The sequence below is a fragment of the Apodemus sylvaticus genome, chromosome 16, assembly GCF_947179515.1.
Source record: "Apodemus sylvaticus chromosome 16, mApoSyl1.1, whole genome shotgun sequence".
Lineage (NCBI taxonomy): Eukaryota > Metazoa > Chordata > Mammalia > Rodentia > Muridae > Apodemus > Apodemus sylvaticus.
In genome coordinates this window covers 79,190,846-79,262,934 of record NC_067487.1, presented here as the reverse complement: position 1 = coordinate 79,262,934, position 72,089 = coordinate 79,190,846, and positions in this window count along the sequence as shown.

The window sequence follows — 72,089 nt, the reverse complement described above, 5'->3', positions numbered from 1 at the left end:
CTTTCATAATGCATGGTGGACATTATTCTGCCTTCAGTCATAAGTTATGTATAAAATTGTGAAGCAATTCTTCTAGTTTATTATTGACCACAGAATATTGGTTGTAAAAGCCCCCAAACAGTATGTGGTGATAACACAAACATTTTTGTTTGAATCATAGATGGGTTATCATAATCAATACAATGTAAATGCAGGTATAGTGTATTATTTAAGGAATATTCATCCTCCGCAGGTATTGGTGAGGATGTGGAGAAAGAGGAACACTCCTCCACTGCTGGTGGGAATGCAAGTTGATACAGCCACTCTGGAAATCAGTCTGGTGGTTCCTCAGAAAACTGAACATGACACTCCCAGAGGACCCTGCTATACCACTCCTGGGCATATACCCAGAGGATTCCCCAGCATGCAATAAGGACACATGCTCCACTATGTTCATAGCAGCCTTATTTATCAGAATATTCTGATCAAAAATTCTCATGAGATAGGATGAGCTATGCTCCTTATAATCAGCTTCAGCCAGAAGCTGAAAAGAACCCAGATGCCCCTCAATGGATGAATGGATACAGAAAATGTGGTATCTTTACACAATGGAATACTACTCAGCAACTGAAAACAATGAATTCATGAAATTCTTAGGCAAATGGTTGGAACTGGAAAATATCCTAAGTGATGTAACCCCATCACAAAAGGACACATATGGAGTGTAGTCACTAATGAGTGGATATTAGCCCAGAAGCTCTGAATACCCAAGACACAACTCACATAGCAAATCATTCCCAAGAAGAAGGAAGGAGAGGGCCCTGGTCCAAGAAAGGCTTGATGCAGCAATTTAGGAGATTACCAGGACAGAGAAGTGGGAAGGGGTTGATTGGGGAATGGGTGGAGGGACATATGGGGAGGGGAGAACCAGGAAAGGGGAAATCATTTGGAATTTAAACAAAGAATATAGAAAATAATAAATAAAAATTAAAAAAACACAGAGAACAAGACTTACATTTTGTATATGCACAGTTTAAAAGCATTTATAATGTTAGGATTGGCTTTACTTGGTCAAAGATTCTCATGATATATGATGAGCTCCTATCAACATCCTAAAAATTCTTTCAGAAAATAAGTACTAAAAGGAAGCAAAACTACAGAGCTAGAAAATGAAAATGCACAGACTCTTTGCTAAAGGTGGTCTGCAAAACCTGCAAACCACTCTTCTGGGCACTGGCTTGGATGGCAGTTCATGAAGAACTTGGTATAAGAGACAGCTAGACATTCTTCAACAGGACCACTCTGGGATAAGCATTGTACTATTTCTGTTTCATGTCAATAAATAGGTAAAACAATTTAGATGCTCAAGTTCATTTAACTTTTGTCTCTATTCTTTTTTTGTCATGTGTACAAATAAATCCATGTATGACACATATCCCACAATGCCACCTTGGATTTCTGATATGTAAGTATTATTGAATATCTTTATTTAATATATTAACTTGATGCAATGATCAAGAATTTAAAAAAAAAACTTCACTTCCCTGAATTCATAACAAAAATCCTGCTTAACCATTTTGGGATACAAATTTGAATTCACTCTAAAAGTTTCCACATTGAGAGTTCCAAGATAGTTCATCTTGAAGTTTGTCTTGCTATGTAAGAATATGCTTCCTTGGGTAGGCATCCTTTCTCAGATATAATAGAAACCCTCTGTATTACATTTATTCTTTTCCTTTTGTTCTGGCTCTAGCAATGTGAAGAACAGATGGCCATCTTCTGTCAGTACTTCACTTTTTTTTTTCTGAGAAAAAGTAAACTTCCACCATGCCTCAGTAGTTAATGTAAAACTCCTTCTTGGGCCAGAAGTTGGGGCACACTGAAGTTACTTGATATCTTCACTTCTGCTCTTCTCTTAAAACTTATGAAACAATATTAAAATAGATAACTTCATTTTCTTTGAAATTAACCAAATACCAAAGTGAGAAAATGTAGGTAATTGGGTAGATCTCTTAATTTTAACAAATTTTTTTTCTTTTATATTTGGGTTATGGTATAGAGCGACATACCTATAAATTAGATGATTAACTAGAATAATCACTATCAACATTTGTAAATTTTCTTGCCATCAGGTGATCAATCCAAAAGTCCCAGATACAATGGTTTTCTTCAGTTCTGGTTCATTTTTAAGATGAGAATATTGTATTTGGAGTTTGGTGAATGAAATTGTGAATTAAATAATATGGTCAAGAAATGACATACATTGATGGCTGCAAAACACAACAAACTATTCAGGAACAATAAAATGCTTCTTTTTAGAAACATTGTAGAGAATTGGGATACAGTGGGATAAGAAGTGAGTAACCAGCTACTCATTTCAATTTTGAATGTTAGAAATATTTGCTTGGGGTAACGTGGCACCAAAATTGAGGTATGAACAATAACAATAACATAGCCATAAGGAATGTGGGAAAATCAAACTGCTAGAAAGGACATAAGAGTGAGCAATGACTGGATGGCTAGGGACCATCTTTGCACATAAGAGGTTGACTCTTAGTGAAAGGAGAGGATATGGTAGTAAGGGTGATAGGGAAGGACCATTGACAAGCACTGGTGTTGGACATTAAAATGTTATTTGGCATAGATTAGGAAGCTATTATACTCTCTCTCTCTCTCTCTCTCTCTCTCTCTCTCTCTCTCTCTCTCTCTCTCTCCTCTGTGTGTGTGTGTGTGTGTGTGTTTGTATATGTTCAAAAGCTGACATTTTTAGGTTTAACTAGATTACCTAGGATTTTTTTTATCAACAAGGAAACAAAACATGTCTAGAGACAAAACTCACATATATGAAATCATTTTTAGAAACAAAGGCTTTGAGGGTTAATTATATCTGTGCTGAAATTTTGGTGTATGCACTTTCTAGTACTATGATCTTGATCATAAATAGTAATAAATGCAGAAATAGTTATGAAAATTGAGAAATATTATTAGAGAAAAATATTAGAAATTTAAAAAGAACATGTGGGATAACGTATTGTTCATTGATATTAACTTGGAGGGGAAAATTGAAGTTTACTTTTTTGTTTTTTCCTAAAGTTTGATGCACTTAGATATTATTTTCCATTTAAACCTCTGGTATCAGCCCACACTTCAGATTTTAAAATGGAGAAACAAAAACATGATTGATTTAATAAAGAAGTATTCTACAAGTTTTTCAAACATAATAATATATTGTTCCTTGCAAAGCTAACTATAGACTCTCTCTCTCATATATATATGTATATATATAGTATTATATAGTACAAATACTAGACATGTTAAAGTGTTTTATTTTATGTGATTTTTGTTTTAAAAGTCCAAAAGTCAGTAATTGTCTACTTTTTCAAATAATGCAACTGCATAAATAAAAGGTTTTATACTCTAAATATCATTTCTAATATTTTATGTACTGAAGTTGTCTCTTACATCTTTTGTTAATACAGAGCTGATGAGACAACAACCTGAAAAGAAAGGTAAATGTTATATTGCTTTGTATCTTAGTAGTTACACTTTTAATCATAATCTATTAATTTTGAAACAACTACTTGTATTGATGATGTAATTCTAAATGAGAGTAGCCTATGGGTTCTATATATTTAGTCATTCTCATTCAACTCATTTAATATGATCAACTTATGAATATGAATGAGACCATGAGAAAGTCAACAGTAGAAATTGTTTAATGTCTAATGTATATTCCTTTCATTTGAAGTAGAAAATGATTTTGATGGACTAACTGGGAATTTCTGAATGAAGGTAAGGAATCAACATTCCCCAAATAAGCAAGAAGTAATTCTGGTTGGAAGCACCATAGTGTCCCAAAATCTGAGGAGGGAAATAATTTTATATTTACTTTAGAAAAACAGTATTTTTCTCTGTTGGCCAACATTACATTGAAACAGCAATTTGATTTTAATGGATGCATATCTTGCCATTCTGTCATGAATGATTTGAACAACTTGACATCCTGTATGTGATCTTGTGTTGCTTTTTGTTTGTAGAAGACACAATTATTTTTCATTGATCTAAACACACTGACTTACTGAAGTATGAGCCTGCATTCAGGATTATCTCCTCTTCCTCAGAAAAGTCTGTGATAATTCTTTGAGTTAAGCAGGTATCATGCCTAAGATCCCAGCACTTAATAAATGCTCTAGTAATGCCTATCTCATGTTCATTTGTCTTATAAAATATTTTCAATGCTTTCCAATATCCTGGGAAAGAGCAGGCAAACATTTCTACTTGGCTAGCAGAGTTGTATATGCAAGGTCCCCCACCTGTTTAGACATCAGCTAGTGGTCACCAGCTTCTGTGGTATCGGAGTTTGAAGAATGGCAGAGGTACTGGGTGATGGCCATCTACAACAAGCTATTTTATTTTGTAATCTAAACAACTAAGTCCCCAAAATGTGTAATTTCATTTCTAGATGTATATAAATTCTTCTGCAATAAATGAAATACAAGTATATCAAAAATACTCTGACATGCTAGATGACTTTTTGTTAATTCATATCATAAAAAATGAGGAGTAGTTGAAATATGGTTATTTCACTTGCTGTAATGTAACTGACAATACAAAGTACATTAAAGATTTTATTTTTCCTTCATTTTTGAGACACTGTTTCAAACAGCTCTGACTGGCCTGGAAGTTGCATTGTAGATGAGTTCGGGCTTAAACTCACAAAAATGGCTTCCTTCTAACATCTACGTGTACTACTATGCCTGGCCTGAATATTTTTAAGATTTACTAAATCTTTATTATGAATAATTTTAGATAAAAATATAATGCATCAAAATCAGGTACGATGTCTATATATTTCAGAAGCATACCTTAGAGACAAAGGCAGACAATACCTCAGAGCCTTGAGAACCCAAAGGAAGAGCTAGGGGAAGGACTGAAGGAGCTGAAGGGGATTGAAATCCCACAGGAAGAATGATATCAACGAACCACTCAGAGACTAACCACCAACCAAAGAATACACATGGAGTGATCCATGGATCTGCCATCAATAGAAGGGGAGGCCCTTGGTTCTGTGGAGGTTTGATGCCCCACCACTGGGGAATGCCAGAGTGGTGAGGCGCGAGTGGGTGAGTGGGAGGAGGAGCACCCTTATTGGGGCAAACAGTATAGGGGAGAGGTGGATGGGATGAGGGCTTTGTGGAGGGATAGCACAGAAGGGGGATATTATTTAAAATGTAAACAAATAGAATGATTTTTATAAAAGGGCCTGGAGAAAAGGTTTCCAAGCAAATGATCCCCCAAAATAATCCGGCGTAGTCATTCTAATATTCAACAAAATAGACTTTCATCTAATACTTATTAAATGAGATGGGGAAGGACACTTCATATTCATCAAAAGAAAAATCTTCAGAGATGAAGTCTCAATTCTGAACATATATGCCCAAATGCATGGGCACCCACATTCAAAAAAGAAATTCTACTGAAGCTCAAAACACACATAGAACCTCACACAATAATAGTGGGAAACTTCAACACCCCACGACCACCAATGGAAAGATAATTAAAACAGCTGTGAAGATTCACGCGGGAATTACACTTTCACTATTAAATGTATCGTTATACACTTATCCACTACCAAAAAATTAATTTACACACACACACACACACACACACACACACACACACACACGGAGAACATGAAGATCCTCTCTATTTTAAGTTGGGTGACAGTACCTAATATTACACATTCTAAGCACATCCATATTCCTGAAAATTTTGTGAATTTCATTTTGTTAGAATTTTTCACTACCAAACAGGGGAAGGGGAGATGGGTTATGAGACTTTCTGGGGGGGACCAGGAAAGGGGACATTTGAAATGTAAATGAAGAATATAGCTAATAAAATAAGTAAAAAAAAAAAACCAAGATTTTTCACTACCATTTATCTTTTGACAAAAAAGGAATCTTGGTTTATTTTCTTGCTATAGTGAATAATTCTATAGGAATAAAAATATCCTTATGTGTTCTCTGGTTATATTTCCTGGAATGGAATAGCTGGGTTAATTGTAGTACTGTTTTATATATATATATTTTAAGAAAACTCCAAAGTGATTTCTAAAATATGAATGAAAATGAATTGATAATATTTATTTAAGTTCATACACAATGAAACTTCTAAAAGAAAATGCGAAGACTTCAAGACCATAGGGTAGGGAAGAACTTTCTAGATAGCACAGAAACTAAGCCCAAGTATTAGCAGATGTTACTAGGTAGAAAAAAAGTTTCTGCACAGCAAAGAAAAATATAATCAGAATAAAGAGAGAAATACCAAAGGAGAGAACATTTTTCTTAGCTATACTCCTAAAAAAAGGCTGATGCATAATTTATAAACAATTACAGAATTTAAGTACTATGTAAACAATGCTGCCAGTCTACAAATGGGCAAATTAATTGAATAGACAGCTTCAAAATAAGAATCACAAAAGGGTAATAATCCTTGTTAAAGGTTCTCAATATCATTAGTCATGGATCAATGCAAATTAAAACTAGTTTGAGAAACTACTGTACCCTAGATCAAAAAAAAAAATCTCACAAGTATTGAAGAAGGTATAAAAAGAAAGGAACCCTAATTCACTATGCGATTACTAAGCCAAATTCTTTTACTCACATACTACTGTGACTCAGTTATCAGTAATTTAATATTCTCTTTGATAACATACTAATAAATTAATGATATAACTAACATTAATAGGTTTTGTATTGAGTATTAGAAGCTAGTGCTGCTTATACTATATGACTTATATCATCTGTAAGCGTTATTATCATTCCTGTTTGTCTAAGATGAAGCCAGGAGCCACTGAATTCAAGGATATTTTCTTTACCCCACAATAAGGTAGGAAAAATGCCTCTCTGCCCTCCCTTGACTGCAAGCACAAATTCTTGGTCTGCTGACACTATTTGCATAGCAACATGTGACGTGTTCATGGTGCTGTTGAGCTTGATTCCAGAAGGCAGGGTTCATATAGAGAATGCTTGAACTTCCTTAAACCATATTGAATCTAACTACGGATGCTCCTTCCAGAAAAGTCTAGAAAAACTATTTGTAAAATTCACGAAGACATTAATTATCTGAAAACCAGTCAATGTGAGTCTGTCACTCACAACTCAGCACAAGTCCATCGAACCTCTCTATCTTTAACCTTCTACTTCATCCTAATGGCCATGAAAAAGGGTTGTGTGAAAATTCAGAGAATAGGAAAGAGAAGCAAAGAAATGACTCCACTATGTTTGCGAGCTTGAAGCACTATATGCTGTATTCTAGAGTATCTGGAGTCTCTAGCTAATTGTCAGTCCCCCATTCTTCTGGTGAGCTAGTGGCTAGCTTGCCATCTCTTCTTCTCACTGTTCTCCCTACCACTGTGGAAAATCCTACTGTTTGTTTACAATCCATAGTTTAAAAGAGACTGAACTAAAATTGGCTGCTTCTGGGACATCCCTGCCAATGGATAGGATCCAAATTGGCTCTGCCATGAGAGGCAGCTATGCCCACATAAGGATATTTTGGCTTTGTGCTTCTGTCTTCTTGTTGCCAAGCAGACAATCATCCAGAATAGGAAAATCCAGCCAGGGCAAATGTTTACAGCAAGACTGGTCAGCTGGTTGAAACACTAGTCTGACGGAAAGGCTATCTGAACATGAGGTTTAGCTTCTCCTCATGAGAAGCACCTAGCAACACTGGGGAAAAAAAGTCAGTCATTTTAGCCTCTTATCTCGTATTTAATGACAATGACCATAGTACATATATTTCTTTATATATATATATATATATATATATATATATATATATATATATATATATATATATATATATATAAAAAGTGAGAGATGGAAACCATCACATAATTTTCTGGGCTCTAGAAAAACATTCTCCTTCAGGTATTTTTCAGGAACTCACACATTACCTGAAGATAGGAGGACAGGGTGTGTATACAAAAGTCACACATACAAAGCATATGTGTTAACTTGAGATACATACAGTATTTATGTAAAGATGTCTTTCTCTAGACATTGCAGCATAGCTTCTAGCTAAGCCACAACTTTTATAACAGGAAAGCAAATCAGACTCATCGACGTTGGCTGTTTCAGTGAAGGAGCCAGGCAGATGGGGAAGAAGCACAGACAAATTGCTTTGGCTCTGGTTTCCTTCCCTTATAACAACACAGATATTTTTAGTTTCTTTTTCTTCATGCGTTGTGCATGTTTCTGCCTCATATAGAAAATCACGTTGCACGTTGTCCTCATCATGGTTGCCTCCCTTCGCCATTGGGCTTCCTTTAGCATTTCATTTACCTTTAAGATTTCTGAGATCTAAAAGTATCACTGCAAAGTTCGTTTCTCAAACTTGGATGATGGACATATAGAAAAGATTCAGCATTGTGGAAGCATTTCTTGGTGGAAAGGAAATTTTATAATCAGGATCTAAAAACAGAGAAATGCTGCTAGTTAAAGGTAAATATGTAAACTCAATAGACTTTTAGAAACCCCAGTTCCATGATTAAGAATAAACATTTTCTATGACAGGTTTTGTGTCAATACTATGAATTTATCATGATGTACTGTTCACATGAGCTCCCTATAAGTTAACTACTTTGTTCTTACCATCTTGAACTTGCATATAAATACTAACAGGTGCTGCTTTCCCACTGAGGATCTGGTTAAGATAGTTATAGTGTCAGGCTGGAATGGCATAAGTACCATACTAATTTCACCAAGTATGCCAGCAGTCTCTCTAGCTACAATTATTCAGTAGGATTGATCTCTGACCAAATAATTAGAGCTATATGATTCAAACTATAGAGAATTTAAAATTATTACTCGTAGGAAATATATGACTAACCAAGTGTTTTCAGTCTTAAGTATTTACTTAAAATCTGTGTCCCTATAAATGCTTACTTGTTAGTGCTTATGAAATCATTGTATGAAGGAGATCAAAGGGGCAAGCAATGCAGTCTCTGTCAGTAGTGTCTGAATATGGAGAGTGGGCTATCTATATCCAATGGGGTGTAGGTCAGCAGAGAAGAGCAGCCAATGACTTACATGGGAACAGAATATAACAATCAGTGAAATGTACTAAGTAAAAGAGAACAACAAATCAAAGCAAACATTGTTTCATTAAATTTACATGATACTGCTAAATTTACATGATCTTTTCTTAATCTCAATAGATCAGCTGTAATTTAATGCAGTTGCAAAGAACATGATGTACCTTGTTGGAGTCATGATAAAGAAAGTGGGAATCTTTGATTTGTTTAGAAGTAGAGCCTCATGTAATACAGGCTGACTTGAAATATTGAGCGTGTACCTGAGGATGACCTTAAACTTTTGACATGTCTTCCTTCTCTATATTCCAAGGACTTGAATGATAAGCTAAAATATCCTACTTTGCTTTGTTGAGAAATCTTCAAAAAGGATGTTGATGAGAATTGCACACATATATACATGCTGCACACACACACACACACACAAACAGACACACATACACCCACACATTAACCTTAATATTATTATCTGTAAACTAATTAAATGTAATGTTTATTTTATGTTCCAACTTAGTCAAACTTTTCTGGTTATATTTTAGAAATATTGGAGAATGCTTGTGTGAAACCCATCTTCCTCCCTAAGTTTTTAGACTATCCCCCTTTTAACAAGAATTTTTTTGGGGGGACAGGGTTTCTCTGGGTAGACCTGGCTGTCCTGGAACTCACTCTGTAGACCAGGCTGGCCTCGAACTCAGGAATCCACCTGCCTCAGCCTCCCAAGTGCTGGGATTAAAGGCGTGCACCCCTACTGCCCGACTTAACAAGAAATTTTAAAAGTGTTTTATTCAGAAAGTTAATTTCCTGAAGATATCACCCAAAAGTTTACACAAAGCATTTGAGGTTCATTCTTTTCAAAAACATTAAATTATATTTCAGTTGTACTGAGAGAGATAGAATGTTGTGTAGAACATTTGCATGCACCTTCAACTCCCCAATATTGCTATTAATTTTTTGTTAACTTATTTACTTTACATTTCAACCTCAGTTTTGCCTCCTCCCTCTCTTCCAGACCTTCCCTCTCCCCTCCCCTCCTCCCATCTATCCTTCTTCAGAAAGAGGGGCAGCTTCCCATGGCTATCAACCCACCTTGGTATATTAAATTGCAGTAAGACTAGGTACATCTTCTCCTATTGAGGTGAGGAAAGGGAGCAATCACAGTTAGACCCTGTTCTCAATGTTAGGAGTTCCACATGAAGACCTAGCTGCACAACTGTTACATACAAGTAGGGTCCTAGGCCAGCCCCATACATGTTTGTTAGTTGGTGATTTAGTCTCTGGGAGAAGCTATATGCCCAGGTTAGTTGATTCTGTGTTTTCTTGTGGTGTCTTTGAGCCCTCTGGCTACTACAATTCTTTCTCCACCTCTTCTTCAGGATTCCTCATGCTCTGTCTAAAGTTTTGCTGTGGGTCTTTGCATCTATTTCCATCAGTTCCTGCATACAGTCTCTCTGATGGCAGATATACTAGGATCCTTCCTGTAAGTATAGAAGAATTTCATTAATAGTGTCAGGAGTGGGCTCTCTCAATGCAGTTTTAATTGCCGATTTTCGCATTATCTAGGTTGTTCTGCAGCTAGTATAACCTTTCTTGAATATTCTTTCCCACAAAGCTCTGAGGGCTACTTCTTCTTTCAGGTGATGCTGATCTGAACTCCTCCGAGAGGATATTGCTGAATTTTCAAAGAAAATTCTCTGCTCCCATGGTTTTTATTCCTTATGGTGATCTGAATTAGAATGGCTTCTGTAGGCTCCTAGTCTATTTGAATGTTTGGTTCTCATTGGTGGAACAGTGTGGGAAGGATTAGGAGGTCTGACCTGGTAGGAGATATGTTACTGGGGGACTGACTGAGAGAGTTCAGAAGCCTGTTTCATTCATTTCACTTGTGATTCAAGGCAAAGGCTTTTAGCTACTGTTCCAGCGCCCTGGCTGCCTGCCTGCTCTCATGTTTTCCACAGTGACAGTCATGGACTTACCCTTAGAAACTGAAAAACACAAAGAAAGTCTTTCTTTAACAATTTGTTTTGGTCATGGTGTCTTATCACAGCAATAGAAAAGTAACTCAACATTCCTTTATATATTTCTTTCATTTATGTTAATGTGTATTCATTCATGTACATGTGTCTTCTAGTCTCTAGGTATATATTAATATATTTCTTAATAGAATATACGCCTCTTATACACACATGAATACAAATAAATATACAGATAAGCATATTCCAATATTATGGCAGTATTTAACATTTTGTGATTAATCAATACATGTTTCTATGTGGCTACTTTAAGAAGCCCAGTATCCCTGATTTTTCTATAATTTCTATATCATGAAGTAGATTTCAGCATCCACCATACACTATTACTCCTGGGATTATGGTGAAGTTTTGTTGGGTCCCTGAGCATGGGAGTAGAAAAGTCTCAGACCCTATCAGTATAACCCAAATCTTGCAAATTTTACCTCCTGAAATACTGCTTGTTTATGCTCCAAATAACTGTAGATTTATTTACTAACCTTAAATTTCCAGTTGCTCAATATTGGCTTTGGACACCTCATCAAGCACTTTTAACATCCTATTTTTACAATTGAATCAGACCTCCCAATGTGCAAAGAATAATATAGAACTAATGTGCAGTAAACTATGGCCTAAATAATGAGGCTTCCCTCAAACTTAATCTTCCTCCCTCTCAGGAAGTAGCTTAAGCTCTGGAAAAATCTTGCTCATTACATAACCTGACAAAATAATATAATATAGTTTTAATAGCTACAGTTAATACAGTAAACATATGGTTTCTTCAATGATTACTAATTTTTACATTTCTCACTACTAATTATGGTATTAAATTGTTCACTCCTTAATTTGTTCTGTCATAAGTTTTTATTTATTTTATCCTGAACGGTTACAGAGCTGAGACTTCTGCACTTCTCACATTAGCTTAGCATCATTGATATAAAGCTGCAATGTGTTGCGATGGTTTATTATCGTATTATTTTTGGTGATTTAATTTTCCTGTAAAGATTGCCTCAATTTAGCCTTTCCAGATGTAAAATAGCTTCAATGGATATTTTAAAATCTTACCAAGACTTTTTTTATATCATTTCAGCACCATTATGATAAGTGTCAGTGTCAAATGTAAAACTTTGCCAACAGAACAAAGGATAATTTCCCCAAATTGGAAGCATGGACACCATGGTAATATAGCTGCCTACAGGATGAGACCGAAGAGTGCAGGAAGTATTTGGAATGAAATGAGTAGCCATTTGTTATTTTAAAATGTGTAAATATATATGAAGTATCTCTGTACTTAGCAAGGAAAGTTTTATAGGGAACACAATAGCTGTCTACTTTCTTTAGGCTATAACGTTGTATATATTCAATACTTTCAACTTGGTGAAATGATGAAATTGTCCACATACAATTTATCTGTCACTTCCTATATTTATTTATTGTGTGATGAGAAGCATTATGATTTATCATGCTAAAGAATTTTGAAAATGGTAAGGTGGTACTGCTATCTCACACACCCATGCACTTAAGCTATAAGTGCATCTGCTCTTTAACGCATACCTCAGACTCCTTGCACAAACTCTCCTGGGTCTCCCTTCTCATGGCTCTTGGTAATTACCTTGCTACTTTTTGCTTCCACAGTTTAGTTGTTTTAGCTTCTCTTTACAAATAAGGTTATAAATTAATTGTCTTTCCTTATATGACTTATTTAATTAGTAAGAATAACATCACTCAGATTCATTCATGTTTCATGTGACAAGGTGTCCTTGTTTTTAAAAAAAAATAAGCACCATTCACATACTTAAAGCGAATATGTGTGAGGTTAAATATAGATAAGATTAAATAGTTTATATAAATAATAAAAATGTCACAATTCCTATTCTCCTTTGTTCCTTGTTTGGCATGTATAATGTTTCTATATTTTCACTATAGTGAAAATGTTATAATGATCAAAGCAATGAAAATGCATCATTAAGACATTCATGATTTTTTAAATTTTTTGGCATTTATTACACTGATGAATAGATCTCGGAAACTTGAAAAAAGAAGAGATTTTTACTTTAATCCACTTAAATAAATAATACAGAGGAGGGATTGCCAAGAAGTAGTAACTACAGAGTTATGACACTTTTTTGTTTTTTGTTTGTTGTTTGTTTTTCTGAGACAGGGTTTCTCTGTATAGCCCTGGCTATGCTGTAACTCACTGTGTAGACCAGGCTGGCCTTGAACTCAAAAATCCACCTGCCTCTGCTTTCCAAGTGCTGGGATTACAGGTATGCACCACCACTGCCCAGATTGAGTTCTGACTTTTATTATTATATTTTCCATCTCTTTTTGGTTGATTATTTTTTGACTTCTTTTTTTTATTCGATAGCTTTTTTATTTACATTTCAAGTGATTTCCCCTTTTCTGGCTTCCCACTCCCCAAAATTCCCATAAGCCCTCTTCCCTCCCCCTACTCCCCCATCCACCCCTTCCCACTTCCCTGTTTTGGTATTGCCCTATACTATTACACTGAGTCTTTCCATAACCAGGGGCCATTCCTCCGTTCTTCTTGGACATCATTTGATGTGTGGATTATGTTTTGGGTATTCCGATTTTCTAGGCTAATATCCACTCATTGGTGAGTGCAAATTGGTACAACCACGCTGGAAATCAGTCTGGCGGTTCCTCAGAAAACTGGGCACATCACTTCCTGAGGACCCTGCTATACCACTCCTGGGCATATACCCAGAGGATTCCCCATCATGTAATAAGGATATATGCTCCACTATGTTCATAGCAGCCCTATTTATAATAGCCAGAGGCTGGAAAGAACCCAGGTGTCCCTCAACAGAAGAGTGGATGCAAAAAATGTGGTACATTTACACAATGGAGTACTATTCAGCCATTAGAAACAATGAATTCATGAAATTCTTAGGCAAATGGATGGAGCTGGAGAACATCAGACTAAGTGAGGTAACCCAGTCTCAGAAGATCAATCACAGTATGGTTGATTATTTAAGTGTTTCGGTGCAAGAACAGTGTGGTTTGTGTCTATCGCCCCAGTACTCAGTAAGCAGATTCAGGAAATATCAGAAAGTCAGTGGCCAGTCTGGCTTGCATGGAGATGTCCAGGTCAGTCGGTGCTGTGACAAGAACAGCACCACAAACCACAACTCTCCTTTAAGTTCTGTCGCATTCTCCAGGAGTTTTAGCTGGCTCTAGGCTTGTATTGGTTGGGAGACATTATATTGCTGCTTTAATTGTATTGGTGATTATCTGTTTAAATCAGTGGTTCTCAATATTCCCAATGCTGTGACCCTTTAATTCAGTCCCTCACAATGTTGTGACCCCCTCAAAATATAAATATTTGTTAATTCATAACTGTAATTTTGCTATTGTTACAAATAGTAATGTAAATATTTTATATACAGGATAAATAATATGAGGCTTTCAAAGGAATGAGACACAGTTTGAGAAGCGCTGGTCCAAATTATGTTTTTCTTCAAGTATAAATTTGTTACATCATGTGTTTCTAGAAATTCGTTCATTTAAAGTTTTCAATTTAGTGCAATAGAGATTTTTAAAACATGCCTTTAAGATTTTATGAATTTTATTAGTATCTATTGTAATCTCTCACTTTTCATTTCTAATTTAATTAATTTTGGTATTCTCCCTTTTGTTTTTGGTTATAATTGCTTGGGAACTGTCAATATTGTTGATCTTTTCAAAGAATCAACTTTCTGGGGTTTTATTTAATTTATTCTTTGTACTTTCAGTTTTGTTTAATGAATTTCTGCCCTGATTCTGATTGTTACTTTCCATTTGCTGCTTTGAGGACTGGTTTTCCCAAAGCCTTAAGGTCAGTCATTAATTGATTAAGTGTCAATCTCAAAATTTGGATGTTGGCATTTAGAGCTGTAAACTTCCCTTACTATCTTTATTGTATTCTAAGTATTTTCTTCTTTGTTAAGTTCTACAAATAAAAAAATCTTGATTTCTTCATTGACTCAATTGTCATTTAGTAGTATGTTAGTTAGTTTCCATGAATTTAATGCTTTCTGTCGTATCTACAGCATTTTATAGCTAGCTATATTCTACTGAAAACATGTAGAATACTGGAAATCATCTAAATTTCCCTACATTATTTGAGAATTGTTTTATTTCTTAATATGTGTTTGGTTTGAAGAAGCTTCCTGGACTTTTATATAAGAACTCTTTTGAAAATGATAGCTTTGTAGTACAAGCTAAATCCAGGCAGTGTGACATAGTCATGCTTCTTCTTTTTCAATTACATAGAGCATTAAAAGTACTTGTGGTGTCTTGGAAATTCACAAGTTCTTTGTCTGTTTTCATGAAAAGATGTTATCACTTTTGCTGCTATGTTTAGTTAACATATTTTTAAAATATCTTGTTCTGTTTATACTTTCTTTAAGCAGAGTGACTAATTAAAAAGAAAATAAACAATTGATTGATACCAGGAAAGCAATACATTTGTAAAGTAAAATATCGATAGTGAACTAGTGTTCAATTTAAAAAAATGTCATTTGCAGATGAAAAATTCAATGGCTTGGAAAAATGAAAACAAAACAAAACAACAACAACAACAAAACTGCAACTGAGGAATTCTTCTAGAAAAGCAGATTAGTCTGGGGATACTATGGTATGTCATTTTAAATGATCCAATCAGATAATCAGAAAGATACTGAAAAAATCAGAATGAAAATTAATGAAGGAAGGGTACCTGGCTGCTATGATGTCACCAGGAATAACCCTCTGTAGTCCATTTGCTCTCTAGGTTTCTGTCCTGATTTCGGTTCCTAGCATGGCTTCCCTCTATCATTGACTGTGACTAGGGCATGAAAGACCACATAAATCTTTTCCTCCCCAAATTGATTTTGGCAGTGGTCTTTATTAGAGCAATAGAAAGCAAAACAAAACAAACAACAAAAAATATATTGAGGCAGACATGATTTTGTTTTCTGACCGTTTTTCTACTTAGTAAATGTTGCATATATAGTTAATAGAATATCAATCATAAACCAAAATATACCAGCTTTTTAAATTATTTGGACTAAACAAATTTTAGTGGGCATTTATTTCATTTTATTCTTAAATGTTTCTATTTGCTCTTCTCTCATATACTACATTCCCACTGTAGTTTTACCTGCCTACTCTTCCCAGTTCCTCCCTAGCACCTCCCACAATTCAGTATTCCTCTGTTTCAATTCAGAAAAGGGAAGGCATCCCAGGAATATCAACAAAACATGGCATGTCGAGTTGTAGTAAGACTAGACACCTCTACGCAGATTAACCCTGAATGTGGCAACCCAGTAGGACAAGGATCCAAGCATACAAAAGAGACAGAGACTACCCCTCTTTCTACTGTTAGGAGTCCCACAAAAAGACCAAGTTAAGCACTGTAACATACATGCAAAGGACCTAGGTCAGACCCAGGCAGGCTCCCTGATTGTGAGTTAAGTCTCTGTGGGCCCCTATGAGCTTATGTTACTTGATTATGAGGACTTTCTTGTGGTGTTCTTGACTTCTCTGGCTCCCACAATCCTCTCTTCCCCTCTTCTGCAGAATTTCTCAAATTCCTCCTAAGGTTTAGATGTAATGCTCTGCAATTATTCCTTAGTTGCTGTACTTAGTAGGCTCCAGTCTATGAGCATATCATTAGGAATCATTTCTATTGACTTGTTTTTGCAGGTCATGCAGAACTTATCCTAGGCTCCGGGTTATCCAGTTTCTGAATCCTCACCCTCCATGTAGTGTCAGGGCTCCCCTAGAGGTATGGGCTTCAAGCTGAACCATACATTGCTAGGCCACTATCACAATCACTGTACCAGTTTTACCTGAGCACATTAAATTGTGGGCCAAACATTTTGTGGCTTAGTTGATGTCCAAATCTCTCCACTTGAAATATTTTTTGGTTTCAGGAGATCGTTGGTTCAGACCCATTGAATCCTCCATTAGGACTCTTAGCTACAGTCACCCTTATTAGAGTCCAGGGAATTGCCACTGAACTGGCTTTTTATCTTGCCTCCAAATAGCTTCCAATGCCAGTTATCTCTCCCAGTATTCCATATTCTTCACTACCTGATTCTTCCTGTGCCCATTTCCAACCCACCACTGTGGACTCACTGTATCTACTGTTTCCTCTCTTTAGGAAATATGCCCGTGTCCTATCCTCTCTTTCCACATTGAGCTCTCCTTGTTTCTTAACTTCTTTGGGGCTGTGGATCGTATCATGCTTATCCTTTACTTAACAGCTAATATACATTTATAAGTGAGTACATACAATGTTTGTCTTTCTTGGTCTGGGTTACCTCATTCAGGATAGCTTTTATCTAGTTCCATCCATTTGTTTGCAATTTTGATGACCGTTTTTTAATTCAGAGCAGTAGTCCACTGTGTAAATATACCACACTCCCGTTTATCCAGTCTTTGGTCGAGGGACATCTAGGGGTTTCTAGTTTCTGGCTATTATGAATAAAGCTGCCATGAACATAGTGGATCAAGTGTCCTTTTGGTAGAATGAGGTATCCTTTGAGTATATGCCCAGGAGTGTTATAGCTCAGTCTTTAGATAGAACTATGCCCAATTTTCTGAGAAAGTACCATACTGGCTTCCAAAGTGATTCTATGAATTTTCACCCCACTAGCAAAGAAATAGAGTTTTGCTTGTTCCACTTCTGTTTTTGATTTTAGATATTCTGGCAGGTGTAAGATGGAATCTCAGAGTTGTTTTGGTTTGCATTTAACTGATGGTAAAGGATGCTGAACTTTTCTTTAAGTGCTTCTTGGCCTTTTGAGATTCCTCAATTGAAAATTCTGTTTAGCTCAGTATTTATTTATTCATTTATTTATTTATTTATTTATTTATTTATTTATTTATTTATTTATTTAATAGTTCCTTTATTTACATTTCAAATGTTTTCCCTTTCCAGGTCTCCCCCATCACATTCTCCCTACCCCTGCCTCTATGAGGGTGTGCCTCTACCCACTTACCCACTCCTGTCTTTCTACCCTGGCATTCCCCTATACTGGATGAATGGGATTATTTCAATATTCTTATTTCTGATCAAGTTTGTTTTGTGACAAATTATATGGTCAGTTTTGGAGAAGGTACCATGAGGTACTGATAAGAAGGTATATTCTTCTGATTTAGGATGAAATGTGCATAGATATCTGTTAAATCCATTTGGTCCCTAACTTCTGTTAGTTTTACTGAGTCTCTGTTTAGTTTGTATTTCCATGATCTGTCCATTGATGAGAGTGAGATGTTGAAGTCTCCCACTATTATCATGTGAGGTGCCATGTGTGCTTTGAGCTTTAGTTAAATTTGTTTCATGAATGCTGGTGCTCGTGTATTTAAAGAATAGATTTCAGAATTGAGAGTTCTTCTTGATAGATGTTTGCTGTGATGAGTATGAAGTATCATTGCTTATCCTTTTTGATAACTTTTTGTTGAAAGTCAATTTTATCCAATATTGGAATGTCTGTTCAAGCTTGTTTCTTGGTACCATTTGCATGTAAAATTATTTTCGAGCCTTTTACTCTGAGGTAGCGTTTGTCTTTGACACAAAGGTGCATTTCCTGTATATAGCAAAATTCTGGGTCCTGTTTACATATCCAGTTTGTTAGTCTAAGTTTTTTCATTGGGTAATTTATTACATTGATGTGCAGAGATATTAAGGAATAGTGATTGTTGCTTCCTGTTATTTTTGATGTTATTTTTGTTTGTGTGGCTATCTTCTTTTTGGTTTGTTGAAAGATGATTACGTTCTTGCCTTTTCTAGGATGTAGTTTCCCTCCTTGTTTTGGCATTTTCCATGTATTATCCGTTGTAGTGCTGGATTTGTGGAAAGATATTGTATAAGTTTAGTTTTGTCATGGAATATCAAATATTCCAATAGCTTTCTCCATCTATGGTAATTGAGAGTTCTGCTGTGTATAGTGGTCTGGGCTGGCATTTGTGTTCTCTTAGGGTCTGTATACATCTGCCAATGATCTTCTAGCTTTCATAGTCTCTGGTGAGAAGTCTTATGTAATTCTGATAGGTCTGCCTTTATATGTGACCTTTTTTACTTACTGATTTTAATATTCTTTCTTTGTTTTGTGAATTGAGTGTTTTGACTGTTATGTAGCAGGAGAAATTTCTTTTCTGGTTCAATATATTTGGAGTTCTGTAGGCTTCTTGTATGTTCATGGACATCTCTTTCTTTAGGTTAGGGAAGCTTTCTTCTATAATTTTTTGAAGATATTTCCTGACCCTTTAAATTGAGAGTCTTCACTCTCTTCTGTAACTATTATCCTAAGGGTTGGGCTTCTAATTGTGTCTTGGGTTTCCTGAATGTTTTGGGTCAGGAGCTTTTTGCATTTTGCATTTTCTTTGACTGTTGTGTCAATGTTTTCTATGGTATCTTCTGCCCCTGAGATTCTCTCTTCTATCTCTTGTATTCTGTTGGTGATGATTACATCCATGATTCCTGATCTCTTTTCTACATTTTCTATATTTAGGGTTGTCTCCCTTTGTGATTTCTTTATTGTTTCTATTTCCATTTTTAGATCCTGGATGGTTTTGTTCAATTCCCTCACCTGTTTGGTTGTGTTAATCTTGTATCCAGCCTCATTGCTGATTATATTTATCAGCTATAGGAGTTCTTGGGTAGACTTTTTGGGTTTGCTTACATATGTAATCATATCATCTGCAAATAGTGATTCTTTGATTTCTTTCCTTTTAACTTTATCATCTTGATCTCCTTTAGCTGTCTTATTGCTGTAGGTAGAACTTCAGATACAATTAGCATATCAAATGATTCCCATGAAGAAGGAAGAGGGCCCTAATCCTGGAAAGGCTTGATCCAACAGTGTAGGGGAGTACCAGGACAGAGAAAAGAGAGGGAGAAAGATAGGAAAATGGATGGAGAGAAGAGGACTTGGGACTGGGAAAAGGGAAAGCTTTTAGAATGTAAACAAAGAATATAGAAAATAAATAAATAAATAAATAAATAAATAAGAACTTCAGATACTATATTGAAAGGATATGGAATAAGTGAATAATCTGGTCATGGTTCTGATTTTAGTAGAATTGTTTTGGGTTTCTTCTCACTTATTTGATGTTGAGTATCAGCTGTAAACTGCCATTATTATGTTTAGATATATCCAATTTATTCTTAATTTCTTCAAAAAAATTTTTTTATGAATGGGTGTTGGGTTTTATGTTGGGTGTCGGGTTTTCCAGCATCTAATGAGATGATTGTGTGTGTGTGTGTGTGTGTGTTCTTTCAGTTTTTTCATATGGTAAACTACATTGACAGATATTCATATGTTGAACCATTCCTGCATCTCCACCATGCAGACTGCTTTATCATGATGGATGAGCTTTGAGAAGGGTTCCCAAACTTGATTTGTAAATACGTTTTGGATATTTTATCATCAATGTTCATGAGGGAAATTGATTTTAACTTTCTTAGTTGTTGGGTTTTTATGTGGTATCATGGTGAGTATGGCCTCATAACATAATTTTGTATTGTTCCTTCTGTTTCTATTTCATGGTATAATTTGGGGAATATTGCTATTAGCTCTTCTTTGAAAATGGCTACATTTTAAATTTTTTATTATCTTATAAAGTACCTATCTTAATGTTCTTGTTTTACTTGCTCATTAAAGTATACAATTTAAACAAATAAGAAAATGGTAGAATTCTGCACTAAAATTGTTTGGTTCCAGCATTATTTTTTGATTGGGAGATTTTTAGTTCCTTAGGTTTTATAGGTATGTATAATTGTTTACCTAACCTTGATCTAACTTTGATAAGTTGTATCTATAAAAAATTGTCAAATTCTTTTAGAATTTCCAATTTTGTGAAATTCAGGTTTTTGAAATATGACCCAATGATTCTTTGGATATTCTTGGTGTCTGTTGTTATATCCCCCTTTTTGTTTTTGATTTTTCAATGTAGCTATTCTTTCTTTACCTTTTTTAAAAGGGTTTGGCTATCTTGATGATTTTTCACTAAGAATCAATTCTTTGTTGACTGATGTTTTGCATTAATCTTTTTGTGTCTGTTTCTTTCAGCTCTTAATATGATTATTTCCTGCCATATAATTTTCTTGTGTGTTTTTCTTCTCTTTGTTCTAGAGTTTTCAGGTGTGCTGTTAGGTTGCTAGCATTAGATCTCTCTAATTTTTATATGAAGTCACTTAGGACAATGAACTTTCCATTTAGAACTGATTTCAGTGTGTCCCATAAGTTTGGGTATGTTATGCCTTCATTTTCCTTGAATACTAGGAAGTCTTTAATTTCTCTCTTTATGTCTGTCTTGACCCAGTAGTCATTCAGTAGAGAGTTGTTAAGTTTCTAGAAGTTTGTAGGCTTTCTATTGTTCCTTTTGTGGTTGAAATACAGCTTTAATCAGTGGTGGTCTATTAGCATACAGGGTGGTATTTCAGTTTTCTTGTGTCTTTTGAGACCTGCTTTGTGACCAAGTGTTGGCAATTTTGGAGAAAGGTCTGAGAGCTTATGAGAAGAAAGCATATTCTTCTGTGTTTGGATAAAATGTTCTGTAGATATCTGTTATGTCCATTTGATTTAGAATGTTTGTTTGCTCCATTTTCAGTGTTTTTTTTCTAATGTTTTTCTCATTTATTTATGTCCCAATTGCTGTCTGCTCCTCCAGGTCCCTCCTCACAGAGTCCTTCCCCACATTTCCCATCCCTTCCTTCTCTGAGATCATGGGGTCCTCTCTGAGTGTTCTCCGGACCCTGGTATATCAAGTCTCTGCAGGTTTAGATGCACCCTCTCCTGTTGTGGCCAAACAAGGCAGCCCAGTTGGGGAACAGATTCTAGAGACAGGCGAAAGCTTTAGGAGCTGCCCCCACTCCAGCTTTTGGTGACCTACATGGAGACTGAGCTAGATATGTGCTACATATGTGATGGGGGCTTTAGTCCAGCCCATGTATGCTTTTTGGTTATTGGATATTAGCTATAAAAATAGTATATGCACAATATATTCCACAGACACCAATAATCTCAAAAGAAAGAACGGCCCAATTAAGGATGCTTATCTCTTCCGGTTTCTGTCTCTGGTTTGAGACCATCCTCTGCCATAGCACGCCATACCTGAGTGGCCGAGGGGAGTAGCTGACCACCCAGGAGTGCAGAGAGGCCTGACAGCACAGGTTGAACCACCCCTGCTGCTGAGGATCACATTCAGAACCCTCAGGTGGGAGCCTTCTGGTTTCTGTCTCTAGCTTGGGACCATGCTCTGTCACAGTGCACTATATCTAAGTGGTGCAGGGAAGGAGCTAACCACCCAGTAGTGCAGAAAGGCCAGACAGCACAGGTAGAACCACCTGTGCGTCTCAGAGGATCATGTCCAGAACCCTCAGGTGGGAGCCTTCTGGTTTCTATCTCCAGCTCGGGACCTTCCTCTACCACAGAGCACCATATCCAGGTGGCACAGGGAGATAGCTGACCACCTATGAGTGCAGAGAGGTACAGTCAGCACAGGTAGGACATCCCCTGCTGTTCAGAGGAAACAGCCAGAAACCCTGAGGACACAAGAACCTAGAAGCAACCTGTGACAGGAGTCTTCTGATTTCTGCCTGCACAGAGAGCTGATCATGGCCACAGAGCTACTTACCCAAATACAACCACAAGAGAGCTGGTCTTACAGGAACACTGTCATACCTGTGTACAAAGAGAGAATGGGTCTCCCAGGAGCACAGATACAGAGGCTTGCAAGACAGATAAGCCACAGTCTGAGATAGCAACACCAGCTAACAAGAGAGATAACCAGATGGCAAAAGGCTAACGCAAGAACATTACCAATAGAAACCAAGGCAACATGGCACCATCTGAACTAAGTTCTCCCACAACAGTAAGTCCTGGATACCCCAACACACCAGAAAAGCAAGACCTGGATTTAAAAATCACATTTCATGGTGCTAATAGAGGATTTCAAGAAGTACATAAATAACTCCTTAAAGAAATACAGGAGAACATGAGTCAACAGGTAGAAGCCCTTAAAAGGGAAACACAAAAATCCCTTAAAGAAATACAGTAAAATACAAACAAACAAGTGAAGGAACTACTAGAAACAGAAGTAGGAACAACAAAGAAATTACAAAGTGATACAACCTTGGAAAGAAATCAGGAGTCATAGATGCAAATATCAATAACATAATACAAGAGATAGAAAAAAAGAATCCCAGATGCTATAGATACCATAGAAAACATTGACTCAATAGTCAAGGAAAATGCAAAATGCAAAAAGCTTGTAACCCAAAACATCCTGTGTTTTCATGGGTGTAGTTAGCCTCCTTCAGATGTAGTTTTCTTTCTAGTGCCTTCTGTAGGGCTGAATATGTGGAGAGTTATTATTTAAATTTGAATTTCTCATAGAATATCATGTTTCCTTCATCTATTATTATTAAATATTTGCTGGTTATAATAGTCTGGGCTTGCATCTGTGGTCTCTTATAGTCTGTAAGACACCTGTTCAGGCCGTTCTATGTTTAGAGTCTCTGGGGAAGTTGAGTATAATTCTAATAGGTCTGCCTTCATATGCTACTTGGACTTTTTTCTTTGCAGCTTTTAATAGTCTTTCTTTTTTTCTATATGTTTACTGTTTTGATTATTATATGGTAATAATTCTTTTCTTGTCCAATCTATTTAGTCTGATTCATCCTATGTGTACCTTTGTAGTCTTTGTGTGTCATTCTAAGACAGAATCTTGTAATGAATCATTGTTTGGTCTTAAATTTAGAATGTCCCTACTTCATCCTTCATGGTGCTTCAATTACCTTTGTGTACCTATGGTACAAATGTGGTCTTCTTGAACATAGCGTAAGACTCATAAAATTATATCCTCACACTGCTATTCTTGTCTCCCGTGAGAGTTCTGTGCTAATCTTATTTATTTACTTCCTTGTTGTATTCAGTGTTAATAAATCTCCACATTCGCTGGGGATTATACCTTATTCTTCATTTTCATCCTTATCAGCAACACTGTCAGTCCAGTGACAGTGTTTTCAGTGTTGGTATTGATGATACCGTCAAGCACTTAGCTCTGTGGCTTCTTCTTCATTAATTTCCAACTTCCATCAGCTATTCTAAGTTTCAGATACATTATCTCAAACTTCTTCTATACTTTCGGTTTAAGCATTCTACTTTCTGATCACCTTCTGGCATCTTGACTCCATGAACGTAAACAGAAAGTTGAACCCACCATACCCAGTGCTGTGTTTTACATTTGCTTAACCAGTTTTGTGCTCCCATTTTCCCTCATATCAGACTTGGATTTGGTGTAGAAATTATAAGGATCATTTTATGCACTCCTTTATTTGTCTCACCTGTCTCTCCTTTACTAACGTAGGAGTTAGGATTTAAACTCAATCAGACTAATTCCAGTGTTTGAGCTTTTAATCACTGCAGCATACATATATTATCTCATTTGAGTCTTAAAACACACCTGTAAAAGTAAATTTAAAAAATGGGAGCTTGTAGATATTAAGTAAATATTTCAGAATCAGTAAGTGGTAGAGTAATGTTTAAACTATTTCTGTTTTGTGCCTGAGCATAAGCAGCTGTACTTACATAGAGGAAAAAAACAGCCATGATGGCTCATTTTACTTTAAATTCATAATCATTTCAGCCAGACATTTATAGCTATCAGACAGGCCTATTCTTAGTTTATTTGAGTTTTACAATACCAGTCTTTCTTTAACTTTTCAAGCTTCAACTATTATTTCTCAATTTCTTCCAATAATGTCCTGTCACCATGTCAATTACATCTGCACAGATAGCCACATGTTAAACCTTCTGCCTTCCTAATATGAATCTGCTGTGTCTCACCCCCATCCAAGCCCTGCAATGTCCACCTCTTCCAAGAGATTTGCCCATGCCCGTAGTACATCATTGAGCCTTCCTTCTCACCAACTCATTTCCAATCCTATCCTTTCTGTCACTGAAAACAGACAAAAAAAGCACTCTGATGATAAAAAGTCTCTTATAAGTTACATTTCTTTGCACACTGTTTATAAGATAACCTTTCAGAAGAGTTATTGATGTTCATTGCTTATCTATTCTTTCTGAGTCTTCTTCTTTAATTCTCACAGTAAGTGGATTTTACCTTTATAACTCCACCCAAGGCATTTTCTTCCTTAAAATAACTCCTTCCATTAACTTCAAGGTTGGAATATGTTGTAATTCTAATTCTACTTTTCTGGTCACTCATAAATACCATACCTGAAATCTCCTACAGCTTATATCTTTATCTGTGCTCTATTCTTTAATTACAAGTTGTATTTTCAAGGCTTCATAACTTTCTCACACTTCTTGCAGTCTCATTTAAGAAGTTTGTACTCATCTTCAATAGTTTTTTTTTCTTTCATCCAAAAACAATAATCTTGTGGAAATTCTGTTGTATCTACTTTAAGCATATGGTGCAAATCTAGCACCCTATCACCTTTCCTGCATTTGGTTTGCTTCATTCCTCTTAAAACCAGCATAATCTCTTGCCTGGAATATTTATATAACCTTATTGGCTTGACTGTTTTCTCATCATACTCCTTGTATCCATTCTTATTTAAAAATAATTTCATGTAAATTAATTACAGATGAAAAAATGAATGCAACATTTTTCCCATTCTTAAGTAGAATTTTTGCTTTGATAAAATTAAAAAAATTAATAATTATAAGACAAAAATATTTTTAGATAGCTAATTAGATATATAATCTAATTAGATAGATTGGATTATTAGATGCATAATATAGATATTATGCATCTACCAAGTACATATCACTTGGTAGATGCATAATAATTTTAATGGAGTTTTAGAAAGCCTCAAATAAAAGTAATTTATATTGACTCAAGGAAGATGAGGATGAAGATGATTTTTTGATTTAGTTTCTCATTTTTTATGCTCCTTTTCTCATAATAGTAGATATGTCAAAGACATCATATAAAGATATGTTTGCATATGAATGCAGTTTAAATTGCATAAAAATGCAATATAAATATAAAACACTTTGTATTTTTTCAATCAGTAGCCTCAGGTCTCTTTCTGCCTTAGATTTAATTCCAGATGTTTTACATTAACTCAAAAGTTCTTACACTAAACTTATAAAATGCTGCTTTCACATAGGATGCTCTTACTTTGGTGGAGTTCAAGGTCTGGCAAATCTTTAAAATGATATCCATTTACTACAAATAATATCTATTTACCTCCATACAACTTGACACAGATTATTAGGCAATGACACCATAGTTTTAAAAATTGTTGATGTCACTGGTTCTGCTTTGTTCTAGAATATGTATGCATAATTTATAATTCCTGAATTTATATTAAACTTTTCAGAATAACACAGTGTGTTGATAAGAACATAATATTTATACTCAAAGGATGTAAGTCTGGCTCTTTATTCCAAAATATAATGCTTATGTAAATTTTGTACAATGTACTGAAAATGTAAGGTCCCATCAACCTACAACTATGCAATATTTTGGAGATTTTATCATTGAGAAATCAGCACTTCATGTAGTAGGGATTAGGGCAGACAAAGTTAAGAGTGGGTTGGGGTAAAAGTTATCAGATTTCTCATAAAGCATTACATACAAGTATGAAATTTTAGAACAATAAGTTTAATACAATAAAACCAATAGTCTGCATTTTATAGAGAGAACAATGTTTGTATAGGACTAGATTACTGATTTCCCAAATGAATGTGTCAGGAACAGCAGTATAGTACATATAGACAATCCTGCCCATGTTGAACTCACACTATAGAGTAATTCTATAAGCAAGTTTCCCTGGGGGTTCACGAGGTGGGTGGCTTCCTCTTCTCAATGTTCACGGCATTATTTGTTCAGTGGTATTTGACCACTGCTATACTAACCTGAGCATGCTATTTGAATTTCTATGGATGCAAGTTTCCATATGTGAAGTTCATTGGTAGAGGACAGCATCTCATCTGCCAACTGCAAGTAATGATGTGGCCTTAAGTGTATTTCAAAAAGTGGTGTCTGAAGCCAGAGCCGTGCTTTTGAGGCACATGTTTCTCCCCTTTTGCAGCTTCTGTGATTTATGCCCATCCTGAGGAAGTTCTCTCCTCCTGAAAGTCACTTTGCTTTAAAATGGTGTGCTTCCTAAATGAAGGTTGTTTTTATTTCTTGGAGTGTTAATGGCTGACAGGCTTCTTTAGCAGCCAGAATCAGTCCCCTCAGAACTTTTGGACCATGGAACAGAACATGCAACTCTGAGAATGAATTGCCAAAACTAGAGGTGCAAATAGAATTCACCAGTCCTCAGAGTAGGCTGATCCCTAATATATAGGATAAGTGTTTTCATTAAAAGAAGGTTAAACATCCCCTATTTCCTACAAGAATAGCAGAATAAATCATGTCCTCCTTCCTACAGTAAGAGAAAGAGTGCTGTTGAACTCTTAAACATTTTATGCAGTAAATTAGGTTGGAGTCTTTTAAATGTCTCTGAATCTCTCTCTCTCTCTCTCTTTTACTAATATAAGATAAAAATTATAGCTTTGGAATATATAGCTGACCTTAATGAAAGCATTATTTTCCATTATATCTTATGGTTCACATGTCTAATGACAAAGGCTTTGACCCTCATAGGAAGAACAACAATATCACCCAACCAGACCCTCCAGAACCTCCAGGGACTAAACCACCAACCGAAGAGTACTTGTGGAGGTACCCAGGGCTCTAGTCACATATGTAGCACAGGATGGCCTTATCAGACCATCCTCAATGAGAGGAGTGACCCTTGGTCCTGTGAATACTCAATGCTCCAGTGTAGAGGAATGCTAGGGCAGTGTTTGGTTGGGTAGGGAACACCCTCATAGAAGTAGGGGAAGGGGACATAGAAGAGGAGGTTTCCAGATGGGAAACCAGGAAAAGAAAAGAGATGGTTACAACTTCTAAATATAGACAATATTGTTATTTTATTTTTTGTTATGCTTGCTTTATTTTTAATTTTTAATACATTTTAAATTTTAATACATTTGTGTGGATATCACTATATTGATGAGTGTGGCTTAACTTTATGACAATTCTCATGTCTTTCTATCTCACATTTAGCTTTCAGCAATATATTTAAAAAGAGGCATATTTTGTCTTGTACCCATTCACCATTATTTATACACTGGAATAGGGATCCAGTGGATTTCCTGATAAGTCATCCCCAGTTGCAGTTGGCCATTGCCCTAATACATGGGGAAGGAGATTTGGATCTCTGGCTATATTGACTTGTCACACCAGGAATGTATGGTCTGCCCTAAGTCAGTGTCCTTTCTTAGCATCATAGTTGAAGGCTTTGTTTTAGTAGCACAGTCTTAATCCAGAAAACCATGTGAATAAATAACTCAAATAAAAAACAGAACGTTTAGAGTTATTAAAACATTTCTGTTTTTTATTTGAGTTATTTATCCACATGGTTTTCTGTTTTGTGTTAAGATATGTGTGTGTGAGGAAATGTGGCCATAGAAATGGCTACTATAGATGGGAACTTCTGTAGAGAGTAGGGAAGCAAGACTCTTTATGTAGCCAGAGCTGAATTTGAACTTTAAGTTCTTGCCTGTGCCTTTGTCCTTTTTCACTGAGCATATTTTAAAACATGGTGAAAAAGGAAACTATATGTTGAATATGAAGCTTATCTGTTTTTTAAGTTGTTCTTCTGAGACTGATAATATGTTAGATAGGATCTATTATGAGTACAAGTGAAAACAAAAGCTTGAAAGTTGCATAAATTAAAATTAATGCAGTTGTGGATAGTCCAACACTAAGTTTACTTAAATGGCTTTCGCTCTTCTAAGCTACCCTAATGCAGCCATACTTGCATGTTATTGCCAAGTTTGTTTATTAGAATGTTGTTTGTGAACAAATAGGAAAATTAATCCTCCCAGTATTAACTAAATAATAACTTGATGAAGGCTTTAAAACAGTTTGGCTAGCGGTTTTTCTTTTTTCTTTCTCTTTAAATTTTTTCTGCTTAGAAGTGATGTTGCTGTGAAATGTGAGGATAACACTTCATGTGTTACTATTTGTTGTGAAGTGATTTAATAAATGTTTAAACAAGTCATTACCACATTGACAGCATTTCTTTTCATGGAGTTGAGATTTTGATCTTGATTGCCATGCTAAGCTTTACACCCCCCTCTCTGCCCCAAAAGGCACGAGCACACGTGCCTGACCTCAGTGGTAGCTAGCAGAGCAGACTCATTAGATGTGGAAGGCTGTTTCTGACTTCTCTCTTACAGATTAAAGATGGAAGACAGCCAGCCTCACTTTCACCTTGCAATGGTATTTATATGTGGCAGAACCACTTCATGGTTAGTATACGCCTACCTACAGAGATGGCCCAGCTGGTATCTGTGGAGGGTGACCCATTGCTGATAGAATGCAAACCTCGACAGAAACAACTGTCATGGTGATGACTTTAGAATTTGTCTATTCTGGTATCAATTTATAATTAGGAAATATCCTTTAACATTCAGGAATCTCTTTTGGAACGTTCTAATTTTGTAGTTATGAGCAAATACAATCTGTACTGTAGGTCAATACTTGTGGTCTCTTGACTTTTCAAATCTTAACCCTCCGCAGTTGGTCTTTGAGGTGGGATCTATTGAGAGATAATTAAGTCATAAGTATGGAACCTTTAGAATTGACTTGTATCCTTATAAAATAGGCTATCTTCTCAGAGAGATGTAAATTTCTATGAGCTGGGAAACAGGCTCACTACACATTGACTCTCTTACTACCTTGAGTTTGAAATGTGCAGAATTCAGTACTTTAAGAAGTCATGTGAGGTGCTTTATGAGGCAATAAGATGAGTATAGCATCCTGGGGAGCTAAAAGAAAATTTGGCATTCATTAGAGGAGAAGGGGAAGGGGTGGGGGAAGGGACTATATGAGGAGTGACTTGGAGGGGCCAGTGATTGGGATGTAAAGTAAATAAATAAATTAATAGAAAATTACAATTAATAATAATGAGGACGTATTATAAGAGTAGTTACTAATGAGCTCAACAGGTGCTGTCACTATCCTCCTGTTGCTCATGTTCACGTGCACTCAGGTTCCTGTAGCCTCTTTTCTCTCAGTGATGGGTTTTACTTAAGGATCCTCAGGCTACTCTGTCACTCATTTCCACTCAGTTTCATTATTGAAGGAAAAAAATTATGTGTCATCTTTCGCATCAAGGGGTTTGCAATTATATTTTAGCGTTTGATTCTCCAAACAGTTTCACCAACAAAACTTCTCTTCAAAAGAATAGTTCTCAGCCGTCCTCTGCTTTCCGTTGTTGTGATAACCACCTTGACCAAAAGCAACTTGGGAGGAAAGGTTTCATTTTACCCGAGTCCTTTGAAAGTAAGTTAAAGCACAAACTCTAGAACAAACTTGGAAGCAGCAGCTAAATTAGAGACCATAGTGTAGGGGAATACCAGATCAGGGAAGTGGGAAGAGGCAGATGGGGGACAGGGGGAGGGAAGAGGGCTTATGGGACTTGCTGGAGGGGGGATCAAGGAAAGGGGAAATCATTTGAAATGTAAATAAAGAATATACTGAATAAAAATAAAGAAGACTACTTTTTTGGCTTGCTCCTCATGCCTGCTCAGGCTTGCTCATCCTGCTTTGTATTCAACCCAAGACAACTTGTCCACGAGGTGACACTGTCCAGAAAGGGCTGGAGCCTCTAACATCAATTATTAATCAGAAAATTCTCATCAGACCAATTTGATGAAGCCATTTCTTTTTTCTCATCTCTTTTTTTATTAGATATATTTTTTTATTTACATTTCAAATGATTTCCCCTTTTCTAGCCCCCCACTCCCCAAAAGTCCCATAAGCCCCCCCTTCCATCCTCCTGTTCTCCCACCCACCCCTTCCCACTTCCCTGTTCTGGTTTTGTCCTATACTACTTCACTGAGTCTTTCCAGAACAAGGGGCCACTCCTCCATTTTTCTTGTACCTCATTTGACATGTGGATTATGTTTTGGGTATTCGAGTTTTCTAGGTTAATATCCACTTATTAGTGAGTGCATACCATGAATGATCTTTTGAGACCAGGTTACCTCACTTAGTATGATGTTCTCCAGCTCCATCCATTTGCCTAAGAATTTCATGAATTCATTGTTACTAATGGCTGAATAGTACTCCATTGTGTAGATATACCACATTTTTTGCATCCACTCTTCTGTTGAGGGATATCTGGGTTCTTTCCAGCTTCTGGCTATTATAAATAGGGCTGCTATGAACATAGTGGAGCATGTATCCTTATTACATGGTGGGGAATCCTCTGGGTATATGCCCAGGAGTGGTATAGCAGGATCTTCTGGAAGTGAGGTGCCCAGTTTTCGGAGGAACTGCCAGACTGATTTCCAGGGTGGTTGTATCAATTTGCAACCCCACCAGCTGTGGAGGAGTGTTCCTCTTTCTCCACATCCTCACCAACATCTTCTGTCTCCTGAATTTTTAATCCTAGACATTCTGACTGGTGTAAGATGAAATCTCAGGGTTGTTTTGATTTGCATTTCCCTAATGACTAATGAAGTTGAGCATTTTTTAAGATGCTTCTCCACCATCCGAAGTTCTTCAGGTGAAAATTCTTTGTTTAAGAATTCTTTGGGTCTGTACCCAATTTTTTAATAGGGTTATTTGGTTTTCTGGAGTCTAACTTCTTGGGTTCTTTATATATATTAGATATTAGCCCTCTATCTGATGTAGGGTTGGTGAAGATCTTTTCCCAATTTGTTGGTTGTCGATTTGTCCTTTTGACGGTGTCCTTTGCCTTACAGAAACTTTGTAATTTTATGAGGTCCCATATGTCAATTCTTGATCTTAGAGCATACTCTATTGGTGATCGGTTCAGAAACTTTCTCCCTGTACTGATGTCCTCAAGGGTCTTCCCCAGTTTCTTTTCTATTAGCTTCAGAGTGTCTGGCTTTATGTGTAGGTCCTTGATCCATTTGGAGTTGAGCTTAGTACAAGGAGGCAAGGATGGATCGCATTCTTCTGCATGCTGATCTCCAGTTGAACCAGCACCATTTGTTGAAAAGGCTATCTTTTTTCCATTGGCTGTTTTCAGCCCTTTTGTTGAGGATCAAGTGGACATAGGTATGTGGGTTCATTTCTGGATCTTCAGTCCTGTTCCATTGATCTGCCTGCCTGTCATTGTACCAATACCATGAAGTTTTTAACAGTATTCCTCTGTAGTATTGCTTGAGGTCAGGGATACTGATTCCCCAAGAACTTCTTTTGTTGTTGAGAATAGTTTTAGCTATCCTGGGTTTTTTGTTATTCTAGATGAATTTGAGAATTGCTCTTTCTCACTCTGTGAAGAATTGAGTTGGGATTTTGATGGGTATTGCGTTGAATCTGTATATTGATGAAGCCATTTCTTAATGGCAGTTCCCAGACAATACTAGCCTGTGTTAACCTGACAGAAGCAAAGTAAAATAAAACAACTACAACAACAACAATAACAACAACAACAATAACAGCAACAACATAGTACTAAGTAGCACATCAACTGTGCATCACTTGTTAATGTCAGAAGAGGTTGTGACTGGAATCTAATATATAAGAGACAAGGTTTCTTACTAGACTTTGTAAAGGTGTGTTTACATACACAGGACCCACACAAGGTCAAGCTAGTCCAAACTGAAGCATAGATGTGGAAGAGAATCTCCAGGCTCCACCTTACATTGAAGACTCCTAGAACTGGATAATTTCAGGGGAGGATGAGTCATTCTTTTCTAAAGATTTGGCCTCAATGAAGTTTTTTATGCTCCAGCAGACATGTGCACATATATGACACAAGCTATAGTCATCTGAGAATAAAGCACATTGTGTGAGGAAAATATCCTCATAATTTAGTCTTGAGAATTTTCTTAACTAATGGTTAATGCAGGATGGCCAAGAACATGGTGCGTTGTGCTGGATGCTATGAGAAATCAGGGTGAGCTATCTATCAGGAGCAAGGTAGCAAGCAACCTCTTACACAGCATCTGCATCTGTTCTTTCCTCTAGGTTCAGTCATGCTTGCATTCTGTCCCTGACCTCCTTCTAGGATGGATTGGGATATAAAGTCTAAGAGGAATAAGCTCCATCCTCCTCATGTTGCTCATGTGCATGATGATCTGTCACACCAAGAGAAACCAAACCTAGACAGGCAGAAATTTGGAAAGGTGCATGTTGAGGGATTTGCAGCTGGAACAAGCAAACAGGGGGTGGGGGCAGAATGAGCACATTTCTTTGTATATTTTTATTAAATTCTCAAAATTTAGAAAAATTTAAATTATTTAAAATATTCATTAGTATCATCTTTTAGACATATCTGGTTATATCCAGGTGAAACTCTGGTTGCCAATGTTTCTTTGATATGCTCGCTTTCTTCTCGGTTTAATTTTCACTAATACTTAGATATTCTTCTTCAGGTACTATGATAATATGTCTTTGACTCTGTTTTATCATAAAAATTCTGCATCTTTGAATTAAAGTAATTATTGTTTGAGATAAAGACTGTAATCACACAAGATCAGAGAAGTATTAGAGGAAGTTGGGAGACCCTGTTATTTTTCATTAGAAGGATAAGGGAAAAATAAAGGAGAGATCATCTGAGCCAGATCTTGAAGGATATTTATGATTGGAGTAGTTTCAAGAAAGAAGAGCTGAAAAGACAGAAGAGAGTGTTGGGTAGGTTTAAGGGGCTGCAGTGGTCATCACACTTGTCTTGAGGCAGTGGCATGAAAGCCAATACAGGAAAATGTGGTTAGGGAAGCTCTTCTTGTTACCCTACTGCTAATGCCAAAGGATAAGTGACTGTTTATTTGTGGGGAAATATGCATACCTGAGATCATTATAGTGTTTTTTTTTTTCTGAGCAAAAATTCTTTCAATTGTTATATTGCACATTGAGCAAACTAGAATGTTTTATAGCAGTCTAAGTTTGTCTGACACTGTCACACTGTCCCGAGTTCTCGGGGGTGTTTTTACAGTGTTTCTGTTAGCTGAGGTTCTTCATAATCAGGAGCAGAAACTTTTTTCTCCTATCTTTGAATCTGAAAATTCACCTTGAATAAGCACAATTTCCTAGCTTCAGGGGGTCACAATAACCTGAAATGCATAATTTAAAGGAAGGCTCAGTGATTCGCTCCATAGTTGAGACTGAAGTAATTCTAAACTGAGACAATAAAATCTCATGTAGAATGCCCCTCAGAGTGATAGAAAGATATGGTACTGTGCTGTGGAGACAGCACCCAAGTTCTCAAGGCTGCTGAGAGACAGTACATTCTGCTGAGCACTCATTTAATGCCTAGGTCCTGGATCCTCTCTATATTGTGTATTCTGAGTCAAGTGGAAGAGAAAAAGAAGAGAAATGGCCTTTTGTTTTAGAAGACGGTAGAGGCAGGTCATTTAGGCTGTGATCAAGATGCTCTGGAAGCTACGATCCAGAATACAAGTATTGATTCTAATTGCAGGAGTGCCGTCACCCCAAAATTGTGTGAGTACCAAAGAATACACAGAATCAACAGAAAGAGACAAAGGGCAGAGAAACTATAGAGAATGAAAATAAAAATATTTGCCGTCAGCATTACTGAGAGTCACTAGTCTCAAAAGTAAATATTAATTCGGTTGTAATAGAAGAGGTCTATATGTCTAAATCTCATGTTTACACTTTCCAAGCAAAGCAATGTTGAGACACACATGCCTGCCATTTCTGTTTTGTTTTGCGAAAATATTCAGAAAAAGCAAAAAATATTCAGAATTTTTCATAGGAATTCTGTCTTTATTTTCCTTGTAATGCATACAACATTAATGGAATAGTAATTTGAATGCTTTTATAACTTTTATTTATATTATGTATACTTAAGTTTCATTTGTATCTAGCTTCTTTTATGGTGTGTATTTTCCTATTTGCTTATTTATTGAATTTATGCTTATTTTGTCCTTTTATGTAATTATTTTAATAGTATTACATTTGTATTCTAGCTACTACAAGTATTAAAATACATATAAATGAGGTACAATGCAATTTTTCAATTTTATAGTGATAAAGTTGAAATTAAATATATGCATATGCATATGTATATTTGTGTGTATGTATACACACACACACATATATATATATATGCACATATATTCTCACACTTGTCATTGTATCATAGTGAAAACTTTCAAAATACTTTCTCTTAATTATTTTTCTTTATTGATATATTTTTATTTACATTTCAAATGATTTCCCCTTTTCTGGGTCCCCACTCCCTGCAAGTCCCATAAGCCCTCTTCCTTCCCCCTGTTCCTCCATCTTCCCCTGCCCACTTCCCTGTTCTGGTTTTCCCGTATACTGTTGCACTGAGTCTTTCCAGAACCAGGGGCCAGTCCTCCATTGTTTTTGGACCTCATTTAATAAGTGGATTATGTCTTGGGTATTCAAAGTTTCTAGACTAATATCCACTTATCAGTGAGTGCATACCATGATTGATCTTTTGAGACTGTGTTACCTCACTTAGTATGATGTTCTCCAGCTCCATCCATTTGTCTAAGAATTTCATGAATTCATTGTTTCTAATGACTGAATAGTACTACATTGTGTAAATATACCACATTTTTTGTATCCATTCCTCTGTTGAGGGACACCTGGGTTCTTTCCAGCTTCTGGCTATTATAAATAGGGCTGCTATGAACATAGTGGAGCATGTGTCCTTATTGCACGCTGAAGAATCCTCTGGGTATATGCCCAGGAGTGGTATAGTAGGGTCCTCAAGAAGTGTCATGCCCAGTTTTCTGAGGAACCACCAGACTGATTTCCAAAGTGGTTGCACCATCTTGCAATCCCACCAGCAGTGGAGGAGTGTTCCTCTTTCTCCACATCCTCGCCAACACCTGCTGTCTCCTGAGTTTTTGACCTTAGCCATTCTGACTGGTGTGAGGTGAAAACTCAGGGTTGTTTTGATTTGCATTTCCCTAATGATTAATGATGTTGAACATTTCTTAAGGTATTTATCAGCCATCCAAAGTTCTTCATGTGAAAATTCTTTTGGAATGTGCAGTACATTGAGTTTGCATATGTCAAAGAATCTTGCTCACAGGAATGCATCAGTCCTGGAGGATAGCCTCTTTATTCGTCCCTTCCCACAGTTTTCCTCTGCTTAACCATCAGATGACTCTTGACTTCAGTGAGTCTAATGCACTCAGATTCCACACTTGAAAAATACCTGGTGCTGGTTTTCTGTTTATGTCTTAATTTATTAGATGCAATGATTTCCAGTTCCACCCATGTTGCTGAAACTGATATCATTTGGTTTGTTATAACTGAACAGTATCATATAGTGTACATTTACTACATTTTTTTACTCATTCATTTATCCATTTATCATCTGGTTGATAATTTGGATTCATTTTAGACATTTTGTCAATAATGAAGTAGCAATCAGTATGATAGATGTCTGTTTGAGATATTGATATCATTGTTTCTGATACATTCCCAGCACTGAGATGACTGGATCCTAGAATCCAGTTTTGAATTTTTTGAGGAGCTTCTGTTCTGTTTTCTATAATGGCTACACCAACTTTCATTTCCAGACTGGAATGGAAGGAGTCCCTTTTCTCCATGTCCTTGCCATTACTTATTCCTCTAACTGAACAGGGGGTCCTTACTGGGCAGAGTGCACTCTTATGGACTGGCCCGGCTTTCCTTTCATCAATGACATTGTTAAACACGTTTGTTGCATGGACCTTGTTGGCCATTTCTTGTCTTTTAGGGGTGGAGTTGTTTTTTGGACTATTATTCATTTTTTTCCAAGTTTTTGATATGGAACTGTTTCAGTCCCTCATGCATTGTAATGGACAGTATTCCTCTTTCATTGAGGAGCTGACATAGATTTCTCTCATCCTGTCAATTGTTGATTTTCTCTGCTTATCGTTCTGTATTTTGTTCCCTTTTCTTCGTGAAGCATTACAAATGTATCACCCTCATTTTTATATTTTTGTTTCTTGCCCTTAGCTTGTTTTGAAATCTTGTCCAGATAATTCCCGCTCATGTCAATGCTCTGCAGCATTTTGCACATGTGTTTTCTCATAGTTTTAAGCATTATGTTTGCATCTTTATTCCATTTGTGTTTATATGTGTAACTGATATGGAATGGGGGATAACTTCCTTCATCTGCATGTAGATCTCCGACTTCTCTAGCATTATTTATAGAATGGAACTTTCACTCTCCCCCGGATACGTTCTTAACACCTTTTAAAACATAGACAGTTGACTTTAGGCATGTGGGCTTACTCTCCAGCCTCTGCCTTGTCCCATTGTTATTGTATTTAATTCTCAGTTATTCTATTTATGTGCACATCATGCTGGTTTTAGGATAGCTGCTTTGTAGTATTTTCAGAATCAAGTAGAGGGAAAGCGGAGCTGCATGTTTTTGCTTTAGCCCCAACTTTTATTTGTTCATCTTATATAAATTTGAAGAATGATTTTAGTTTCCTTTTTGATTTACACTTAGGGGCTAGGTATGCTTTTAAGTCTTTCAATCACAAAGTGGGGCTATGCATATGTAATTTATGTTGTACACATCTAAGCTCTTTTTTTAATTTTTAAAATTTAACTCATTTCATATCCCTACTCCATTTCCCCCTCAGACTTCCCTCCCAGTCCCTGCCCCTCCTCATCCACCCTTCTTCTGTATGTCTTTCAGTAAAGGGCCAGTCTCTATGGATATCTAACATGGCATATCAACCTGCAGTAAAGCTAGGTTTTTCTTCTTAAAAGAAGAAGCAACTCTTCTTTTAAGGTGAGTCAAGGCAACCTGGTAGGGGAAGGGATCCCAAAGGCAGGTAACAGACTCAGAGATAGTTCCTGCTCCCACTGTTTGGTGTCCCACAAGGAGACCAAGTTACACAATTATAACACACATGACCTTAATGAATCCTTTTGAGAATGAGGATGGTTTTCAATGTATTTGAATTAAATGATTATGCTTGCCCTTAGTTTAGTGTGGTGTGATTTCTGGCTTGTGTTTAGCTCTGTGACTTCAACACTGTGGACAACTGGAATGCTGATGTTATTTTATACTGTTTATTTGTAATTGCAGGAGGATCATGAAAAGAACTTAACACAGGAGGTGACCAATGGGCATCACTCTACTTTCTTTCCATGGTCGATGGGACTTCTACCTAGTGCATCCTGAGAATGGAGATTACTTATCATGAGATCCTGGCACACTCACATAATGTGCAAGGCTTGTCGCTGTAGATATATCTCCTTATTGGATGGTAACGCTATAGTCCATGGCATAAGACTAATGTTAGTAAATAAAACAAGGTAAAAAAAAGGTGTGTGATTTCTGATCTTTGCTCTGGGGAACCAGTATTATCATTTTCTTTTGTTGCACAGACATGGTCAGAGTCACCTTAAGCTGTCTGTGTTCATAAAGTCCCCCTTACAACTCCTGCCATGGACATAAATCTCCATGTTCCTTTTGATTCTTAAGCCTTCTTTGGCCTCTCTGTTTATCACTTGACCAAACCACCTTTAAAATAGTATAATTTCTTTGAGGAAATGTAGGCATTTTTATGACCTTTTCAGAGAAAAGATTCATCAAACAGTTATTGGATTAGGTTTTGTAGCCATTTTCTTTGTTAGAGTGGAAGCTAAGTTTTGATGGAGCATACCAACAGGCACTGGTTCATAAAAACAGGAAGTGAGAGTCATTCACAGGAGTATAGTTATACACTAAGGGGAAGGAAAGGCACATTCTTAGTCTTGCCTGTGTGCGATTATGTCAAGAATTCCATGACCATTTCTTTAAACGACATAATTTCTTCAGACTTTCAGAGGTTTTTGAGATGCACTTTCATAAAGGTCCAGTTTTCCTCTAAACAATTCAACTATACATTCTACTTGGTATTCAGAATAAAGGATTGAAGTGTTTTGGCTGTTAGCTTTTGTTCTAAAGTAAGAATTTCCCATAGCATTAAATAGTGCTAAATTTTTTGTCCATCATGAAGTGTGGATGAGCTTAGGAATAATTTGCTATTAGATTTGTGTAGTACATACAAGGGTGTTTTGTTATAGGAAATGTATACTTATTAGGAAGTTTATATTGAGTAAGTTGTCCCATTTAAGCAGTATTCAAGATCTTAGTAATTTATATTTTACAAATGTCCTTACCTTCTTGCTGTCTATACTGTTTTATTTTTCTTAAAGCCTTTGTGTGTGTGTGTGTGTGTGTGTGTGTGTGTGTGTGTGTGCCATGGCATCTGGGTAGAGGTCAGAGGAGTACTTTCTGAAGGTGGGTGTGTCTTTCTAGGGTGTAGAAGCAGGTCACCCTCTCATTCTGTTTCTATTAATAGTTGTTCTCTGAGCTTTTGGAGAGTTCCTGTCTCAGGCTCCTATTTTGTTATAGAATTTCCAGGACTGAGGATGCATGCCACTGCATTGGACGTTGACTTGGCTTCCAGGAATTAAACTCAGGCCATTGGGCTTATGCAACAATAGCTTTTTTCTTCCTGAACATTCTACCAACCTCCCCTTTTATTTTCCTAATGATGTGCTTTTACAAAAAGAGCTCTTAATTAGAAGTGTTAGAGTGTTACCAAGCTGTACATGAACCTCATATGACTGAGGTTTTTGAGCCCTTTTTAAAGAGATCTTCATTTACTAGTGATAAAACGGATATTTTAGGTTACCATCTAGACTTCTTCTGGGTTAGTGCCTTTTACTTTTCCATCTGGTACTATTTATTTGTAAATTAAGATAATTAAGCTGGAGAATGAGTTCCTTTCTTTCTGGACAGACATCTGATTGGGAGAGTTCTAGTTTTCAAAACTGCTGCTTTTTACTGACTCCCCTTGAATGAAATTTTGTATACTTACATTTGTGAGTGTGTTCACAAGTGTTAGACTTTGTCCTGTGATGTCCTTTTCTATCCTGTCACCAACACTCCACATTCATAATTACTGCACTCAGCATCCTGTCCTCTGCTGACACTGCTACACAAATATTCCAGATCATCACACAATTTCAAGATTTCTGGAGAATTTTCATGCTGACATACATTTCCTATTTGCATGACAATACATTTCTGAGCCATAATCTATTCCATAAGGATATTTTGAGAAAAAAAAAACACACTTTTATAAACATCACTTAAACAGTTCTATTAATAATATTAATGTTCTGGTAAGACAGAGTTTTAAGAACATTTCAAAAGAAAGTGACTCAGAGAATTTTTCAATCTATCCATGTGCCAGTTCAGTTTTCATCCAATGAGCTAAATGTAGCTATGACCTACCAACCCATCACCTTGCTAAGTCCTTCCATGATGTCTATGCTACAGGTGTACTGACAACCCACGGAGAGCAGCTGGGGTTGACTTGTCAGCTTGGTAGTTGTATTATTACAGTGTCTCCAAGTTGTGGCCGAACTTTTAAGCAGCTATTTCTGCTCCATTGAAATTCTGTAGAGGAAAAACATCAGTGCATTGCATTCCCACAAGCTGTTTATGGCTGTTCATCCTTCTCTGTGCATGGTTTCTCAGTGTGACACTGAGTGAAAGGTAATGCTTTTGCTGCCACCTCTAAACATCATCACACCTTGGTGAATCTGCAGAGTTATATAACACTGTGATTAAACAGAATCACACCACTTGCATAGCAAAGGCTCTGAGTTCTGCTGATGTAGAAAGTGCAGAATCTTAAGAGCTGCAGATGGCTTACCTAAAGTTGGTAGGAGTAAGAAAGTACACTAGCTCCTAAATGTCAGAATAACACTGAATAACACTGCTCCTAAATTTCAGAAAAACCCTGGGAAACAGAAATACAGAGGAAATGGACAAAAATGGACTAGACTTTCCTAGTCTCACTTAAGAGTCCATTTGAATGAATAATGTTTTCTTTACATCTTGGCTTACTGCCATGGAGACATTCAGAACTAGAGTAAAAACCATTTACTAAGAAAATAGGCTTAATTTGGAACCCGTAACATAATTAGTGAAGAACAAGAATATTTCTAATCTATGAGGTTTTCCTGAGGAGTGAGCAAAACCAGATTTGTAGATCATATGGTGCTGCATAGAGACAACAAAAAACCAAAAAAACAGAGAAATTATTCTTTGTTTCGGGGACAAAAATATTATGTTTTTCATAGTTGACAGTCCTGTCACACTTGAGTTACTGAAACAAATTCCCCTTTTTTTCGTTATTAGCAAACGAGGAGGTCGTCAAAGCCCAGCTATTAAAGCCGTTTGGCAGGGATTACTTATACAGGTCAATTACAATTTCTAACAAGGAAAAACAAGGAAGAAAAATGCTCCTGGTTTTACATGGCGCTGTCTAAATCGGTGATTGTCGCACATTTTGGAATTGTGACAAGAGACTGAGTGCAAACAGTGCAGGCTTGGCTGACACATCCACAGTTCCTGTGAACGCCTCTGGAGGAGGCGCCCAGCCTTCATCCTGGAGCTGACACCTGCCTCCCGAGAGGAAGATGCACCTTCCACATCCGCCTCGCAGAAAGCCTGCCGAGACTGTCCTGTGCTGTTCTATGCCTGCCCTTATTTCTCATGAGAAAATAAAAAAGCACATGATAAATAAGTATTTGGCTACTAGTTTTCCATTCCATGTTCAAGTTTCTATGTTCACTTGCTATTCCAAGCTTACTATAATAGTCTTTGGCTAATTATGTAAGGTCACCAGGTATTATAACAAGACAGGCTATGGCAGAGTGAGGTTAGTTTAGGTGAACTCTTCAAACATATGATTTAAGAACTGGTAATTGCAGCAGTTCTGTGCTTCAATTAAGTGTGGGGGCTTGTGAGGAAATGCATCAACTATTATTTCTAGTTTAGAGAAGGCCTTTATGTTTTTCATTTCAGTTTACTGCTGTGTGAATGTGTGTTTCTATGATTGTATTTTCTTGTAATTATAGCAATCTGTCAGTTTCTGCTCACCCTGCTAGCATGGTGGAAGTGGAGAAAGGGTTGCTCATGGCTGGATGGCCCCAGTTTTACTGTGTCACTTGGATTAATAATCATGATATGCTAGAGAATTGACTTTGTACTTTGCTTAGTTTATTGATTTTTAAGATTGTTCTCATCACATAACCATAAATCAGATAACCTTAATATTAATTAAGAATAATAGTATTATTAAGTGGGAACTGTGAATTTAACTGGCATCTTTCATGATATTCTACATATATTTGATTGGTATTAAGTGTTTTAGAAGTATGGCTACGTACTTCATGAACGCGAGTTAACTCTCCAGCCTGCAAAGCATGTCTTCTCTAATGTGTCTACTTGGCTGGATTAAGGATTATATGGCTAAATGTTTTTAAAGTGTGCCTATACAAGTGCTTCTAAAGACTTTAACACTTTAGTTGGCAGACAGTTAAAATAATAATCCTTACTGAAGTAGATGGGCATCATTTAACCCCTAGGATTGAATACAAGAAAAAGAATTAAGTCAAATGTCTCTGTTCTCAAGTCAAGACAGCTATGTAATCTTAACCTGAAATTTAGACAGACCTGCTTCTCAGGACTTTGGCTTTAGACTGAAGCTGCGGCCCTGGCTGTCTAGTTTAACAATTTGTTGGCTTTAGCATAAGAGATGTCTCAGCTTAGATACACAAGTACATAAAGCCCACATGGCAAAATATGAGTGTAATGTCCAGTATATATATATATATATATATATAAAATTAAGTAAAATAAGTATGTAAGAGACTGATACAAAATAACTTACTTGTATTTTTTATTTTTTTAAATTCTTTTTTTATTCGATATATTTTTTATTTACATTTCAAATGATTAACCCTTTTCTTGCCACCCCACTCCCCAAAAGTCCCATAAGCCCTCTTCCATCCCCCTGTTCTTCCATCCACCCCTTCCCACTTCCCTGTTCTGGTTTTGCCCTATACTGCTACACTGAGTCTTTCCAGAACCAGGGGCCACTCCTCCGTTCTCCTTGTACCTCATTTGATGTGTGGATTATGTTTTGAGTATTCCAATTTTCTAGGCTAATATCCACTTATTAGTGAGAGCATACCATGATTAATCTTTTGAGACTGGGTTACCTCGCTTAGTATGATGTTCTCCAGCTCCATCCATTTGTCTAAGAATTTCATGACTTCATTGTTTCTAATGGCTGAATCGTACTCCATTGTGTATATATACCATATTTTTTGCATCCATTTTTCCATTGAGGGATACCTGGGTTCTTTCCAGGTTCTGGCTATTATAAATAGGGCTGCTATGAATATAGTGGAGCACGTATCCTTATTACCCTGGCGGTTCCTCAGAAAACTGGGCATGTCACTTCCGGAGGATCCTGAAATAACTTACTTGTAAGAGGTAATGTAAGAATCAAATTCAGTCCACACAAAGTCATGGCCAAGGTTTGTCTCTCCTGTTCTAGAAGGCGTTCAAATTGTTACCAGAAACATTCACAATTGACTTCCTAATGCTGATTAATTGGCTAGGATGATCTTTCTCACCAATGAGAACACTGATCGAGCCCCAGGCCACATATCAATTCAGTTTGAATCTCTGTGCAGAAGTGCTGAGAAGCATCCCAGCAACATCCGCACACATAAATTAGCAGAGAAACAGTTTCCAGGTGCATATACAAACGAAGACCCCTGCTTATCTAAGCAAAGGAATAGTTTTTGTTTCAATCTTTCTCCTACAAATTGTGGCAGAGAGGCACCATTTTCACTAGATTGGCACACTCAGTATAAGACATTCCTACTTCTTGGCATTAAAATCTATCCCTGACCTGATGTGTTTGATCTGAGCCTTCTCTCTTTTCCTGTACCACCTTTTCTAGACCATGGATTGTTTGTGGCTACTCTGGCTGGTCCTGTACCACAACCCTGCCATTGCAACCTGTGGGTGGGATCAGAGAACTTGAGCACAGGAAGCATAGGTGGACCTTCCAAAACAAAACACACATATTATCACTGAAATAAGGGAAATAGAATGGTTAAAAATATACCCAGCCACCTTGGGAAGACTCACTGGATACCTATGTGCCCACTTGGCTTTGAATCACACGCATTATTCCCATCGCCATTGCTATTATCCATATCTTTGAGACGTTACTCCTGGCAATGAAATCCTCCTGTAAAAAGCTCATTGCTTAGTTGTGGCTAGTTCTTAAATATAAAAATTTGAGAAAGATTATATTTATTTTCTATTCTGCTACAGATAAAATTTCAACAGAGTTAACAAACCAAGTCACTGGGGCCCAATTACCAGGTTTACAAATCAATGCCTAAGAATTTGGTTAAATTATTTGAACTTTATAGACCTCAAATTTACTCTATCAAAAATGATGAAATGTACCTAGATAACTTCAAAGTTTTCAGAAAACTTATGAAGTTCTATAAAATTTGACTCACATCATTTTGCTTCATCTATTTTTGTTATATTTGAAATGTAAAGCTATTGGATTTAAGTGTCAAAAGTGGTGGTTGCACAGTCCTCCGATCCTAGGGCTATTCAGGTTTTCACTTTTGATCTTATGAAACTGTTAATCCTGCCTGATTTCATTCTTATAGGATTCCTGGTTTGGATGATAAATTTTGTTAACCATGACATTTGAGAACACACAGCATCTCATTTACACTACTAGTAATGTTTGCCATGTTCTAGATAATATTGTCATCACTTTAAATATTTTAATTCATCCAGTACTAATAACAACTCTTTGAGCCAAGCACACTTATCAGCCCCTCTTATAGATTAAAACAAACCTGAGAGATTTTTAAGCTTAAAAAGAGTATAGCCCGTGAGAAATATGGTATTCTAGCATCCTCATACACTCCTCTTTAGTAAGCTTACTACTTTCATGAACTTATTAATTAAAATCAATAAAATAGCATCAGTAGAAGTAATAAATGAAGAAAAAGTTTTAGAACTTAAATATTCACTGGAATTGATAATTTTAAGCTAATATTCAAGCTTCAATTCATGATGACAATGGACTAAACCTTGGAAAATACACGCAAGTCCCATTTAAACACTTTCCTTTAGAAGAATTGATGTGGTCATGGTGTCTCTTCACAGCAATAGAACTAAGACATGTCTGCCACGTATTTTATGTACTTGATTCCAGTGTCCTTTCTCGTGCTTGTTTCTCCCCAAAATGTATACATTCATAAACATTTATCTGGTTTTCACCAACTTGAAAACCCTCTGTTCCTTTAACGTTACATTAAAACTCTGTAGTTTTTCTCAAACTACATTTTTGCTTTATTTTTGCTTAAATAATATAAGTGGAGCTTTTTCAGATCCTATAAAGTTTTTTGATGTTCCTGCTTTATTTAGTGTTTATGTATCTCTCTTAAATGAAAACAATAGTAAATACTTAAATTTATTTTTGCTTATTCATTTGTTCACTTTTTGATGTTTCACATACTGGTCTGATTGTAATTATTGTTCAGAATCTCCAGTTATGATTTCTTCTCTGACTCTTGGGGAGAAGCCTAGTGTCTTTGACAATGATGACAAATACATTTCCAGATTATGATCACAAGAGCATGAATGTGAGGAACTCTTTCATATTAAGAATTTTTTGTTGTATTGAAGAATATATGAATCTAAAACAAGCTTTGCTTGGGAGAATATTGAACAAAAACAAGATAAAAGTATGTGTAAAGGGTTGCAAAAATGTATTTAAATACTGACAAGATTCTACCTGTGATAGATGAATAAATTTATGTTTTATTAACTAAGCTCACATAAAAATCAACTTAACTTAAAAATCAACTACATATTAAACTTAGTAAATTTCTCAGAGCACACTGGAGTTTTTACTTGAGTTTATTAGCATTTATATTCATGGTAAGAAGTAATATATTTTACTTTAATGATTCATATTAAAATGATTAACAATATTTTCAGTTTCCTCATAGTTCAGTTTTCTACTATTAAATATGAAAATATACATTAATTTTTATTAAACTTGTTAGAAAACAAATTGGAGCATCTTTTGTGTATTTTAACAACCCAAATTACTTTGTTATTGATGTGACTCACTCAAACTGTAAATTTTGTCACTTTTGCCACAAAGTCACAAGTCTGTCACATTTCCCTATGATTGACAGAGAGCCCTTGATCCAGGCCAGCTGTTGAATGCCTTACGCTCACTGCCAACGTTTTCTGGAGGCCTTGGCTATCACGTTTTCATCAAATGTGAATTCCTTTCTGTACGTGTGCATATTGTACCGAGAACAGAAGAGCTCACAGCAGCCCCTCAGAGGCATCTGTTCTTTATAGTGAGATGAAGAAGCTGCAGAAGGTTTGTGGAAACTTGCTGAAGCTTGTTGTCACTTAGCAGGAAGTGTTTAGAAGTTTGCAAAGAACAGAATTTCAATTTGTCAAATGCTGCAAACTTCACAGTGAGCCCACAAGGTTTCATTTCACCGTTGCTCTAAATAGTGTTGCATTTTGTGTACTTTCAAGATGACCAACTTTCTTTTTTTGTAAAACACTAAAAATTCCAGCACAGGAATTCACAGTCACTCAGGTGAGACTGACTACCCCTTTTTCCTTCCCAGGGGGGAGGAGGCAGAGGGAACATGAGGACAACAGTGTAAAAATCACACCATCGCTATCTAGGTACTGGCCCTACTGAGAGGGATGATGTCTTTTATTTATTTATAAACTGATCCTTCTGCTTATAAGAAATTCTTTAAAGAAAGTAAGGAATTACCAGTGTTGAGGCTTGTTCACAGGAGTCTGCCTCAGGGTCTTTTCATTTTAAACTATTCTCCTAGAACTCAGCTTTTAATCCTTCCCTATGCCAGAATGGATAGGTCAGTAAGAATCAACTAAATTCTTGCAGTTATAAGTGGGGATCTACCTAAGTTTTACATGTAAGAGGTGGTGCTTTTCCATTGAACCATACGTTCACCCCATAATGCTTTATCACTTTACATATGACAGCACTTGATTATCTTTTGTCTTCCTTTCTCTGTAGGATTTCTAATTCTTTAGTATATTTTTTTCTTGTAAAAATCCATTATACACTTCTATGTATGAGGAAAAAAGACTCTCTTGCATGCACCAGTGTGCCCAATATTTATGAAATGTTTTACAAATACTTAGGAGAATTTGGTGAACAATAAAATAGCAAAGCCTAAATGGTTACACAGTAGATTGAGCAGGAAGTGCTGGTTATGAAGAAATAACTGTAATGCACAAGAAGGGTGAATGGAGGTAAAGCTGATGTCGATGAAGGTCTGTGTATATGTTCTTGGCCTCAGTGCTCTATTTGGGGAATAAGATAATTTCTTCTCCCTTGGTGTAGGAAGGGCATAATTTTTGTGATTTCTATCTTGTTTTCTTGTTTTTTGAAAAATATTAACCTTTGAATCAGTAGTCCCAGAAAAGATTATCAAAATGGGCAGACAGTATTCTGACTATTGAAGATCCAAATAAAACAAAGTGCATAAAAGGAAAAATTCTCCTTCCGTTTGTCATATAAATATAAGTTCTACCTTTAGCAATTTTGGTGGAGAATGAATAATAGCCCATTTTGCGTAGAAATGTAAATTAATGCAACCAATATGGATGACAACATTGATCTGTCTAAAAACAGGAAAGCAAAAAGTAGATATCTAACATGTGACCCAATAATCTCATTGTTGGGTGTGTAGCCAAAGGTAATGACACCAACAAACTGGAATGTCATCTGGACTCCCATTTTTTGTAGCACTGTTCACATTTGCCATGTGTGAACAAGTTAAATATCCATGTAAATTGTGTAGATAACGAAAATGTTTTGATACACACACACACATATACACGTACCTATATATAATACTATTATAACATAGAAACTAATGTAACACTATAGTTTATCACACTGTGGAAGACTATGGAATACACTGTCATATAAGTCAAACACAGAGGGAGGAATACCACTGATCTCATTTATATGTGAAATCATAAAAATTTCATTTAATATGAAATAAAATCAGAGGAATGATTATCAGAGAGTAAGATATCTAGGACTGTATCAGTACAGTTATTTGATGGGAGTAATAATTTTTAGTGTTTCCATACACAAGATGTGTTTAAAATAATTAACAATAACATACTACCCCTTTCAAAAAGAAAAGAATTTGAAAGTATCTACTGCATATAAATGACAACATTTTGTTCTCTTAGCTGTGCTTATTACCTCGAGTTGGCCACTACTAAATATATATGTTAATTAAAATATTACATTGTGGCTCAAAAAGCACAAATATTATAGTTCAATAAACTATTAAGAAATAAAAAGGCCGGTTGTGGTGGCGCACGCCGGTAGGATTTGCTGAAGGAGGCAGAGGCAGGAGGATCACGAGTTCGAGGCCAGCCTGGGCTACACATTTTTTAGTACCTGTGTCTGTCTTTAAATAAATGACTAAATCTACTGCCTCTTAAAAAAAAAAGAAATAAAAAGAAGCAAGTTTTCTTATTCTTGTTATCAGTCATTTTTTTTTTTTTTACTGCAACAACACTTGAAAGAAGCAACTTAAAGAAGAATTTATTTTGCCTTACAGAGTTAGAGAACATAGTCTATCATGGTAGTTTGCCATGCCATCAGGAGACTGGTTATAGTGCATCAAGAGTCAGCAGCCAGAGAGAAAAAAAGCAGGCCACTGGAGTTCACGATATTAATGGCTGCCCAATGACTTGACTCACTGCCTCCAGCAAGATTTGACTTCCAAAAGTTTCCACAATCTTCCAAAGCAAGGCCACAACCTGAAGAGCTAGTATTCAAACATACTGGTCTATGATAGATACTTTATTTTTCAATCATGGCATTGATACTTGAAGAGTTATGTGTATATTATTTTAAATATTAGTAAACTATCAAACACTAAGTACATTAAGGAATTTTCCATTGCTATAACAGCAAGCCTAGGAAAGGTTTTTTTTTTCCATTGATTTTTTTTATTCGATATATTTTTTATTTACATTTCAAATGATTTCCCCTTTCCTGGCTCCCCACTCCCTGAGAGTCCCATAAGCCCTCTTCCCTTTAAGTTAATGATTATTATGCTTTCATTCCTAGGTCAGGTAGACGAATTATTTTGATCACATATTGAGTGGCAGTATAAGATGAATTAATGCATAGAAACACAAACCTGCATACAACTTTATTATAAAAGAAGCAGAAAATGCAAGTCATGGTATGTATCTGATAGTCCCTGTTGAGGATCTTCTGTAAGTCTGCATCACTTAAAGCAGGGTTTCTCCATCCTGCTAATACCATAAGCAGTCATACATTTCTCATGTTGTGGTAACGCCCAATCATGAACTTACTTTCATTGCTACCTCATAGCTGTAATTTTGCTATTGTTATGAATTGTAATATGGATGTCTGTGTTTTTGATGGCCTTAGCATCATGTGGACCACAAAGTGGTCATGACCCACCGTTGAGAACCACTGTCCTAAAGGGTCCAAGGAGCTGCTCACTGCACTACCTTAAGGGGTTAAGCTTTAGTATGTGAACTTTAATGTGAACAATATTTAATATTTATTAGCAACTGTTCTTAATAATTGCTTTGGAATTTTATTAATATCAAAGTAAAAATAAAGAAATGGTGAGTAGCAACTTGATTAACGACTTAAGCAAGGATTTAAATGGAGAAACATTTTTATATTTATTAAATGTGACTGTTCAAGCATTCCGATAGATGAAAGAACATTTGCATGGGTCTTCTCAGCTAAACAGACATGTCATATTTTACTGTCATTTAGTACCAGTATTAATTTTTTGTTGCAGAGAACAAATAACTGAAATCTTCTTTCATCTCATGGTTTTAGGGGAGTGTAGTTCAACACACTGGGGAAAACCTTGTGGCATGTGTTTGTAAACAATTCCGAACTATCAGGCCAGATGGAGGCTGAAGATATTTAAACCCCTCTGGCTAGTAACCCAGTTCCCCCAGCTAAGACTTGTTTCCTGAAGGTTCTACAACTGCCCAAGATAGGACCACCAGCTGGGGACCAAATGTTGAAGCACACGAGCCTGTGTGGTTAATTTCCATGCAAAACATATTTCACCCTCTGTAGGGTTATGTCCATTTCATAATATAAAGTGCTTTCAGATTAACTTCAAAAGTCCATATAGCTTCATAATTCAAATGGTGTTCACAAGTCCAAAGTTCAACGTTTCTTCGAATATTCCAAGCAATGTATTAACTGTTAGGCTTTATAAAAAAAAAACTGAATTTTAGTTATGCAACCCCAGTATTCAATGACATAAGCATTCTAATTCTTTTTTTCTTTTTTACTTTTTATTGATTCTTTGTGAATTTCACATCAATTCCACTTATCTCCATGTCCCTCCATATCTCTCCATCCTCTGACCTTGCAATCTCTCCACCAAAGAAAACAAACAATTAAAGTAAACAAAGAGAGTAATACAAAAATATCTCCCTGTGGAAGCTGTTGCATGTTTTCCCCAAACAGCTTTCCTTGTTCTTACTTTCTCACTTGTACCGACAGGGCCAGCTCTCCCAGTTTGAGAGCCCCGAGAGAGGCTCTTCATTCTTCCATGTCTCAGCACTCGTGTGCTCTCCCGTGCTCTCCTGCACCCATGCTGCCAGGGTTAGCTCTCCTACCCTAGCCAGGCAAGAGGTTTAGGTCAGCTCTTTGCCATAGGCAGTAAGGGGCAAGGGCTATTGGATGAGGTGAGGAGGAGGAGGGTCAGGTCAGATTGGGCAAAGCAAATAAACTTCAGGACAGAGCAGGACAAAAAGCAACAGAGCAAACAATAAAGCCTAAGTTCTATGTCCAGTTCCAGGGGGTTTACACAGCCTGAAGCATTTGGAGGTCTCTTAACTGAGCTATCTTTACTCTGTGGAGCTTTTCTCTGTGAACAAACCACACTTCTGGTATCATCTATATCTGAGATCTCATCTAACTTTGCAGTTATGAATTGCTAAGTCAGAAACTGAAAGGCACATGTGTCATTCTCCATATTATTAACTAATAATAAAATCAAAAGTAGTATCACTTTTAATGGGTGTAAGTACAATGCAGTTTCACTTTCCATTGATAGCTGGTCATTTTCAAACACAGGTCTTTTATCCCAATATTATTTACTGATATTGACTCTTGGATCACACATGACACATCACATTGTAATTACATTTATCACCCACTTATCTTCCATCTATCTATATCTGTCTATTTGACCATTTATTTATGTATATATGTAGGATGCAGAATGGCTAGGTAAAAGGGCTCAAGGAGGCTTTAATAGAAGCAAAGAAGAGGGTGGAAAGAGACAGAGATAACCACTGTGGGAGAGAGCAGCAGTCAGGCACTGGGGTCACAGTGTGAGTTAAGGTACCTAAGGAAGACTTAGGTCCATGAAGATGATACAGATGAAGTATAGAACTTCAGGACCTTGGAGAAAAATCATAGAGCCAGGTCCAGGCAAACATAGAGACGAACAAAGAGCAGAAGAGACTGCATTGAACTAACATTCTAATGACAGACAGGAATATTCTGCCTCTTGGTCTCTTGTCATACACAGTAAATGTTCAGAATATAGGTCAGTGGGGACCACTGTCATTATTTTAGATTTCCTCCTAGTCATTACGGGAATGTTATGCTCTTACTCGGTCTGGGGTGTCTGATAAGTTCTCAGGTCAGGTTTCATTGATATGATTTTCATATGATAATATTCTCATTCAATTCCAATCTTCTTTGGCAATTTGCACAGTGAATTCTTTTACATTTAGAAATAAGTTTGTTTTTATTAATCTGTGTTTTATATAAAATGTTGGAAAAGTAGTGGTGCTTGCATGTACAGGGAGGTACAATGTCATTTGTCTTGGTATTTATATCAAAACAGAGTTAAATCATACTTTTAAGGTAGAGATACCCAGCCTAAAAGTCTCCATTTTACAAAGTATGTAGTAACTTAGAGCAGGACATTCTCGTCTCAATATTCACCTTCATAACTTTATATACAACCCACTCAGCCACTCTCTTCAGAGAAAACAAACCTATGAGACATTATATGTCTTCAGTGGATTTCTAGAACTCCATACATGCCTTCATGATACAATCATCTGACTTCCTGCATGTCTACAAAAGAAGCATCATAACGTTCTGCTAGAATTAGAGATGTAACCTGTTCTCTTGAACTACAGCAAAATATCTTGGGAGGAAAACTCCCTGGGTAAAGTTGGCAAAACATTTCTCTAGGTATTTCTGTTGGAGTGGGATTTACTTAGAATCAAATGAATGCAAGATTTTATATTTTCTTTGAATTGTCATACCCTTGAGTTTTTGATAAGTAGAATTTAGCCAACAGTTACCTTTCCAATGGCCTCAATACAGAGTATGATATTGAATCATAAAAGAAGACATCTCTTTATGAATTATAGCCACATTTACTTTATGAACCCTATCTGCAGCTTTGACTGAGTTCAAGCTTCATCTTTCTGCTTAATTTTCTACTTTGAATTCTCAGCATTAAATATTACTAGCTGTAGAGAGCAATGACTATTCTCAGGGCTTAGATGTTATATGGTCTTATCATTCTCTTTACCAAACAAATTAATTCATTACTTTAAATTCAGCTTTTAATCCAGTTTTTAAGATATTGACAATATTCAAAAGATTCCTTGACAGAATATATCATGGTATTGTGCTGTTAAGTTTTTGTTAACTTGACTCATCTAGAATGAGCAACTCTCAACTTAAGAATTACTTCCACCAGATTGGCCCATACCCTGGTCTTCTAGGACAGTTTCTTAATTATAATTTAATCTCCCAGATTGCTGTGGGTAATGCTACACAGTTGGTCCTAAATTGTATCAGAAAGCAAGCTGAGGAGGCAAGTCAGGATGCAGCAGTGCTCCTCTATGAGCTGTGCTTCAGTTCCTTTCATTAGGTTCCTGCCTAAAGTTACCCCCTAACTTTTTTAGGTGATGGATTAGGACCTGGCATTTGTAAGATGGAACAAACCCATTTCTCCCATAAGTTGTTTTTGGTCAGTGTGCTAACACAGTAAATGAAAGCTAAGCCTAATAGTCTCTAGCTCTGTGCTTGACAGAGGCCTGTGATCCTCTGAGATTTTTGGGGTCAAGTATTTCCTGTTTGCCTTTATTCGCCATTCTGCTCTTTAGAAATCCTACCAGGATAGTTCAGTAAACTCTGCTTATAACAATATAAGCTTTCTTAGTCCAAACTTTTCCATACTTCTACAAATTAATTTTGAAGGCTTTGTTATACAGCTAGATTTATCACCCTAACAATCTGATAATAATTTATGTATTAGTGATCCTTTCATCATTGTGACCATGTATTTGACAAAATTAGCTTAAAAGAGAGAGAATTTGTTTTGGTGTGCAGTCCATCTGGCAAAGACATCATGGTGGCAGGAGAGTATTCACAAGTAAGAGCTGGATCTAACCTATAACCCTCAATGCCTATACTTCAGACACCTACTTTTTCCATGTAGGCTACACTTTATCATGTTCTACAAGTTCCTAAGACAGTAGCTCTAGATTAGAATAAACATTAAAATACAGGACCTTGATCCTCCCCCCTTACCTCTGCATCTCCTCTCCTACCCATTTGCCTCAGATGACTATTTTATTTCCCCTTCTGAGTGAGATTCAAGCATCCTACTTGGGCCTTCTTTGTTATTTAGCTTCTTTGAGTCTGTGGATTACATCATGGGTATCCTGCATTTTATGACTAATATCCACTTATAAGTGAGTACATACCATGTATGTCCTTTGGGTCTGGATTATCTCATTAGGATTGTATTTTCAAGTTCCATCCATTTGCCTGCAAATTTCATAATGTCCTTGTTTTTAATAGCTGAGTAGTATTCCACTGTGTAAATAAACCACATTTTCTTTATCCATTCTGAATTTGAGGGACATGGACTGGAAAAAAGAATGGAAACTGTGGTGAGTGAGGCACCTCTAGAATGTGCCAGAAATCTAGGATGGGAGAGGCCCCATGGAGTCTAAGAGGGTGACTCTAGCTCAGACTCCTAGCAATGGGGATACAGTGCCTGAAGTGGCCACCTGCTGTAGCCAGACAGGACTCCCAGTAGAAGGATAATGACACCAACCCACCCACAAAACCTTTGACCCAGAATATGTCCTACCTTCAGTAAGTGCAGGGACAAAGATGGAACATTCAATCAATCCCTAACATTATTAGTGATAGTCTATTATGTTGCACACCCAAAGGGATATTTTTCTCAATGAAGGAATCCTTGAAAAATTTTAATTTGTCCCATTTGTGAATATATTGGTGCTTTGTTTAATTTTATTACTCTCTCTCCAAAGAATTTCTAAATTTCTAAGCCTTTCTGTTTTGAATTTACCTATTTTAATGGGACAACAAGGCCACACTTCCACAAAGAGCAGTATCAATGTGTTCTACTGTGTGTATAGAAATAGTTGCTTTGATTTAGCAGGTCATACACCTCATATTCAAATGGCTGCCTGTGAGCCTACAGCTATCTAAGTCACTGACAACTTGACATATTGATTAGAGAGAGTTTCAAGATATTGCCAAAAATGCTTTTGTCTTTCAGAAAGATCTATGCTGTTTTGAAGAGCATGATGAAAGCAAAAGAAGAGAAATAGTACATGGGCTTGAGCCACATCAACATAACCATTTTTAAAGCTATACTTCAATATAGGCAATCTTGGCAAACTTGTTTGAAGTAGCAAAACTTTACAAAGACCAATTAGATTTTTTTCTGAGCCTTAAATAAAGCTACCATATTTATATCAAGAAAACAAACATTTCATGGGGCAATAAAGAGTCATGTATAGGCAAGTGTACAGATTAGAAAACTCCAATAATTTTTTGGGGGGATTGCTTCCTCTCAAACAGGTGTGTTGAAAACTTGGACAAACTTATTTTTTTTAATGTAAGAGTCATAAAATGTAGACTGAATGTTATAATTTGAAAAGATACAAGAGTTTACATGGTGCTTGAAAAATCTCAAGTTAGCTTATACACTTTTTTTTCTTCACAGAGTAGAACTGGAAGTTCTGAATCAGGAGTGTAAATGCTTTGCAGTGTAAGAGAAAACTGAGAAAGAATAAGGAAATATAGATTAATCACTCAGGACTCCATTAGCGCATCACAAACAAATTACCATTACACAATGTCTTCTCGGCCATTTATTTAGGATCTAATACTTGCTAGTTTAGAAAACTGAAAGAGGAAATTCACACCAAAATGTATAAGAAAGCCCTATGTTCATTGAATTATTCAAAGAAAAATCAGATATACTCTGACACAAAGGACAACGAAACCATTGAATGAAGCAGTACAAGCTTGGTCTTAGTGTGATCCTTGAAGCAGACCTTCACATAGATTCATTTCACCATTAATTTATTCAGTGAGCAAATATTGAGTAGTTGTTATAATGATTCAATGCAACAATAGTGGCATTTGCATGGTAGTCTGCCCAATCAATAATGGTTAAACTGTCAGGTTAGTGTCAAGGTTAAATGCTTACAGACCCTTATAGGCTATCAGTTCATAACTCTTAAGTTCATGTCATATTGTCACCCCACTATATATGACATTCTGACTGTATATATGCATTTTGAATGTATATATACTGAATATATATATACAAATTCAGACTGTTTATTTTATATGCTGTTTAGGCATGTTCTTGAAATTATGTTGGCCCATACCAGTAAGTAAGTGACTTTTGATTGTCTATATCGGATGCCTACCATAATGATATCATAGAAGAGAGATTTTGAGTATTGTTTTTCAATGTGTGAATTATAATTAGTGAATGTATGTGGTTGATATATTATAGAATTAGTTTCAGTATAAATATATTATAAGAAAGAGGTAGTAATTATAGTTAAAATATTTTAAGATATAGAAGTATTCATACTAGTTTATTTTTTATTTTAAAATACTAGTTTCCTTTACTCCTTTATTTATGGATTTTAACTTTATTGTTAATCATGAAGCAAAATTAGCTCAGAATATCTTTCTGTTGGTATAGTATTCATAAAGTTCATTAAAGAAATACCTTGCTTTTCTGTTAAGTCCTCCAACTTGATACTAGCCCTTATTTGAAAGTCCTTATATATGTTACACACACATTAGTTAAAAACTTGTCATACACATGATTTGACACCTCAGGCAACACAACTCAACATTCTAGATACATTCTCTCCCGAGGAACACATTTCATGTCCTGAAGAAATCCTATCATATAATTAATATATATTTACTCAGTGGGTGTGTTGTATCTGAGTGGTGTAGGTGTGGCCACAGCAAAGCCTGTTAGTGGGTATCAGAATAATCTGTGGATATTTGTTCTACCATTCTAACAAATGAGACTTTATTATTGATCTTGGGTCATCAGAATCCATAGCCAGCAGTTTTACTAGCACCCCAATTTTTTTACATAGTCTATGATAACTTCCTAATTGGGTCAAACAGCATTTTTTCTTCATTCCTTTGAGTTTCTCTTTGTGTTTTAATCCATGCTTCTGAAGAAAAGAAAGCTCCATAGCTGTGTTCATTTATTTGCAATATTTAGTAACCTTGCAGAGAAAGAATAGACAAAATTACCTTTACTCAATATGGATCAACCAGAGCCCAGCTATCCTACTATAGCAAGACCTAAATATCCTAATACAGCTGAAGTACAAAAATGATCTTAAACCAATCTTATAAAGATGAAAGAGGACTTTAAAGAAGACATTAATATATCTCCTAAATAAATATAAAAAATACAAACAGGTAAAGAAATACATAAAACTGTTCAAGGCCTAAAAATATAAATAATAAAATTCATTCTGAAGGAATCTTGGAGATTGAAAAACATAGCCAAGAAAACAAGAACTATGGACATAAGCATTACTAACAGATGGAATACCTCAGGCATAGAAGATATGATTGAAGAAATCAACACATTTGTTAAAAAAGGAAAGGTAATTTAAAATGTTACTGACATGAGGTATTCAGGAAATCTAGGACACTATGAAAAGACCAAACTTAAGAATAATAGGGATAGGAAAAACAAACAGAAGCTTTCCAGACACCTTGTCCAGGAAATATTTTCAACAAAATCATAGAAGAAAAATTTCTAATCTAAAGAGAGTTGCCTATAAACCTTACAAGAGGCTGGCATGTATCCTTATTACATGCTGGGGAATCATCTGGGTATATTCGCGGGAGTGGTAGAGCGGGGTCGTCTGGAAGTATCACTCCCAGTTTTCAGAGGCACTGTCAGACTGATTTCCAGAGTGGTTGTACCAGCTTGCAATGCTACCTGCAGTGCAGGAATGTGGATACATGCTCCACTATGTTCATAGCAGCCCTATTTATAAGAGCCAGAAGCTGGAAAGAATTCAGATGTCCCTCAATGGAGGAATGAATACAGAATATGTGGTATATCTACACAATGGAGTACTATTCAGCCATTAAAAACAATGAGTTCATGAAATTCTTAGACAAATGAATGGAACTGGAGAATATCATTCTAAGTGAGGAAACCCAGGCACAAAAGAACACTCATGGTATGCACTCACTGATAAGTGGATATTAGCCTAGAAGCTTGGAATACCCAAGACATATCACATATCACATATGTGAATTCACATATCAAATGATGCCCAAGAAGAATGAAGGAGTGGCTCTTGGTCCTGGAAAGGCTCAGTGCAGCAATGTAGGAGCATACCAGGATAGGGAAGTGGGAAGGGGTCAATTGGGGAACAGGGGGAGGGAAGAGAGATTGTGAGACTTTCAGGGAGGGAAGATCCAGGAAAGGGGAAATCATTTGAAATATAAATAAAGAATATATCTAATAAAAAATAAATGATTAAAAAAAGAAGCTGCAGAACACCAAATAGATTGGACCAGAAAAGAAAATACTCCAGCAATATAATAACCAAAACACTAAATGTACAGAACAAAGAAAGAATACTAAATGCTTAAAGAAAAAAAAAAGGGACAAGCAACATATGAAGCCAGACCTAACAGAATTACAACCAAATTCTCAGCAGAATGTCTAAAAGCCAGAAGGGCCTGGGCAGATATCTTAAGCCTCTAAGAGGGTACAGATGCAATCCAAAACTTCTATATCCAAAACTTTTAAATACCATAGATAGAGGAAACAAAATATTTTACAAAAAGAGTTTAAACAATATCTATTTTCAAATATACAAATATTCCCAAGGAATTTAATTTATACCCAAAAAAACCCACAGGAAATAAATAACTCTACACCAGTAAAACCTAAAAAAGGGAAATACACACCCACACTGCATGCTCACACAAAACATTACTGCCAACAACATCAAAATAACAGGAATTAACAATCATTGGTCATCTCTCAATATCAATGGACTCAATTCCCCAACAGAAAGACACAGGGTAACAAAATGGCTGCATAAAAAGGATCGATCATTCTGCTCTGTACAAGAAACACACCTCAGAAACAATGATAAAGATTATTACCTCAGAATGGAGGATTGGAAAAAAGTTCTGCAAGCAAATCTACCTAAGAAGTAAGCAGGAGTAGCCATTGTAATATCCAATAAAAAAGACGTTGAATCAAAATCAATCAAAAGAAATGGGAGAGGATACTTCACAGTCATCAAGGGAAAAATGAACCAAGATAACTTCTCAGTTCTGAATATCTATCCACCAAATGCAAGAGTACTCACATTGGTAAAAGAAACATTATTAAAGTTTAAATCACATGTCAAACTCCACACAATAATAGTGAGAGACTTCAACACCCCACTCTTATCAACAGACAGGTTATTGATTGAGAAACTAAACAGTGATGACCTTGTACAAAACGTAGGTCCAAGTGCATTAAATCCCTCAACATAAAATCAGATATATTGGTCTGTACCTGGAGCTGATCCTGTTCCACAAGGCTCCATACTCAAATAGCACCTGGAGAGAACTAGCCTCCCAGGAGTGCGGAAAAGCCTGTGAGCACAGGTAGGACCACCACTTCTGCTCAGATGGACCCACCCGGAACCCTCAGGACACTAGAACTAAGGAGCAGCCTGGAAGAGGAGACTTCCAGTTTCCATCTATGCCCAGAGCTGATCCTGTACCACAGCACTATATACACAAATACTGTCAGGAGAGAACTGGTCTCCTGGAAGTACTGACACAGAGGCTTGTAGGACAAGACACAGTTAGAGACAGCAAGACCAGCTAACACAAGAGATAACTAGATGGCAAAAGGCAAAGGCAAGAACATAAGCAACAGAAATCAAGGCTAATTGGCATCATCAGAACCCAGTTCCCCCACAACAATGAGCTCTGGTTATCCCAACACACCAGAAAAGCAAGACTCTGATTTAAAATTATATCTCATGGTGATGATAGAGAACATTAAGAAGGACAAAATACTCCCTTAAAGAAATACAAGAGAATATAGGTAAACAATTAGAAGTCCTTAAAGAGGAAACATAAAAATTTCTTAAAGAATTACAAAAGAACACAAGCAAACAGGTGAAGGAACTAAAAAAAAAATTCAGTATTTAAAATGGAAATAGAAACAATAAAGAAATCAGAAAGCGAGACAACCGTGGGGATAGAAAACCTAGGAAAGAGATCAGGAGACATAGATATAAGTATCACCAATAGAATACAAGAGATAGAAGAGAGAATCTCAGGTGCAGAAGATACCATAGAAAACATTGACAGAACAGTCAAAGAAAATGCAAAATGCAGAAGTTCCTTACACAAAACATCCGGGAAATGCAGGACATAATGAGAAGACGAAAAATAAGGATAATAGTTATAGAAGAGGGTGAAGATTCACAACTTAAAGGGTCAGGAAATATCTTCAAAAAATTGTAGAAGAAAACTTCCCTAACCTAAAGATAGAGATGCCCATAAACCTACAGGAAGCCTACAGAACTCCAAATAGATTGGACCAGAAAAGTAATTCCGCCTGTCACATAATCGTCAAAACACCAAATTAACAAAACAAAGAGAGAATATTAAAATCAGTAAGTTAAAAAGGTCAGATAACATATAAAGACAGACCTATCAGAATTACACCAGACTTCTTACCAGAGACATCCTGGGAAGATGTCATACATACCCTAAGAGAACACAAATACCAGCCCACTTTACTATACCCAGCAAAACTTTCAATTACCTTAGATGCAGAAAACAAGATATTCCATGAAAAAAGCCACACATTTACACAATATCTTTCCAAATATCCAGCCCTACAGCGGATAATGCATGGAAAATGTCAACACATGGAAGGAAAACTACATTCTAGAAAAACAAGAAAATAATCTTCTTTCAACAAACTCAAAATCAGATAGCCACACAAACACAAAAATAATATCAAAAAAGTAGGAAGCAACAATCACTATTCCTTTATATTTTTCACATCAATGGACTCAATTCCCCAATAAAAAGGCATAGATTAACAGACTGGATATGTAAACAGGACCCAGCATTTTTCTGCATACAGGAAGTGCTCTTCAGTTTCAAAGACAAATATTACCTCAAAGTAAAGGGCTGAAAAACAATTTTTCAAGCAAATGGCCCCAGGAAACAAGCTGGAGTAGCCATTCTAATATAAGATAAAGTCAACTTTCCACCAAATGTCATTAACAAAGATAAGAAAGGACATTTCATACTCATCAAAGCAAAAATCTACCAAGAAGAAAACTCGATTCTGAACATCCATGCTCAAAATGCAAGGGCACCCACATTCATCAAAGACACTTTGCTAAAGTTCAACGTACACACTACATCTCACTCCATAATAGTGGCAGACTTCAACACCCCACTCTCATCAATGGACAGATCATGGAAACAGAAACTAAACAGAGACACAGTGAAACTAACAGAAGTTATGGATCAAATGGATTTAACAGATATTGATAGAACATTTCATCCTAAATCAAAAGAATACACCTTCTTCTCAGCACCCCATTATACCCTCTCCATAACTGATCATAAAATCAGTCACAAATCAGACCTCAACAGATATAAGATCATTATAATCTGTTCAAATAATCTCATGCCTCCTGTCAGATCACTATGAATTAAGGATAGTCTTCAATAGCAACACAAACAAGAGAAAGCCCACAAACACATGGAAACTAAAAAATGCTCTACTCAATAATAAGTTGGTCAAGGAAGAAAGAAAGAAATTAAAGACTTTTTAGAATTTAATGAAAATGAAAGTACAACATACCCAAACTTATGGGACACAATGAAAGCAGTGCTAAGCAGACAACTCATAGCCTTGAGTGCCTCCAATAAGAAACTGGAGAGAGTATACACTAGCAGCTTAACAGCACACCTGAAAGCTCTAGAATAAAAAGGAACAAATGAACTCTAAAGGAGTAGATGGCAGGAAGTAATCAAACTCAGGGCTGAAATCAGGCAAGTAGAAACAAAAAGAATGATACAAAGAATAAACAAAACCAAGAACTGGTTCTTTAAGAAAATCAAGAAGAATTCATTGTTTCTAATGGCTGAATATTATTCCATTGTGTATATATACCACATTTTTTTTTGCATCCATTCTTCCATTGAGGGATACCTGGGTTCTTTCCAGCTTCTGGCTATTATAAATAGGGCTGCTAAGAACATAGTGAAGCACGTATCCTTATTACCTCTTGGTGAATCCTCTGGGTATATGCCCAGGAGTGGTATAGCAGGATCCTCCGAAAAGGACGTGCCCAGTTTTCTGAGGAACAGCCAGACTGATTTCCAGAGTGGTTGTACCAATTTGCAACCCCACCAGCAGTGGAGGAGTGTTCCTCTTTCTCCACATTCTCACCAACACCTGCTGTCTCCTGAGTTTTTAACCTTAGCCATTCCTACTGGTGTGAGGTGAAATCTCAGGGTTGTTTTGATTTGCATTTCCCTAATGACTAAAGAAGATGAGCAATTTTTAAGATGCTTCTCAGCCATCCGAAGTTCTTTGGGTGAAAATTCTTTGTTTAGCTCTGTACCCCATTTATAATAGGGTTTTCTGGGGTCTAACTTCTGGAGTTCTTTGTATATATTGGATATTAGCCTTAGACAAATGGATGGAGCTGGAGAACATCATACTAAGTGAGGTAACTCAGTCTCAAAAGATCAATCATGATATGCACTCACTAATAAGTGGATATTAGCCTAGAAAATTGGAATACCCAAAACATAATCCACACATTAAATGATATACAAGAAGAACGGAGGAGTGGCCCCTGGTTCTGGAAAGACTCAGTGTAGCAGTATAGGGCAATACCAGAAAAGGGAAGTGGGAAGGGGTGGATGGGAGAACAGCGGGAGGGAAGAGGGCTTATGGGACTTTCAGGGAGTGGGGCGCCAGAAAAGGGGAAATCATTTGAAATGTAAATAAAAAATATATCTAATAAAAAAAAAAGAAAATCAACAAGACAGATAAATGCTTAGACAGACAAACAGAGGGCACAGAGACAGTAACCAAATTAAGAAAATCAGATATGAAAAGGGAGATATAACAACAGAAACTGAGGAAATTAAAAAATCATCATATCCCACTCCAAAAGTCAATACTATAAAGCAAAACTGTAAAATTCAGATGAAATGGACAAAAATTAAATCAGGATCAGATAAACCATCTAAAGAGTCCCATAACCCCTAAAGTAATAGAAGAAATCTTTAATAGTCTCCCAAACAAAGGCCCAGGACCTTATGCAGAATTCTATTATACATTCATAGAAGATCTAATACCAATATTCTTCCAAGTATTCCATGAAATAGAAACAGAAAGAGCACTAACCAATTCATTCTATGAAGTCACAATTATGTTGATACCAAAACCTCACAAAGACCCACCAAAGAAAGGGAACTTCAGTCCAATTTCCCATATGAATAATGATGCAAGAGTACTCAATAAAATTCTCAGTACCCAAATCCAAGAATGCATCAAAACAATCATTCACTATGATCAAGTAGGCTTCAACACAGGGATGCAGGGATGGTTAAATATACAGAAATCCATCAATGTAATCCACTAAATAAACAAAGTCAAAGAAAAAAGCCACATGATCTTTTCATTAATGCTGAAAAATCATTTGACACAATTCAACAACTCTTCATGTTAAACGCCTTGGAAAGCAGGAATTCAAGACCCATACCTAAACATAGTAAAAGCAATATACAGCAAACCAGTAGCCAACATCAAAATAAACGGAGAAAAACTTGAAGTAATCCCACCAAAATCAGGGACAAGCCAAGCTGTTCTCTCTCCCCATCTATTCAAAGTAGTACTTGAAGTTCTAGGTAAAGCAATTAGACAATAAAAGGACATCAAAGGGATACAAATTGGAAAGGAAGAGGTAAAATTGTCACTATTTGTAGATGATATGATAACACACTTAAATGTCCCTAAAAATTTCACCAGAAAACTCCTACAGCTGATAAACAACTTCAGCAATGTAGCTGGATATAAAATTAACTCAAACAAATCAGTAGCCTTCCTCTATGCAAAGGATAAATATTCTCAAATGCTGAGAAATAAATTAGGGAAACAACACCCTTCACAATAGTCACAAACATACAAGGTATCATGGTGTGACTCTGACCAAACAAGTGAAAGATTTATATGACAAGAATTTAAAGTCTCTGAAGAAAGAAATCAAAGACCTAAGAAGATAGAAAGATCTCCCATATTCAGGGAACACCCCTGACAAGGTTCATATGGTGAAAATGGCCATCTTGCCAAAAGCAGTCTACAGACTCAGTGCAATCTCTGTTAAATTCCAAATTCTTTATAGAGTTAGAGCAATTGTCAAATTCATTTGGAATAACAAAAAACCCAGGATAGCAAAATCTATTCTCAACAATTGAACTTCGAGGGGAATCATCTTCCCTGACCTGAAGCTGTACTGCAGAGTAATAATGATAAAAAAAAGAATGGTATTGGTACAGTGATAGCCAAGTAGATCAACACAATAGAATTGAAGACCCAGAAATGAACCAACACACCTATAGTCACTTGATCTTTAACAAAGGAGCTAAAATGATCCAGTGGATAAAAGACAGCATTTTCAACAAATGGCGCTGATTCAACTGGCAGTCAGCAAGTAGAAGAATGCAAATTGACCCATTTTTATTTCCCTGTGCAGAGGTTCAGTCCAAGTGGATCAAGGTCCTCCACATAAAACCATATACACTGAAACTATTAGAAAAGAAAGCGGGGAAGAGCCTTGAGAACATGGGAACAGGGGGAAATTTCCTGAACAGAACAGAGTTTATGCTCTAAGATCAAGAACTGACAAATGGGACCTCATAAAATTTCAAAGCTTCTTTAAGGCAAAGGATACTATGAATAGGACAAAATGGGAACCAACAGATTTGGAAAAGATCTTTCCCAATCCTACATTCTATTGCTGGCTAAAATCCAATATATACCAAGAACTCAAGAAGTTAGATGCCAGAGACCCAAATAACCCTATTAAAAATAGGGTACAGAGCTAAACAAACAATTCTCATTTTAGGAATATTGAGTGGCTGAGAAGCACATAAAGAAATGTTCAACATCCTTCGTCATCAGAGAAATGCAAATCACAACAACCCTGATATTCCATGTCACACCAGTCAGAATGGCTAAGATGAAAAACTCAGGTAACAGCAGATGCTGTCTAGGATGTGGGGAAAGAGGAACACTCCTCCATTGCTGGTGGTATTGCAAGCTGGTAAAACCATTCTGGAAATCAGTTTAGAGGTTCCTCAGAAAAATGGACATAGTTCTACCTGAGGACCCAGCTACACCACTCCTGGTCATATACCCAGAAGATGTTCCAACATGAAATAAGGACACATGCTCCACTATGTTTATAGCAGTATTATTTATAATAGTAAGAATGCTGAAAGAACTCAGATGTCCCTCAAGAGAGGAATGGATACAGAAAATGTGGTGCATTTACACAATTTTTTACTATTCAGATATTAAAAAGAATGAATTCATGAAATTCTTAAGCAAATGGATGCAACGAGAAAATCTCAAGTGAGGTAACCCAATCACAAAACAACACACATAGTTCACACTCATTGATAAGTGGATATTAGCTCAGAATCTCAGAATAACCAAGATACAATTCACAGACCACATGAAGCTCAAAATGAGGGAAGACAAAAGTGTGGGTGCTTTGGTCCTTCTTAGAATGAGGATGAAAATACTCATGGGAGCAAATATGGAGACAAAGTGCAGAGCAGAGACTGAAAGAAAGGCCATCTAGAGACTGCCCAACCTAGGGATCCATCCCAGATATATAGTCACCAAACCTGGACACAATTTTGGATGCCATGAAGTGCATGCTGACAGGAAGGAGCCTGATACAGCTGTCTCCTGCGAGGCTCTGCCATTTCCTGACAATGTAAACAAAGAATGTAAAAAAAGAATATAGAAAAGAAAAAAAAAGGAAAAGAAAAAAAAAAAGAACGGGATCACTAAAACTTTGACCCAAAATTTGTCCTGACTACAAGATGTGTAGGAATAGAATGGAGCAGAAATTAAAGGAATGGCCAACTGAAGACTGGACAACTTGTGACCCATCCAATGAGAGATAGTCAAACCCTGATACTATTAATGTTATTCTGCTATACTTGCAGACAAGAGCCAAGCACAACTGTCATCTGAGAGGTTTCACCCAGCAACAGATAGAAACAGACTCAGAGACAGACCCACAGTTAAGTTTTGGCAGAGCTTGTGGGATCTTGTGGAAGAGAAGATGAAGGATTGAAGGGGCCATATGGATCAAGAACACCATGAGAAAACCTACAAAGTCCATTACTCTCAGATCATAGGGGCTCCCAGAGACTGAACCAGCAGCCAAAAAGCATGCATGAGACAGACCTAGGCCCCCTGCACTTGTGTAACAGATGTGAATCTTGATATGGAGCAGGGGCTGTCTCTGACTCTGTTTCCTCCCTTTGGATCCCTTTCCCCTAACTGTGGTGCCTTGTCTAGCCTCAACAGAAGATGTGCCTAGTCCTACTGCAATTTGATATACCAAGTAGGGTCAATATCCATGTGAGGGCATCTTTTCTTTGAGAAGAAATGGAGGAGGAGATTGGCAGAGGGAAAGGAAGAGGAAGAATACTAGAAGAGAGGAGGGAGGAGAAGTTGCTATGTGATGTAAAGTAAGTAAATAAACTAATGAAAAAATTAAGCCACAGTCTTAGGGCAGACAAAGAGTTAATTATACAATAGAATACTCTTTGGCATAGAAACATTTTAAAATGACACCAGAATAGACAAAAATTAAATGTTTTGAAAATCAGGTCTGTGATTATTTACAGAAGTTGTAGGAAATATCCAAAAGGCATCAGAGTATTACACCAGTTTATGTCAGTATTGTAGATACTGGATATATTCATATGACCTTTTTCAGAATATTCAAACTTATAATGTTTAGATTTTATATATTTGATTCAATATTAAATATTAGAGACCCAAACCAAAAAGAAAAAAAGAAGTAGTTATACTGGAATTATAACATATTGTTTTGACAGTAAATTTTCTGACTTTACCTGTGGTACCCTTTGGGCTGGGGGTTTGGAAAGTAGTTTCTGTCTCTTTATAACAGATCACAAAGCACAGAGGTCACTGGCTTTAGTCTTTTGAAGACATCTGCTCAAGAATCACTTACTGTTCTACTCCCTCTTCTCTGTCATCTCCAAAGGTAAGGCAGAATTTAAATCTCAATGTCAGACATAGTGCAAGAAAGGTCAACCTAGCACAGTGTTAGCTGTAGAGCTGGAGAACTCAGCATAGCACTGTGTCAGACATAGCCAGGGAGGTCAGCATACCAAGGAGTTGTTGTATTGAGGGTGGTCAACATAAGAAGATGACAGACACAATGAGGAGTATCAGTATGATTATATCTTAAGTTGAAACTTTGTTTTTGCTGCTCATTGATTTGTTTAAACAGCCATCAGAAGCCACTTAAGGAACAAAACCTTTCACTTCCTTACAGTTCCCAGAGACACAGCCCATTCTGGCAGTGAGAGTGTGGTGACCCTAGAGTAAGAAGCAGCTGTTAAGCTTCACAGTAATTATGAAGGAAGGAAATTAATATGGGTGTTACATGTTTTCTTTCGTATTTAGCCCGAGACCCAAGCACATGACACAGTGTGGCCTTCATTCTGAGTGGGTCTTTCCACACAATTAAAATCTCAGGAAACTCACTCAGTTATGCACAGGTGTGAGGTCATGGTGATTTCCCCCCAATTCATTCAGATACCCGGTAGAGTGAATTTTTAGCTTTATCCTAAATGATTCTGAAGACAAGAAATGTTCTCAAATACAAATAAAAAGAGCTTTGTTTGTAAGCAGTTTGTTAAACCAAATCATTCACTAATTTCAGAGGGGGTTGTCAATAAGACAATGATGTTAGGGAAAAGAGGATGCAGGTAGATTCTATCTGAGTTTGAAGACTATCCATATATATTGACAAAAGAATAAGTTGTGTAAACCTGAAGATAGCACTTTCTAAATAAAGGTTATACAAATTTTTATTGATTTTTAAATGAAAATTGTAAACACTTTGGCAACAAAAGTTATATTTAAAAACCCCAACATGGTTATATACGTATTTAAACACTTAGAGAAAACTGAAGTATAAACTTCAGGGATAAAGTAGAATCAAATTTCAAAGAATGTTCTATATTCTATTATTAGTCTCAGTTTATTGATGTTGAACTTCAGTAAGGGCTGGTGGTTCTTGGAAAAGACCATGTGTCATCCAGCCTTCTGGGGTTTGTCTGAGAACAGGACAGGGAAGCAGTAGTTGCCTGAGGAGAGAGGAAAAGGCCAACCACTGCCAGGGGATGCTGGCCTGCCCGCTGGTGACAGGGGAAGCAGCACCTCCTTCGATGGCCTGTGTAGGTGCTGACATTCACCTCTGTCGGCAGACCTCGTCCACTACCATCCAGGGCAGCCTACACAGTGCCTTCATTGCCAGTAAGCTTTGTAACTACAGAGCTGCTTCTTCAACCAAAGTCACCTGCAGAAAGAATACTGTTCTGCAGTCACAATTGTTACAGCTTTCTGACTCACGACCCTCAGATTCAAAGACTCTCCAGCTACTGCTACGTAGGCAATGATGTTACAAAACTGTTTTCAGGTTTGTCACTCTTTCTTCTCCCTCTAATCTGTACCTGTAGCTTGTTAAAGTTTAAATGTCTCTATTCTGCACTTGAATTTTGTATTTCTGTTTACCACTCCGATATCCACTCTGGAGTATTTTAATAATATCTTTTATCACCAATTTTCCAACCCACTGTTTTTCCCACTCCAATGTTACTATCTTCAATACTTGTAAGATTGTTATTCTACTACACAGATGGACTAGGCACTTTGTGACACCTTCGTTTTTAAGTCAATAAACATGACTATATAAGCAAACACCTTTGATTGCTCCTCTGTGCTTATAGATGGAAATAAACATACTTGACAGTTGCTTAGCCAACTTTTCTGGCTGCTTAGCTCTGTTATCTCTCTTAGGCTATATTAGCAATAACTTGATTTTCCATATTTGCCAGGAAGCTTCACAACTTCATGCTGTTATCAGTGTCTTAAAAGATCTACATCTAATGCTTCCTCTGAACGAACCATGATGTTTTTAAGACATGCAGTAACTTCATTTTGTATATGAAAATTTTATTGAAACTCTTTGAAACTTTTTCTTACTGTTACATTTATACTAAAACTATTTTCATATTCATGTGATAGTGTTCTTCAATATTAGAGCTTAGTAGGTGCTCAAGAAATTCTCAGTAAATGAAATTATTTAACTAAATCATGAGATGGTGTTTAACAGGCTGGGGAGAAGTTAAAGCTGAGAGAAATAATGATAATCATTAATCATTAGAGAAATGCAAATCAAAACAACCCTGAGATTTCACCTCACACCAGTCAGAATGGCTAAGGTTAAAAACTCAGGAGACAGCAGGTGTTGGCGAGGATGTGGAGAAAGAGCAACACTCTCTCACTGCTGGTGGGATTGCAAGATGGTACAACCAGTTTGGAAATCGGTCTGACTGTTCCTCAGAAAACTGAACATGACACTTCCGAAGGACCCTGCTACACCTCTCCTGGGCATATACCCAGAGCATTCCCCAGCATACAATAAGGACACATGCTCCACTATGTTCATAGCAGCCTTATTTATAATAGCCAGTAGCTGGAAAGAATCCAGATGTTCCTCAATGGAGGAATGGATACAGAAAATGTGGTATATTTATACAATGGAATACTACTCAGCAATTAAAAACAATGAATTCATGAAATTTGTAGGCAAATGGTTGGAACTGGAAAATATCATCCTAAGTGAGGTAACCCAATCACAAAAAAATACACATGGAATGCAATCACTGATAAGTGGATATTAATTAGCTCAGAAGCTCTGCATTCCCAAGACACAATTAGCATATCAAATGACTCCCATGAGGATGTAAGGAGAGGGCCCTAATCCTGGAAAGGCCTGATTCAGCATTGTAGGGGAGTACCAGGACAGAGAAAAAGGAAGGAGGTGATTGGAGAATGGGTGGAGAGAGAAGGCTTATGGGACATATGGGGAGGGGGGAACTGGGAAAGGGAAAGCATTTGGAATGTAACAAAGAATTTAGGAATTAATAATAATAATAAAAAAAGACTGGCACTATTCTCTTCAGCATGTTGGAAGCACAGTGTAAAATCTCCTTACAGTATGAAAATTGCCATTCTCTTAAACAGAAACACCCATCACCATCTGTCATGTGACTGCTCTGAGGCTAATGAAAATGCCTTAGATTTGTAGGTTAGAAAGAAATGACTCTATTTCAATGAAAATAAATCTAAATACTACAATTGCAGTGGGAGTGTGCTAAATATTTCTGGAGGCACTTTGGAAGAAAACAACTACTGAGTCACAGTTGTTTCTCTTTCTCCTAAATCTGACAACTTAAAAATATCATACTAATAGACCTTGTGTTTTAAAATCTACCTATGATAGCATGCCATTTCCAAACAGCTCAAGAAGCCAGCTATACACCCAGCAGCCAGTGAGGAGGAGACAGACAACACAACTTGCATCCAGAGCTGATCAGGGCCACAGAGGTACATACCCAAATACAACTGCAAGAGAGAGAGTTTCGGCCGCCATCTTTGGTTCTGTGACTGTGCAACAGATTGGTAGGCAGGTTTCACCACCACCAGAGTAGAAGATCACTTGTAACACATCGCACCAGGACTCCACTTAGACCCAGGAACTTGGCAGCACCATAGCAATTTGTGGCATGTGAAAGCAGCTCACCCAGGGTTGCTGAGACAGGTCTGCAAGCACACAGCAGGGGCAAGCTCCAGCAAGTGACAGCAGGCTCAACTAATACCAGAGATAGCCACATGGCAAAAGGCAAAACTGGGAACGTTGCTAACAGAAATCAAGGAAATATGGCACCATCCAAACCCAAGTCTGCTCCAAGAGAAAGTCCTGCATACACCAACACACCAGGAAAGCAATATTTGGATTTAAAATCACTGGCCATGATGGAGGGCATCATGGAGGGCTTCAAGAAGGGCATAAATAACTCCCTTAAAGAAATACAGGAGAACACATGTAAACAGGGAAAAGCCCTTGAAAAACTAAGGGAATACACAACAAAACAGGTAAAGGAATTAAACAAAGCCATCCAGGATCTAAAGAAGGAGGTAGAAACAACAATGAAACTACAAAGGCGACAACTTGGGACATAGAAAACCTAGGAAAGAAGTCAGGAATCATGGATCCAAGCATCAACAACAGAATACAAGAGATAGAAGAGAGAATCACAGAAAAGATATGCATCCCGTCAAATAATAAAACACCAAATGTACTAAACAAAGAAAGAATATTAAAAGAAGTAAGGGAAAAAGGTTAAGTGACATATAAATGTAGACCTATCAGAATTACACTGAATTTCTCACCAGAGATTTCTCACGAAAGACAAAAGAGACTGGGCAGATGTTATGCAGACCCTAAGGGAACACAAATGCCAACCCAAACTGCTATATCCAGCAAATCTTTCAATTACCATAAATGGAGAAACCAAGGTTTTTCATGACAAAAACAAATTTACACAATATCTTTCCACAAATCCAGCCCTTCAAATCTTCCCTTCAATCCAAGGAAGAAATAAGGAAAGAAATCAAAGACTTTTTAGAATTTAATGAAAATGAAGGCACAACATGCCCAAATTTATGGGACACAATGAAAGCAGTGCTAAGAGGAAAACTCAGAGCTCTGAGTGCCTACAAAAAGAACCTGGAGAGAGCATACACTAGCAGTTTAACAGAACTACTGAAAGCTTTAGAACAAAAAGAAAGTAAAACACCCAATGGTTGGAATGGAAAATACCAACAAAGGGAGGGAAACTACACACAAGAAAAAGCAAGAAAGTAATCTTTCAACAAACCCAAAAGAAGATAACCACACAAACATAAAAATTACGTCAAAAACAGCAGGAAGCCACAATCATTATTCCATAATATCTCCTAACATCAGTGGTCTCAATTTCCCAATAAAAAGATATAGACTAAAAGACTGGATTCGTAAATAAGCCCCACCATTTTGCTGCATACAGGGAACACATCTCAGTGTCAAAGACAAACACTACCTAAGAGTAAAAGGCTGGAAAACAGTTCTCCAAGCAAATGGTCCCAGGAAACAAGCTGGAGTAGCTATTCTAATATCAGATAAAATAGACTTTCAACCAAAGTCATCAAAAAAGATTCAGAAGGCCACTTTATACTCATCAAAGGAAAAATATATCAGGAAGAACTCTCAATTTTAAACATCTGTGCCCCAAATACAAGGGTGCCTATATTCATAACGGAAACCTTACTAATGCTTAAAGCATACATTGTACCCCACACAATAATTGTGGGGTATTTAAACACCACACTCTCTTCAATGGACAGATCAGGGAAACACAAATTAAGCAGAGTCACAGTGAAACTAACAGAAGTTTTGTACAAAATGGATT